This window comes from Sorghum bicolor, chromosome 8, assembly GCF_000003195.3.
Source record: "Sorghum bicolor cultivar BTx623 chromosome 8, Sorghum_bicolor_NCBIv3, whole genome shotgun sequence".
In the NCBI taxonomy this organism is placed as follows: Eukaryota; Viridiplantae; Streptophyta; class Magnoliopsida; order Poales; family Poaceae; genus Sorghum; species Sorghum bicolor.
Window position 1 is genome coordinate 3410296 of NC_012877.2, and position 72089 is coordinate 3482384.

General features: G+C 45.1%; 3 protein-coding genes and 2 long non-coding RNA genes across 7 annotated transcripts; 3 read left to right on the forward strand and 2 right to left on the reverse strand.

Moving 5' to 3' along the window:
• LOC8074889 lies at positions 13909-16853 on the forward strand. Its single transcript, XM_002441792.2, has 3 exons — positions 13909-14406; positions 15008-15228; positions 16067-16853. Exons 1-3 carry the CDS (start codon positions 14019-14021, stop codon positions 16634-16636), a joined length of 1179 nt encoding a protein of 392 aa, XP_002441837.2. The 5' UTR covers positions 13909-14018; the 3' UTR covers positions 16637-16853.
• On the reverse strand, positions 20125-37654 carry LOC110429541. Of its 3 annotated transcripts, none has more exons than XR_002446609.1 (5): positions 37265-37654; positions 36972-37108; positions 36408-36469; positions 22206-22267; positions 20125-21911 (listed from the first exon to the last, which is right to left on the reverse strand). It is a non-coding gene; the product is annotated as an uncharacterized LOC110429541 (long non-coding RNA). The 3 variants fall into 3 exon arrangements; XR_002446610.1 differs by having other exon boundaries at positions 20125-20418; positions 21177-22267; XR_002446608.1 differs by having other exon boundaries at positions 20125-22267.
• Positions 40957-43466, reverse strand: LOC8074890. Its single transcript, XM_002442762.2, has 3 exons — positions 42713-43466; positions 42392-42612; positions 40957-41547 (listed from the first exon to the last, which is right to left on the reverse strand). Exons 1-3 carry the CDS (start codon positions 43104-43106, stop codon positions 40978-40980), a joined length of 1185 nt encoding a protein of 394 aa, XP_002442807.2. The 5' UTR covers positions 43107-43466; the 3' UTR covers positions 40957-40977.
• Positions 46796-48559, forward strand: LOC8066968. Its single transcript, XR_002455538.1, has 3 exons — positions 46796-47047; positions 47412-47630; positions 48461-48559. It is a non-coding gene; the product is annotated as an uncharacterized LOC8066968 (long non-coding RNA).
• Positions 66586-68222, forward strand: LOC8074891 (chalcone synthase 1). Its single transcript, XM_002441794.2, has one exon. It carries the CDS (start codon positions 66785-66787, stop codon positions 68000-68002), a length of 1218 nt encoding a protein of 405 aa, XP_002441839.1. The 5' UTR covers positions 66586-66784; the 3' UTR covers positions 68003-68222.

A 72089-nucleotide genomic window follows, 5' to 3' on the forward strand; every position in this document is an offset into this window, starting at 1 on the left:
CCACCGACCTCAGCGGCGTCAATGTCGGCCCCCCGGCACCGTGGTCCCACTCTCAGGCTCCGCCGCACCACCTAGCTAGACATCGTCGCCGAGTTCGCCCCGGCAAAGAGATGCATGTGCCATGGACAGCGACGTGCGACGAGGCCGACGTCGAAGGGCATTACAAAACTGCAGCACACGTGAAAGGTCATAATATGGCTAATCTACAAACTCATTAGAGCAAGAGGTTAGTTAATAACAAAGCAAAACTTTTTGCTTAGCTCTAATGAGGTGTTTGCAAGCCACCTAACCAACAATTCTAGTTGCTTATAATCTCTATGCACACAAAAACTATGTCTCTACTTACACTAAAGAGCTACCTAAACTTTCTATACAAGAAGTAAGCTACTCTAGTTTGCAAGAAAGTAAGGGAGAGTGTTTGATCTTTATACCGCCGCGTAGAGAGAATGAACCAATCATAATAATATGAAGTCCAATCACCGGGAGAAATCCAATGAACAAACACAATAGAGACACACAATTTTCTCCCGAGGTTCACGTGCTTGCCGGCATGCTAGGTCCCTGTTGTGTTGACCAACACTTGGTGGTTCGACGGCTAAGAGGTGTAGCATGAACCTCGTCCTCACTAGGACACCGCAAGAACCTACCCACAAGTGAGGTAGCTCAATGACACGCGCAATCCACTAGAGTTGCCTTTGGCTCTCCGCAGGGTAGGCACAAACCCCTCACAATCACCGGGAGATGGCCACGAACAATCACCAACTCGTGCCAATGCTCCTCCGTTGCTCCAAACCGTCTAGGTGGCAGCAACCACCAAGTGTAACAAGAAAACCACAGCCAAAACGATCCTCAAGTGCCATTAGATGCAATCACTCAAGCAAATACACTTGGAATCACTCCCAATCTCACAAAGATGAATAATCTATAAAGTAGATGAGTGGGAGGTGTTTGCTTAGGCTCACAAGGATGTCAAGTATGCTAGAATACTAAGAGAGTGAGCCCTAAACCGGCCAACACATATTTATAGGCCCCTCAAACAAATAAAGCCGTTGGCTCTTTCACTAGGCAACAATCGAGGCCACCGGACGCTCAAGCAGGAGGCACCGGACGCTCAACCCTTGCGTCCGGTGCTCTAGAAACAACCACTTGTTAGCTCTTTGAACTACGCGCGTTGATCTCTAAGAGCATCTCCAAAAGCTTAGCTAAAATGAGTAGCAAAATTCTAATATTTAGCCATTTTGTAAAATAGATAACTTCTTAAAAAAGAAGAAGTTTACAATAGCCTTGCTATCAGATAGCTAGTGCCAGTGGTTGGCTATATATGGCCAACGAAAATCAAGGGATAGCAAACTTTCTATTTTACAAAACCAAATAGCACATCTGTTGGAGCCTATTTTTCTACTATAAAAATTCTAAAAGGCCTCCATAATAAGAATAGCAAAGCTGTTGGAGTTGCTCTAACGGTCACCTGCAGAGCACCGGACGCACTCAAGTTCCGGTCTTATACGTAGAGAGGTCTGCAAACGTGCGGGGTCACCGGACCCACACCACTGGACGCGCTCCTAAGCGTCCGGTCCCTTACCCAGAGAGCACTGCAAAACGCGCGAACACCGGACGCGTACCACTGGACACATCCTAAGCATCTGGTGCTCTCAGCCAGAGACACCCACTGAGGTCAGGCCACACCGGACGCACAAATAGGGTCAAGCCCGCGTCCGGTGCCTGGCGTCCGGTGCCTAACCCTAGCTGAGCTAGGCATTGACAGCAGGCCGGACGCACAGACACAGCGTCCGGTGCCTCCACCGGCGCAATAGAAAATATGCATTTCATTTTCTCAAAAGCCTAAACTCAAACCTTCTCTACCCTTCAAACTCCACCTCATTCTCAAAGTGTGCTAACACCACAATATATAAAACATACAGTGCAATGTGTGTTAGCATTTTTACAATCATTTTCTTCGAAGGAGTTAAGTTAGCTCACTAGGTTCTAAATGCATACACATGAACAATGACACCTAGTGGCACTTGATAACCGCTTAGCCAAAGAATTCCCCTCTTTATAGTATGACTATCTATCCTAAATGTGATCACACCCTCTATGATGTCTTGATCACCAAAACCAAAACCCTAAGCAATACATTTGCCTTGATCTTCATAGAGTTTTGTTTTTCTCTTTTTTCTTTTCCAAGTTGAGTACTTGATCATCTTGTGGTCGTCACCATCATCACCATGATCATCACTTGCTCCATCACTTGGCATGTACCAACCTCATTAAGTCAACACACACTTAGTGAAGAGGTTAGTACTAGGGTTCCATCAATTATCCAAAACCAAACTAGGGCTTTCAACGGGCGGCAGCGAAGCGCGGCGCACTTAGCTCCTTGGGCCTGTTGGGGCTCACCGACGCCATATAGCGCGCTCCTTGCAAGGTGCGGAGAAACAGAGCATGAAGCTATTACTTTTCCTGGATGTACACATGGACTGCTACATGCTTGCATGGCTGGGGCCCCGGCTCTCCACGACAGAGCTCAAAGCGCGCTTCTTTACTGGCTAGCACAACAACCGTCCGATGTGAATCTGCCCACCCACTACTCTTTCTCATCGGCTGCCTAGTTAAACAGTACTAGTACTTGTAGCGAGTAGGAAGAGAGACAAAAACCCCAACTTGGCTGGCAGAGTAAAATATCAACCATAGGCTTGTTGATCTCAGCCGATCCGCCGTTGCCGCCACTCCTCATCGGCCGACATCTAGTCGGCGATCCCGCCATTGCATCATGGCGGACCAAGTAGGGGTGGTGGCGGACCAGGCAGAGGAGGACCCAGCCCCACTCCTCGACGACACCAATCCTGTATTTGCTAGGATGCGTGCTTCCTTGTCCCTTTCACTCTTGTCTCTCTCCACTGCTCACTACTATATTAAGTACTCATCAAGTTGGGTACTAGTATTTAGTAGTGATAAAAGCATGTGTTTTTGCTTCCTACTGGCTTTTTCCTCTAATTAATTTGCTGGTCACCCGAGATTACAAGAAAAAGAAAGAGGGAGGATGGGGGACATTGTATTTTGGAGAAATATTTGCATTTTGTTGTTCAGACGATTTCTTAATTTGTGTGTTTTTCTATCCATAATACATAGACCTAAGATTGGATTGTATTTAGCCCACTATCAAAGGAATGAGAGTGGAGGAAAAGAAAAAAGGTGGCTTTTTATTGTTCAGATGATTTAATTTTTTGCTGCTGCTGTTTAATACTACTAAGTGCTCAAAGATATGCCTTTTTTTACTTCCAAAGTCGCGTTCTCTTTGTCTCTTCATATTTGAAGATATCACCTCATATAATAACAAAATGTAAAGAGGATGGAGGGGGAATTAGCATTTTGTGGTTGGAAAGATTTATGTTTTTTGTGTTTTGGGTTGGGGTGTCTCTCCCTCCATTGACCATGAAGAAAAAATCAAATCAAATTTTCAAATTGCTTTAAGTTAAGCAATGTCAAATGGAACTAATTCATATAAATTACTAAAAGTTTTGGGACCAAGCTATTATCATTAGAGACATCACAAAATATATTTTCCTCATATACTTATTTGGTGCATACATATGGTTATCCTTTCATGCTATAAAATCTTTCGAAATTAAGATATTATGACTTTCTATGATTCTGTGAAGTGATTTTATTTTAGAATGGAGGAATTATTTGCCACTTTCTAGGTATACTGAGACATTGTTTAGTTCGTGTTTTTTTTGGGTTTGGTACTGGAGCACTTTTGTTTATATTTAACAATTATTGTCTAACCATGGACTAATTAGGCTCAAAAGATTCGTCTCAATATACCTAACAAAATGTGCACGACTAGTCATAGTTTTCTACAACTTAGCGGTTTTACTGTAGGACATTCATAACTATCAAACATATTGGATTTTTGTTGATGACTAGATGCCTTGGTTTTACTATACATTCATCTTTGTTAGTTCAAGATTTTATCGACCTCATGATAATGATGAACAAGATCAGATGATCATTATTGCTGCACTTTGTACGGTTACACTTTTAGAAAAGTGAAACAAATATTTATTTTTGGTATATGTGGAACTGATGAATTTGTTCAGGCTATTAGTAATAATGGATTTATAGAGCCTGTTCGCTTGTCAAGCCGTACTTTTTCTACCAGCCAACAATATTTTTTCTCTAATAATAAATTAGCGAATAATATTTTTAGCCATGACTTTTAGACCAGCGAACAATAGTTTTAATTCAGTTAGTTAATGGACATAGTTTATATTTTTCTGATCATGGCTTGATTTCTATACTTGTTTTTACTTATTGTGTTTCTTACACAATGCTATTAGTAAGAAAGATGCCTAATGTGGTGTTAATTTTTTTGATACAGGGTCTACAGTCAAATCGTTTTGGCAGCTTTGGATGAATGTAATATCTTGTGCCCTGTAGTTTGATCTAAGTGGTCCTTCTAGAATTGTATAGAATTAGCATGTGATTGATATAGGGATGATTTTGGCTTGGAGGAAGCTAATGGCCTATATATAGGTTCAAGAATATAATGGTGAAGATGATGAGGGATATTTGGGTGGACAGGAGTGGTGTCACACCCCAAATTTCCTACTTTGGAATGTGACTTGGAAAACACTAAAAACAAAGCCAAACATTTTATTATTTTATAGAATGTTCCAACTTTAGTTATGTTGTCAACATTCTAGATAGTGAAAAATGTGAGTTTCTAAAATTTTTGCAATACAACTTAGTGGTTTGTTGCATTCATGCCTTTGCACTGTGTTTTTGTGTGGGAAATAAATTTAAATGTTTTCAAATATGCCTAGGGTTGATCCCAATTTCATCTCCCCAAAATACCAAAAGTATTTTTGCCAACATCCTACAAAATTCTAGCATGACCCATTCTCATTTTCTCTCCTATTTTTGTTTCTCAAGATCTTGGTTATTTTGGAGTCCGAAAATTCTTCGGACCAATCTTCTATCATCTCTCATATAGCCCATCATGGAAACCCAAACTTCTTCCCTCATTAACGAAATGGATCAAGATAAGTCTCTTATCTTACTTTGGGCCATGCCCAAACCAGCCCAACACCCCTCTCTTCTTGTAGCATCAAAGCTGATGGCCTCTCTTCCCTGTACTTCCCCTTCATTCAAAGATAACAACACTTTAAACCATTTGCTCACCTCCTTTACTTCCCCTTCATCAATCTCTCTTATCTGTTTCACCCTAAGTGCATGAGTAAGAGCACAAAAATTGTTTGGCATCAATGGAACGCAGCTATGCACCCTAGTCGCCCCTCCTTCCTTGCATGAAAAACTTTCAGCATCTAATGTTTGCCCTCTTAATTCCCTAGAAAAACCACCCCTTTAATCTCTTTTACCAGCTGCAATTTATATTTTAACCAAGCACTAATGCCCCTAATGACTAAAGGAAATAGATGGTTGGCCACCATTTTTCTAATATCTCCACGCAACTCCCTACTCCTCATGTAAAAATAGATAAACCATTTCTTTCCTTTCTCTTAATTTCTTAGACCCACTTTAGTCCTCTTTTTATTTTCCCTTACTTCCAGTGGCATGCGACTATTCATTCTCACTGGCTGCACCCCCACACTTGCTCCCTTCTGTCTCATGCAAAACAAAAATAACATCTAATTGTTTCTCCTTTAATTCCCAAGGTTATACATCTTTTTAATCCTCTCCTTTGAGCAACATTTACTCCATTAGTTTGCATGCAACACCAGCCGTGATTCTTCCTCTCTCCCCATGGCGCCTCCTCTCTTCTCATCTAAAATCACAGCAGCTCATGATGCATCCTTAATTTCCCTTGGACACACCACATTATAATTCTCTTAACAATAGCGTTTACTCTACTAGTTTTTCTTTCTCTTCAATTGCATGCATGGAGCAGCAATACTGCGTGAATATGATGCTGCCCCTCCCCTCTCCTGGTGCCTTCTCTCCATTCCATCATGCAAAAGACAACCACATTTGTTCTACATTTAATCTCCCATAATTCCCATTGTTTCTCACATCATCAATTGCATGAATGCATGCACATAACTGCAGCAATACCACCTCCTTCCTGTCTCTCTCACGGAGAAGGCTCCCTCTCCTTCCTCTCCTATAAATAGAACCTCCCTTGCTCTCTACAATGCCATTTGCATTCTTGTTGTTCTCCTCTCCCTTTTGGGTGCCCCTCCCTCTTGATATATTCCTTATCTGAATCCACAGAGATTACAAAAACACAGTAGCAACAAAAGCCATCGTCTCTCCTCTATTCTCTCTAACAAAGCCATCCCCAATTGCTAGCTTGTTTCTTCAGATATTCAGGTGGTGTAGTTGTTGAACTTCTTTGGATGAAAATGACCTGCAGGTTTCATATTGACTATTGATGAAAAACTCCATCAATCTAAAAAATATTCTGCATAGTCTAGAAAACTAACAGCCGATAATCAATTTCTACTATGCTGATTCTTTTAAACAAAATATACAACAATGACATCAGTAGGAAATTGCACATTAAAAAAAGCTGTAGGACTATTTGCAGAACAGAAAAAAAGAAAACTACTGCTGCTACCTAAAAGTTATATAGATACAAAACAGAAGTGTAACTGGCATTGCTGCATGATGACTTGATTTTTTTTCAGAATCATACTGAGTATGCACAATGGTCTATAAGCTTATAAGTATTTTTACTGTGGAGTGTGGAACCCTATCATGAGAAATTTCATCCATGTTCTGCATGAGTGGTGAATCTGAAATTTCAAAGTGCAGGACATCATAGGGCTTAACTTGCTTACGCACTACCTGTTTTGCAAGCAAGGTAATCTGCTGGACAAAGTATAGGGTATGGTCACAGCTATTGATTGTGTACATATTGTTTATTTACCTACTAAGCAAAATCACAATGCCTCTGCCCGCTGCCCACACGGCCTCTTCATGATGTGTTGTCCTGCCAGCACCGATCTCCCTCATCTGCGGTAATGCTCTAGAGCAAGCCAACAACAAGCAAATATTGTGAGCACAAACCAAAGCATTGCTGATCTCCCTCCTCTGCGGTATCTAAAATGAATACTAACTGTGGACGGTTCTTAAGTATCAATTTTAATTATCAAATAAACAAGAGAAAGGACCAACATGCAAACAACACCTAGAATTAGGGTTTGATCTGACAGAATTCTACGAGTTTTGTTGTTTATCTGTTTCTGCAGGGGGTTATCAGGAAATAAGGAAGAAAGGCCCACATGTCGGGATTACATAGAGATATTAACGCACCGCGCAATTTTCTATCATCTAGAAGACTCCAGAAGCCACGGGAACGAACGGGAAGGCGATCGGGCCCGGGGGCAGGGCGCCCGCCCTCCCCCCTAGGGCGCCCGCCCTGGAGTTGTAACCAATCACGTTCAAACTCGCGAATCGTGCTCCACCGACCTAAAGGATCAAGGATAACCGTTCAATCAATGTCGGTTTGATCTGACGGCCCACGTTTACCTGAGGGGACTATATAAGCAGACCCCCTGGTCCCTGGAGGAGAACAAGTTCATCATAGAGTTGAGAGGAGCCCTCGAAGGATAACCTCTCCTCTAAATAGACTTAGGGCTTAGCATCTAATGTGAGAGTAGACTAGATCTACTAGATTGAGAGAGATAGAGTGGAGGTGTAGATCGGAGGAAGCCCGGCCTGTCGGTGTCTACTCCGAGGTTGTACCTGCGGGATCAAGTTCTCCTAACCCGAAGCTTGTTTCTAGGATTCTTCAGTATTTCGACTTCTAAATACTAGTAAGTTCTTGTTTTATTGTTCTTTGGTTTATGAGTTTACTTTAATCTCTTCGCGTAGAGTTTAGAGTAATCATCTCTAGCGTAGATGTGGTGTTTGGGCTAGGATACTCATAGATATTCCCTGACTAGCTGGACCGTGGTAGTAGCGAGGAACGTGACATTTTCGAGTTACCTTTGCAGACCATATCTCGTTAGCAGGATGGATAGGGTTTATAGGTGCGGGTTGAAACATTCCGGGAAACATTCTTTGTAGCCTAAAGGTTAGTAGTAATAGACTGGGTTAGTCAGATGCACTCTTTCTCCTAGTGATAAAAAAATAAATACGATACTCTGGACATTCCGGGTGAAGTGCTCACCGATATCCGTGCGCTTGCGGATTAATTCCTTATTGCGTTCCCAAATATCAACACTAACTTCGTCAATTCTTACATTAGTAAGAAGAACATGTTTACCAAGTATCTAATGGTTGGAAAAGGAAACACAAAGAAGAATGCCAACAGTAACAACAAACTGGAATCGAGCAATAATTATGAAGTTGTAATGTAATCAAGCATGCTATATCCTCATTTACTCTAGGTTGTGGGTGGTCAGAAAGAAGAACGAAAACCAGAAACAACACTTAAACTAATCTCAAGAAACAACCAAACAATAGCAAGAAATGGTCATCCACAGTCAAAGCCTGCAAAATCCACTCTCCTTCGGTCCTTCCCCATCAGCTTGATGCTTTCCTTAAAGTGTACCATCCCTTAGCATTCGAGACCAGTACCATACCACCCTAACGCTGACGAGACATTTCCTTAAATAAAGCCCTTTAAAGATCCAACTCCAACAAAAGAAATGGAAGTCATGATTTATGACTAGTATTAGGAAAAAATTTCTGTTGCTTCAACCTATATATCCAGGTTAGTCTCTCTCATCATTCATGGCACTGTAATCTTCTTAATTAAAATTCTGATAACATCATTTAGTCAGTGTGAGGACTGGTTTCAGAAAAGCCATGAGGACGCACCTGCACTGTACAAAGTGCGAAAAAAAATGCTGCACCTTTCAGTTCTAGGAAACACGCACTGAAAAACTTCCAGCAAACTACAAGTACATGCTTCTTCTGACTAATGTATGTTTCTCAACTCAGATATCATGCTAACTAACCAGCTCTCTTACTGTGAGGAGTTATGGAGTTTCAGAGGTTAATTTGGAGGTGCAGCTGGCTACATGATGGCAGAGGCTGCAAACCTCCCATCTTATTAGCCAGCTGAAATTCGGAGATGGTAATAGTACAAAGGATGTGTCTGCCTCTGCCAAATGAGTAGGAGGCCAACTCAAACGGCTGTTGTGCTGAATTTTTCTTCGAGACTATAGCACCCTGTATTTATGTACCTACAAGTCCTCTACTTAGGATTTAGATCAAATGACAGTTCAGACAAGACAGTAAAAGTCCTCTACTAGGATTTAGATCATACACATAGTAACATGCAGTTATAATGGTCAAGCTCATTAATTAGAATAGCTTAGATTGAAATTAAAATATAAAGAAAAGGAACCATGTAATCTTGAGTTTGAGGTACTATACAGAACCCCAGAAATCTTATGGAAAGGCCATAACCATAGTATAAGTGGTAGTTTTGCGTTGATTACTCTAGGAAAGGAATGCAACAATGAAATTAAGTTCATGAATAAAAATGCAGAAGAATATCAAAGATTAATTTTCAAAGTGTAGGCATTTTGCAATGTGTGTACAGAATCTTCTAACGACATGTAGTGAAGCAAGGAGCTTTTCTTACTTTCCACGGGATAGCATGACGCCGACTTGAAGAGAATGGAAGGGCCAATTGGGATTCAATTGATAGAAAATAATGCAAATAAAGATCGAACACGAAACATAATTTTTTATGTAGAAAATCCTTGTGGAGAAAAATCGTGGACGCCAACCGACGATCTTCACTATATGCATAGGCGGATCCACCACTAGGGCGAGCCAGGGCGGCCGCCCTAGGTTCTCTTGGGGCTGATCTGACACTCTATGAAAATTTTAGACATTAGTGCAAAATAAAAAGAGGCTCCTAGAGTATCCGACAGAGGTTGAAGACAACTTAGACGTCTTAAACCATTATGTGTGGTTCAGCCCATATAGAAAATCACAGCCCACAAAACGCAATAAGAATACGATCGCTCTTTCTCACGTTTCTCACTATTCTCGACTTTTGACTTTCTGGTCATCTCTCTCACTGATTCACAAACTTGCGGAACCTAAGAACCTGCGTTGGGCTGCAGGTATCTTCATTTTTTATTTGCCCTTTTCACATAGTTAATTGTTTAAAATTTGATTAAGGATGAATGATCGAATGATTTGGTGAAGTCAGTTTAGAACTATTAGTATTAGTATGTATGGTTTCTCTTAATTCAAGGAACAAACTTCTCTAATTTTGATGTGGAAAATATATGCTGAAAACTTTAATATTAGTCAAATTATTAGGTTGCCAAAGCAACTTATAGAATTGGTTAGCTTATATTGTCATTGGTTTGCTAAAATTTTATAGTATAAATCCGCCCTATGTCATTTCTCGAGCTGGATTCGCCACTGACTATATGATGAGAGTTTACAAACGTTGTTCCCGTATGGCTCACAAGATGTATTTATAGGATATACTTATAGGATAGACTGACTACAATCAAATATAAAAACAAATCCGCTAATAGACTTAGCCGGAACCGTGGACCCTCCACGTTAGAATTGGGATCATACTCCAACGTCAACATCTAGGCATCGATAACACAACCACATTCATAGAAAAATCATAAAATAGAAAATTCAATTTTTTTAGACTCCACATAAATAGATCTACACAATAAACATATAATATGGTAAGCTTTAATATAAAGTTTTTGGTATAAAGGTTTTGTCCTTTTTCTTTTTTATTTATTTAGCTAAATTTTTGAAAAATCATAGTAAATCATAGAAAACTCATAAAATAGAAAATCTATTTTTATTAGACTCCACATGAGTATATATACACAATTAACATATAATATGTCTATGCTTTAGTCTGAAAAAATATTATAGAAGCTACAGCTATGAATTGTTTCAATTAATTACCGAAAAGCATAGATCTAAAGCTACAACAAAAAAACTATACTAAAGCATACCACATTATATATTTATTGTGTATATATACTCTTGTGGAGTCTAACAAAATTGGATTTTCTATTTTATAATTGTTTTTTTAAATTTACTATGATTTTTCAAATATTTAGCCAAAATAAATAAAAATAAAAATACAAAACCTTTATAGCAAAAACTTTGTACTAAAGCGTAACATATTATATGTCTATTGTGTAGATCTATTTTTTTTCCTCAAAAACGCAGGAGAGCTGCGCATCATTACATTAAGAAGATAAAAATGGAACAAGAACCCATACAACAGACACAAATTACCCACACAAACACACACAACTCTAACCTCACAAGAACACTACTTATATGGAGCCTAACAAAATTAGATTTTCTATTTTATAATTTTTCAGTGATTTACTAAGATTTTTTTTAAATATTCAGACGAAATAATTAAAAAGGAAAAAGACAACCACCGTCACTTTAGTAAAACCACCCTTTACTATAGTAAAACCACCTTCGAAACTGCTTCAGGAAAATAAAATGCATAGTTTGAAAAATTAAGGAATGTAGTTTGCCTGATTTTAGAGTTGATGGAGGAAAAATGAACTTTCATGAAAGTAAAGGGAGCAAAATTAGACTTTTTACTATTTAGAAATACCTTAGAATGTACTATATTCCAGGAGGTAGGAGGTCCAAAATCAGCCCACATTAGTACGAAGGCCCACATCCATAGAATAGTAAATACTCTTGTCCTCCTGAGAGCTTAACCCTGACAGTGGGTTGAGATCCAAATCAAACCCACAACAATCCAAAACATATATATGTGAAAGTCAAAATCAAAACAAAATTAGACCACGACTTCAATCAACCACACCAAACCATACCACTTATGCGCTCGATCTATTGAAATACATTTCCAACCCACCATTTTTACCGGCACCTCATATTATTGTTTATATTTAGCCATAAACAAAAATAAAAAATAAATCTATACCTACCTAATACTAAAGAGGCAAAATTTTAGCCCTCAAATTTCGCCTGGTCCAATTTTCGTCTGGCACGGAAGCTTCCGCGGTTCCGCCAGGCTCTGGTCACGCTCGTGCGCTCGAGGCGAGACCCGCGCTGTCGCGGCGACCCTACCAAGCTGGCGTCCGCGCCGCACGCGCAGCGGCGCGCGACCTCCCGCGCCTCACGGCTGCCTTGCGCGCCATGGCCGCCAAGCCTCAAGCGCCGCTCCCCGAGGGCCTCCCTGCGAACACCGTGGCGCTGACGGCCGCGCTCGCCGACGGCACCATCACTGTGGCATCTGGATCCGCGGTTGTCTTCTCGGGCCCCTCCTTGCTCTCCAACTCTGTCGCCGCCGCCCGCATCGTCGAGGTCGCCTCCATGCCGTGGGTCACCGCCGCCACCGCATATGTTGGGTGGCTGACCTCGTGCGCTGGATGTGGCGTGCCAAGTGGCGGTTCGCCGAGAAGCATAACGGTAGGGGCGATGACGAGGACGAGTCTTCCACCGTGTAGCTTCGGTCCGAGGCGCGCATGAAGCCCCAGGAGAGGGTGCGGAAGGCGGCGTTCGAGCGGCACAAGAACTTGGAGCGCTACATTACCAACATCGGCGGCGGCGGTGGCGAGAAGGTGTTCGAAGGAAGCGTTGGTCAACACCAGAGTGCCCTTGCTCAACATTTTGAGCCCGTACATATAAAAAAATGACGTCCTGGAGTCAATCTATTGGTTCACATGCATCTTTCAAGAGATTTGATTTGAAACAGGGTGTTCTGAATTGCAAATGTCGTAACTTTTGGCTGTGTTCTTGTTAACAAGCGATCGAATCTTAATGCAGAATTCTTCCCCGAAGTCTTCGTTATCAAGACTCCGGAAAGGACATATAGATTGATCAGTGTCTATTGAGATTTTTGCATAACAGAATATACCATGTCCATGTGTGCCCACGGTGAATCCGCTGAAGAATTTTGATCGCCCATGGCTCCAACCACCATAAGCGTTGGATCATGTTATTGCTCATCCAAAGTGTGCAGACTGCAGAGGTTGTCTGCAGCTGAGCTGAACCACTAAATTTGAATCTGATCCATCCATAGACTAGAAAAAGGGCCTTGTTTAGTTCCGAAAAGATTTCGGATTTGGTACTGTAGTATTTTTGTTTTTATTGAACAAATATTATCCAATCATGGACTAACTAGACTCAAAAGATTCATCTCGTGATTTACAAGCAAACTATGCAATTAGTTTTTGTTTTCATCTATATCTAATACTTTATGTGCCCTAAGATTCGATGTGGAAATTTTGAAAAAAATTAGTTTTTGGGGTGAACTAAACAAGGCCTAAGAAATTGACGTTCATCCATCGCGCGCGACACGGCCTGCACACTACTCCAAAGTACTATCCAGGTTTTAGTATTATCTAGGTTTAAATTCCTGATTGATCCAATACTAGATCTGCCGTAGTTAGTGCTTATCTCTTACTAAAAGTCTATTTTATAGACTTATGATAAGTTTATTCAAGATTATAGCATTTACATTGTTAATAAAAACTTTTTTGATAATTTATAATTTTATCATTGTTGTTATAATTAATTTTTTTCCCGTTGCAACGTACGGGCACTTTTGCTAGTAGATAGAATAAAAAATCGTTGTAAATTCACAGCCAAACCAAATCAGCCCAGGTTTAAAGTTTTGATTGATCCAATACTAGATCTGTCGTAGTTAGTGCTTATCTCTTACTAAAAGTCTATTTTATAGACTTATGATAAGTTTATTCAAGATTATAGCATTTACACTGTTAATAAAAACTTTTTTGATAATTTATAATTTTATCATTGTTGTTAGAATTAAATTTTTTTCCCGTTGCAACGTACGGGCACTTTTGCTAATAGATAGAATAAAAAATCATTGTAAATTCACGGCCAAACTAAATCAGCCCACTTTAATAGGGTCTAAACGAAACTAACCCAACAACAGGCTTCTCAATCCGTTTCAATCCAAACTAATGCAGCCCAAAAGTAAAACCAAACAAAAAAAAAATCTGGTTTACCCAAACCATTGTCGGAGATCAGACGACCGGTAGGTTCGCTTTGCCCTTTCCTTGGTAGACGGCGGCGGCGTGTTCATGGCGGATGATAGCGTATCCATGTCTTGCGGGCGCCGCGACTTCACCCCCCGGCTGTCCAGCCTGCGCACCTCCTTGGTATTGGATTCTGAAGCAGGCATGCGCGGGGGTGACTGCTTCCCCAGGGGCGCCAACAGGCTCGCCTCTACGGTGAAGGATTGCTGTATGAATCTGGCAGGCTTGGAACCTTTTGTCGACGAGGCAGAGCGGTTGGCCAAGGAGGCGGAGCGGATGCGGTATCTGCGGGAGAAGGCACGGCGGAAGGAACAACGCGATCGGGAGCGGATGGCGGAAGATCGCATCCGCGACTTCGATCCCAAGCAAGGGGGCGAATACTTCACCAGACTACAATTCGTCGATCTAACAAAATTCGATCTCGACGAGGAGTGTAAGTCCATCCGTCGATTCAATTCTTTAGATCTCGACGAGCCTACTCTTTTCTAGGGAAAGAGCGCTGTATCATATTTCTTCTTAACGCTCTTAGTTCTACCAGAAATCATATAAGAATTTGTTAGGAGTAAATTCCTTTAAGAACAGATTCATCCATAGTCTTAGGGCAGAATAGAATGGCCTTTTGACTCTGTATGTCCGTCGGTCGATTCAATTCTGATCGGATCAGTCCCAGCTGCCCTGACGTTTGGTCATAGCTAGTGCATCTTTCTTGTTTGTTATCCCTGAAAAAACGCAAAAGTTTTCCTTGATTGTTGCTTACACGATAAGTATTATATTCTACTTGTAGGTTTTAGTTTGCACTTTAAGCTATTGTTTGTTTGTCTATTCAAGCAGTGGTTATCACTATCGTAGTTTGTCTCCTAAATAGTTAAATTGACAAGTGCATGTGGACTTCACTGTTTATACTATCTTCAATTGTTAGTACTCCCTCTATAAATTTTTTGTTATATGCACTAGATATACACTGTGTATCTAGAAATGCAAAAACAGCCTACAGTTTGTTGATAACCTAACTTTATTTTTTTCCCACACCACAGCGCCATATGGTCCGATGAGATTTACTGATGCTGTCTATAAAAGTAAGGACGACTATGAGCTGTGTGAGGGAATAAACATTTTCTCAGTGAGAATAGCCACCTCTGATGTTGGCTTCCCAATCCATGTGTACGGCACTGTCATTGCTCGAGACAGTTTGGACAAAAAGTGTGTTTATGTCTTCCGCTGTGACAGAGATCATTGCCAACTCATCAACTCTAAGGTATGTACATTGGCCACTTGCTTACACTATTCCTGTAAACAAAGATCTGCTTGTACGCATTACATGAGTTAGCCACGGATTACTAAGTTAAAATTATACTGGCCTGCAATTTGTTTCTATTGTTCAGTAATGTAACTGCTAATGTTTATCAATTGTTCCATCAGTTTTGTGATGTTCATCTTCGTCCCTTGTTCTGAATTCATTTATGGTGCTGAAAGTTGGAGGTTTACACTCTCCTGATCAATAATCATCACAATGTTAGATAATTGCGTAGTATCTAAATGTTACTAAATTGCATTGTCCAGAATGAAGCATAAACTTGTGATGTGTTATTTTCTTACTGCTTGTTTGTAGACACAGCTAGCGTCCCAAGGTCCATGGGAACTGGTAGAGAGAACTAGATGGTGCAACATCCTCCTTGGACAACATCCAATTGTTGTCCAATAGAAGTATATTGCTGTTTTTATGGGGTGATACTGTGGTTTGGATATTGTATGGAACATAGTAAATCTAAAGTTAACATTTTTCAACAATTTATTTGAACCTAACATCTAAGTAGTATGTGTAATATCGATGAACTACATATTTGGATCCTTTGGTATAATCTCTCTTTCTTATATTGGAAAAGTTATAGATCACATTTTTATTATATTTGACATCAACCTGGTACTACTATTTGAAACTACATCTCATGATATCACATATGAACAGATCATTAACTGTTTTTGTCTATGGCAGCAGTTATGCAGTTTCGCTTTAATATTTTCTATTTTGCTTACAGAATTCTGTATACTGAAATACAATATAACACTAACCTATTATATAAACATTTTCGTAGGATGAATCTTTGGTCTTGACAGGTCCGAAACGGGGACTTGCGTTGATAGATGAGAATTATGTCGAAATTGATCTGAAGATTAAGGATCATCAGGGGCAGGACAAAGAACTCAGTAAAGGAATCATATCGATCCCTGGCATAGAACGTCGAGACTTGGAGCAATGTCAGATTGAAAGTGGCTCTCTTGCTACCAGGCTTAGTACTGTGGATGTGCTGTATGGAGTTGTGAAAGATGCAGTGGAGGGTACTATTGCTATTGAAGTTCTACAAGGAGACTTTGATGGAAAGATCACTGCCCAGACCACCAGTATCCTGAACAGCATTGTGTTTTACGATAGTCAAGTGTTTGGTGGCATGACTGGTGATGGCACTGGAGCTATGAAGCTTATGCGATCTGCCTTATCTGTCTATGTGAAGGATATGCTGATAATTGTTGCTGAAACCAGTGATGGTAAGTCTAGAGGAACCATTGAGTTTACTCCCAAGATCAACGGTAGAGAAGAAGAAGTTATAATTATTGGTGTCACTAAGATGAAGGTGAAGGTTGCTTGGTCAATAATGGACTTTTAAGTGAGCTCAAGGTTTGATTATGGCAGGATCTGTATGCCTCAGTTTAACTACATCAGAGTAGTGATGATGTTAAGGTTATTATTGGACTGTAAATGAGTAGTTTCTAACGTGTTGAAACTGTTATGTTGAAGAATTCTGTAACTTGGGCCTGCTACGTAAAATGTTGGCTAACGTGTTGAGCTTTTCTCCTGTTAGCATATAATCCTGCTGTGTTAAATGTTGGCTAACGTGTTGGGCTTTTCTCCGGTTAGCATTGTCATGAACTTATGTTATACTTTTGTGTTTGATTAAGGGTGTGTTTAGATCCAATTTTTTTTTTATTTTTCTAATACTTGTTATTATTATGCATTTTATAATTTTAACTTTTGAGTTAATTTGATCATTTCTTAAACAAATTAATTAAAAGCTAGTAAACAATTTTGCAACCCTAAACTATTTTCAAATACATTGACTTTTTTTTTTTTTGTCGCTGTTGGTGGCGCGTGGCCTCAGCTAGCCTTCCTGGGGATCTCCGTCGTCCATGTTCCACGGCGAGAACAAAGCATCAGTAGCATGGCTGGCTGCTGCCGCCGAGTCGACAGTACTCAGGACGCTGCTGCTTTTACGCCCCTCCGCTCTGCGCCTGCAGCGGCCAGGGGTCCCGCGCACGCGCTCGTGGCAATGGCCCCCGCGTTCGGGGCCATATACGCGGCTCCGTGCCCGTAAAACCTCACTTGTGAATACTTTTTAATTTTTGATCTTTTATCCCCTCTCGATATTAATAACTATATAGAATATGTTTTGTCCTTTACTTTCTAGTTTTATTTATTCCAAGTTGTTTCGCATGAGACACGTCATGAAATCAAATAATAAATAAAAGTAATATAACTTTCATTATCACTTATCAATAGCTATGTACAATGACATTTTAATTTTTTGTTTTCTTTTGTCTCTTTTAAAATTAAGTACTCCCTCTGTCCTTAGAAGCTTTAATTTCTAGAGTTGTCTTAAATCAAAATTTTTAAACTTTGATCAAATTTCTTGAAAAATATTAAGATTTATAATACCAAATTAGTACTATTAGATTTATAATAGAATATATTTTCATATGCTACTCATTTTATTCCGTAGATATTGATTCTTTTTTTTTTATAAAGTTGGTCAAACTTAAAAAAGTTTGATTGACACATATTCTAGGAAGAAAAGCTTTCACGGATAGAGGGGATAGAGGGAGTATGAATTAGTTTTTCTATTTTGTTATCACATCTTGTTGTATCCCATGAGACCTTATGTGTCTTTACTTTTACTTTTTATTTTTTTTATCCCTTCTAGATATTATAACTATAAATAACACATTTCATCCTTTCTTTTGCTATTTTTTCATCCCATCTTGTTGTAAGTCTCTTTTTATGGCTATTATTTTGAATTCTTTGTATTTCTTTTCTTTATATTATAATTTGTTATAGTTTTTAGCTAATATTTAAATTTAAGGTTTATCATGTTATTTAATGCACATGGTTTTACCAAATTAGAATTGGTTTAACCGAATCGCGTAAGAATTTTTTTATGCGGCAACCCTATGATAAAATTCTAGGTCCGCCGGTGCCCCTATATGCTTTATTGTGATTTTTATCTGTTGTCATTAATCACTAAAAAACGGAGAGATTGTAAGTGCATCAATCCTATTAGTGGGGTTTTGGTTAATAGATGATGATGCATATAAAGAGCTAACGATGTTTCATCAGAATTTCAGTTATATATTTATAATTTATGTGAAAAGTACAAATGGAAACATGGGACCCCTCGATTTCTACTTCAAAGAAAACTACAGCACCTTTCTTCAATTGAAAGGAGTTCGCATTTTTCTTAAATTATTTTGAACTTTACTCGAGTAGTCGTGTATACCATGCCATGCTATTAAGAATGATCGAAGTCTCATTACTTGCATGTGTGTTCTTGTGCTCAAAAGATCGCTAACATACCCATAGACACCTTAGAGTTGCCACCCTTAGTCTCTTAGCGCTAGCGGTTTTCTACTTTGTCCACAAATTCTGGTCCTCGGGGGTTATCGGGCTTATGGTTATGGCCCGGCAATTTCCAGCTTAGGGTGTTCAGACTGCTGGTTGCTGACTTGAGTAAATTGCATCCGAAGTACAAGAACTATATGTGTGGGTGCAAATTACTTCAACAACTTTTAATTTGCTCTATGAGGAACAAGAACTTGTCATCTTGGTGCATAGATGGTCCAAAAACCAATTTCTCGGGTACTTGACAGTTTAGGCTACGATGGGACTTGTATTGTCATACGGCTCGTGCATATATCAACTTGCAGCTCTCGCAGGATAGACGTACACGGTTTGCATATGCATATAGCAGCTCGCAGTTCAGATGTACATGGCTTGTGCGATGGGGACAATCGTCATCAGTGACCCGCACGAGGCATGGAGATCCCTCTGCAGCTTTCTTCCCCAAGGTTTCAGTCTTGCAAGTAGCTACAGGTCTGCTGTTCTCTACGTGTCTAGTAAAAAAGTTGCAATAAAGATTTCCATGATTCTTTGCAACCTTGAGAGGGAGAGGGAGAGGGAGAAAGAAGATGCAGCATAGCTTTTGTCTATCAAGTGATTCAGTATAAGAAGCAAGAGAGATGTTAATATTTCAGACTACAATATTTTTCTTCAAGACTCAACTATACTGAAAGTTTCAAATGCACTGCTTTGTTTTAGTGTGGCTGAAGTCTAAAATATGCATAACAGTGTTCAAATGAAATTAACAAATAAGGATAAACATGTGATTGCTCAAGTAGTTATCGTAGGTAAAGATTTAAGTCTCCTGGAAGTGCCTCATCTTAAGCCATGTAGTTTTCTGGAGCAGATTCAGGTGCAACATGTGACTGCTCTTCCTTTCCAAAGAACAAGAATTAAAAACCTCTTGCATCTTTGTTGTTGTGACGCACACCTCTTCCTCCCTTTGTTCCTCCCCTGCCTCTTGTTCTACCAGCACACTCACCCCTTCCCCTTCCCCTTCCCCTTGTTGTTCCACTATGTTCTCCAGTATGTTCTCCAGCCGTATGACAATACGAGCCTGATCGTAGCCTAAACTGTCAAGTACACGAGACATTGGTTTTTGGACTGTACTAGGTAGTGTGCCCGTGCGTTGCTACGGGACGACTAAATATTTGTACTAAAAACATACGGATCGCATAATAAGATAATAATATTATGAAATTAAATACTGACGTTAAAATGATATTTAATCTAAAACGTAAAGTTTGTGAAATTAACACAGTCACGGAGTCGACGACTAGGTATTGCAAGTTAAACCCCTGGGATAATCCAAAAAGTAAAGCCATAGTTAAATTGTGATACGATCATGGACGTTAACCGTAGTTGAAATAATAAACACTTGATAGTGTCCATTGCACTCAAATTTATGAAAGCTGTATCTGAAATTCAAATTAGCTATACTGAATAAAAGAAGTCTATAAAACCTACTTGAAGCTAACTCCCTCATGCGACTCGAATATGAACTCTTATTTGCAAATGCCAGTAGCACAAACATGGTGGGAACAATGTTTGCAAATGTTGACAATTGTCGGGCTTTTAGGAATAGAGATAAGACAAGATCCTGACCTTGATTATAGTGAAAAGATATTAGAATTCTGAGAAAATAATGATAATGAACAAGTGCCCTTCTATAACTACAAAGAGAAATATTTCAACATCTCCTTGAGTATCTTCTCGAATTCTAAGGTGATGCACTGCTAGCAAGATGTAGAATCCAAAGGTGAAGATGGACTTCGTCACCTAGAAAACAATGATGACAGAACAATAGGAGATGATAACTGATAAGGAAATAAGTCAGTAGAATGGCAACGACAATAGAAATCAGCCACACGTTTTCTCATGAGTGCACTAAAGATTATTCTGACCAAAAGGAAAAAAACTTGTAGCTACAAAAGCACAGTAGTAGCATAACAAAAGATATCATCTGATTGATTGGAGATATCACCTTTGTGAGCTGCAATCTTTTAAGATTCATATTCAAACTAATACAATAAACATACTATATATGACAGTTTCACATCATAAATAAATACGTATTTTGTTTCTTAAGCTCTTGTCAGGATCAAAATCCAGAAGTACCTGGAAATATCAAAGTCATATTTTAGCACCTTCTGAGAATGTAACCTTCCTTTCTTCTCGATACAGACTGATAAGTCTTTGTAAGTTCCATAGTACAATAATGAAGTCAACCCATCAAAGGATAATTTTCGTACATATCATACACATATAAATAATAGTAGCACAGTCAAAATTACTTTTGGTCAGAAGACTACAGTAAGTTTGTTCTCCATGGAAAAAATACATTGTGCTATATATTACCTCTGTATTGAGTTCAGAAACAATCATCATAGGTATGTTCTGAGTGACATCTTCGACAAACTGAATGACATTAAGGTGTCGGTCCACTATAGTATATTCAATTCATTTATGAAAACATCATTTGTTAAACACAAATATTTCTTTCAAAAAAAAACTGAGCAAAGTTATTTGCATCTTACAGTCAGGTCTTCCACCACTGATCCCACGGGGCTCTGGCTCCGGCTGCGCTGCTGGTTGGTGTCCATGGACGACTACCACTCGGATTTTCACCAAAGGCTGAAGTGGTTTCAAATGGTAGATTAAGGTGAAAATGGCCTGAAAATAGAAATAAGAAATAAATGTTGCCTCACATAGATAACATGAATAGTAATGAATTTGGATGGTTCTAACCTTGATTCTCAAACATCAAACATTTGATTCTCAAACGTCAAACATTTGCAAACTAGAGAAAGTACAAAGGACACTTGTTCAATAGAAAGCTTGGATGACCATTGATTTAAGCTACAACCCATTTATAGCCACTAATGAGAAGTTGCTTCTCCTTGCGTGGATAGGAGGAATAACACACATAAGAAGCATGCAAATTAAGATATGGAGAAACGCATGACCTCTATCATTTTATTTGTGTGGATTTGAATAATTTAAATGCGACCATTTTCATCAGTATTATCTCAATGTGCACTTCCACCGGCCAGGTACAAGTGCCAAATAGCATCAACCATTCGACAATGCTCGAGATTAGATCCTTCCAGCCCTCTTGATAGTCATGATTTATATTGTCAATACTATTGAATGTCTATTAAGCCTCCGGCCAGTATATGGAAATCAATAGTGCATGCAAATCAAAAAATACCTTCCAGTTGAGGTGGATCAGAAGGAAAATTAGCCTCTTGAGCCTCCGGCCAGTATATTAGCTTCAACAGATGGGTCCATATAAAATAGTTAATTAATAATCAAAATAGTTAATTAAAGGCTAAGCCTTGTATAGCAAATACTGGAAACCAGACAAACATTTGTCATGGCTGAGTGCTCTAAAAAATGACCTGACATTTTGGTGAAATCAGGGATCTGTCAATATAAGTTGTCAAGCATTTTAGGAAACCATGTGCATGAAATATAGTTGGACACGCTGCATAAGTGCAAAGTACATGGATCCCAAGCACTAAAAACGTCTATAAAATAATTTACTCATACACCACAGCAGTTACCTTTCAAAGTTTGTTGCACTGCACATCGAAGTAAGATAATCTTAAAGTGAGATCGTCTTAACCTGCACCAGATATAAATTCCATATCTGCAAAGGAAAAAAATCGCCAGAATAGAGGGACAAACAAATGTAGCTGATTTCTTAATTGTGTTTTAGTAGCATGAGTGACTTTTCCTTCAAATTATATACAAATCTCACCCCAAACATTTAGTGAGCACACATCATGAGAATCCTAGAGCCTACTAAGCACGATAGTTTGCTGAAGATAACTTCCAAGAGAGATGCAGAACTTTCAAAAAAGTAGACACACGAAGTTCGTCATGGTAGAATGAAACTAAAAGGAACAAAAGTTGCCCCACACTGTGCTGATTGCCTGATACAACACACCTCAGCAATAGTACTGCTACTTTATTCTTGAACCTGCATTACTTTTAAGCGAAAATTTGAATCTTTATTTATTGCATTAGGCTTAACTGGAACAACAGGCCAGTTAGCTAGCAACTAACGTAGTATGAGTATGGCAACTTAGGATGTATACAGTGAGCTAGTTGAGATGACAATATGCATTAGTCACTTAGAAGAGGAGACCAATTTATCCTCTCTGATATGTGAACAAAATAAAGAGAAAAGTGAAATACATAGTTTACTAATGAAATCTGAGAGCAGCTGAGAGAAATCTCTTATAGACAACAGCTGCTCCATTGTAGAGCTAGATATAGCTTATTATGCAAACATCATGGATCTAGTAAAATAAATACAACTTTTCTTTGGCAGTCATAGGCCTTATTTAGTTCCCCATGGAATGCAAAATGCAAAATACCAACTACTTTGGAACGAAATATAAAATGCTAAAATTTTCAGGGTTAAGTGGGGATAGTGAAGGCTCTTTCGGGATTTTTTGACCTCTCGAGGCCAAAATCCAGAATACAAAATGGCAACCATTTTGCAAAATTTTGGATAGTGTTTAGTTCCATTCTACAAAATGGTGGGCCAAAACCCAAAAATTTTTGGCTTAAATGGGGAACTAAACAAGCCCTTGACTTGCAAAAAAGAATTGAAGAAATGTAAAACACATCTACAAAGCTTGATACGTAATTCTCTAGAAGTGTACATCTAGTATTTTGTCTATCTTTTCTTGATTGATATTGTTGTGAGGCCTCGAATGCACATAGCTTACTTCTGACTTGTTCTTGAAGAACAAATATCATAAATGGCGAAGCCAAATATTTAAAATGATAAACAATGGGGTCCAAGTCCATCATGGTCAAAAGTAGTGTTGATGCAAAACTGGACTGCAAACACAAAGGGCTAATACCCGATCCAAACGTTAAGGCGTGCCAGCCGATTTGACCTTGCTATCGGCAAAGGTGATAACTCGAATACTTTAGTCCTGACAACAGCGATGCGCCCGGATGTCACGGCTAAGAGGTACTCACGCGGAACTTGAGAACACGCCGAGCTTAAGTCGACGAATTCCTAAGAACTCGTAGCAAAAGGAAAAAGTATGACGAAGTCGTCGAAAAGTAAATACTGGGATATGAGTAAAAACGTATGTTTGATTGATTGATAGATTCCTTATTACAAGGTCCTAGGGTTTATTTTATACCCTGCTCAAAGAGCTACAACCAGACACGATTAGAATTCGAATTCCAAATTACACGGAATCCGTATACAAAACGATGCAAATAATTAAGGAAATAATAAAACTATCCTTCGTGACAAACCGAAACTCCTCCGCATGACAACTGGCAGCTTCTGGACTCCTCCTTAGCATCATCGGCAATCCCCTTGCCATAGTCATCGGCAGACCTTTTTATCCGGCCATCGGCACCATATTACTGCCTGTGGACTTAGTCACATTCAACCTCTCCCTCATCGGCAACCATCCTCATCAGCAACCCGCATCGTACTGCCACCCTATCCTGCCATCCTAGACACGTGCCCAAAAACGGTGTCAACACATGCCCCCCAGTTTCGGAGTATAAAACTATTAATGCTCCGAAATTCTCTGCAGTAATGATGCCTTCTCCGCAATTAATGCTCCTAATCTGGGAACCGACAACCTCAATCTGGACAACTCTGATCCTAATCCTCCGCAGATTCCTCGAAATCCCCAACTTCCTAAACGGGCATCTTTCTTGGTCGTACATCGGCAACAATACCGTTACAAAGACCTGCCGATGCTCTGATCAGGATATTCGCAAAAACGGTTACCTCCCCTCTATCCGCCCATCGGCGAGATGACCGTTATAGAATATCGCCGATGGACCGACCAGGAGATCTCGCACAGTAAAACATCTTCAGATAATGACCGCTTCCCGTCCAATCACCTGCACAATCCCTGGATTACCGTGCGAACAGTTACCATATCCACCTGAGTACCCTCGGGTTTCTCAGATGCGGCAAAGAGATAAGTCGGATTTGCCCTTGCCCATCTTGTCCTATAAATAGTTCCTTCTTGGGTACTCCTCCTCCATCACACCATTCTACTACCCAACTTTGCTTTTCCAGCGGCGGCGCCATTTACAACCTTCAAGACCTCCGACAAGTACTCCTCTTCATCAACTCCGGTGCCCTCAAACGTTCTCTTCGCTGCAAGATGGCCATTAACTTCGTCGTCCCTGAGGTCAAATCTCCATCTCATCTCCTATACTTTTTCTCGCATTCCTGTTCATCTGCGATTCATCTTACTGAATATCTTCCTTTTCCTTTTTCTTTGTATTTTTATTCCCCAAAACACTAGGAGTTGTCCAACAAAATTGTCATCCCTACCGATCAACCACACCTTCAGTGCCTCGGTCCTCTAGGGGATTCAGATCCAACCAATCTTATCAACGCAGAAACCAATAGAATCCCCTTTAGGGCTGAAAACTTTTCTGTAGATCTATGGAAAGACACTTTTCGCTCTTGGCCCAGCCCTACCGTAGGGTGGAAAGACTGGTTCTTGAGGGTCAGCAATTCTTATGAGGTCCAGTGGGGTGAGAGGAAGCTAGCCCAATGCATTAGGCTATCCATTGCCGATATGCACAGGAACGAATCACTGCTGATAGCTGCATCCTACTTTTGGTCAGACACTCTCAATGCTTTTGTTTTTGGCCACGGCCCTGCTTCTCCTACCCTTGCCGATGTAGCCATGCTCACTGGGCTAGATATATCTTCTGCCGATAGCACCCACTTTTTTGATACTGCCCCCAGTGCCAAAGTGGAGACTCGCGCTATCGGCGGTTGGTCAGGGTACATTCAGAAGTACCGTGGGAGAGGGCCTGTCACCATAAAGGAGCAAACCACCTTTCTAAACATGTGGCTGGACAAGTTTGTATTCTGTGGTCGATCGGCAGGACCGACTTCTGTCTATCTATCGGCAGCAGAAAGACTGGCTAACGGTGGCCAATTTCCTCTCGGCCGATATTTGCTCAGCGCTGTTTACCACCTTCTTCATCAGGTAGCCCAAAAACTCCTGCTTGGCCAATCCATCGGCAACTTGGGAGGCCCCTGGTGGTTTATTAATATGTGGCTCAATCTGCACCTGCATAAGCGCCTTGATTTCAACTTGTTCTCACAGCACTTCCCAAGAGATATAGCCGAAAACCATGTGTTGGGTGAAGAGGAATCGGCAACGCGTGCCCCCTTAAACTTTGGCGAAGCCGTTATAGTCTTACCCGGTTCAGGGAATAATCCGGATCAGATCGGCCGATTCTTCGAGACTCTGTATGAGGGTCTGGCCAGAGATGAACGACCATGGCTGGCTTATGACGACCCAGATAGCATGCTCCCTCTGACCTTCAATCCATTTGATGAAGCTCTCGACAGGGATAATGAGGCGATGATGGCAATTGTGACTCCCAGAGCCATTCCAGTGAATTTCTTCGGTAGCACAAAAACCTCTCCCCAAACCTATGAATTTTACAATCCATCGGCATTAGCTCGCCAGCTAGCTTTCGGCCAGTTGCCGATTGCACTTCCTTATGCCGATGTGATAAAACCCAGAGAAACCATCAACAACCTTCTTGAGTGGACTCGAGTAGCCCAACTACCACCAAACGCCGATGTAGACGTGGATCTGTCAGAATGGGTTCCGGCTGCTTTTATCACTCAGGCATACAAGTTATGGTGGGCAGAATGGAAAGAGCATCTATTCTGCAGATCGGCACTTTCATACCGCGGCATGATTGACCCCGAATACGAAGTTCCCGATGACACTGTAAGTAACTCAAACCGATGTTTCATTTTCTCACTATTACTTCCATCGGCAGCTTACCCTTGTATTCCTTTTGCAGGCTGATAATATTCCTCCATCGGTTAGCAGGAGTGGCAAGCCGATCGACTTGTTTCCATCAGGCCCGATTTCCTCAATCGGCCACAATGCTCCCACTCTGGCTGCCATCGTGCATCGGGGCGTGCGCCTCAGGAAAGTTACGACCAGGAGAACCCAGACATCACCAACGGTAGCTGCCCCCACTCTGGCGCGGGTTTTCAAGGCAATTTGTCAAATCTTTATCTTTTACGCTGACTATCTTTATATCGGCTTTATTTATACTTATAAACCATTGTTCGTTATTGCAGCAAACCAGTGCATCGGCAAAGGTCATACGCCAAGGTGCCGATGCCACCCAGTCCAGCCAGCCAAAGAGGAAGAGTGTCAAGAGCATCAGGGCCGAAACGTGTGGGGGGATAGACCCCTATACCCTTACGGCTAGACTTGGGCCAGGAGGCTTGGCCCATTACGAGACGAGTTCAAAGGCTTGATCCGGTAGCCTGGAGTTTCGCGCAAGGAAGCAACATGCGGAGATCAAGCAGAATTCTAGTCGGTTAGAATAGGAATTGATATCAAATTATCCATGGCAATTGTAACCGACTAGGATTAGTTTCCAGATCTGTAACCCTGCCCTCCAGACTATATAAGGAGGGGCAAGGGACCCCCCTAGGACACATCAGATCATATTCTCTCAACACAAATCAATACAACCAGACGCAGGACGTAGGTATTACGCCAACTCGGCGGCCGAACCTGGATAAAAAGCTTGTCCGTGTCTTGCGTCACCATCGAGTTCGTAGTTTGCGCACCGTCTACCGATAAACTACTACCGTGGGTATACCCCAAGGTAGACTGCCGACCAGCTTTCGTCGACAAAACGAAACGCCAAAAAGTGGCAACTCCCCCTCCTCCTCCGGTATCTCCAATCCCAGTAGAGTCTTCTCCTTCTTCTCCAGAAGTCCAGACACAGCAAGCGCTATTTCCCCAACCAATGCAGGATGCACCACAGATGGAAGAATCCCAGCAGGAAGAGCCTCAAACAGAAGGTACATCAGTTGATATGGGTGAACAAACGACTGGTCCGGTGGGTCCAATTATATCATCGGCGGCTCTCCTGATTCAGACAACCGTTGTTCCCCCTCCAGGTAACATACTCTAACAATACCGTTGCCGATGAACTCATTCTTATTTAGTTTCATAACTCCTTTTGTCTTCTTTCAGTTGATATCGTTCCATCGGCAATCTCGGCAGATCAACCTGTAGCTCCATCGGCATCTTTGGCCGATCAGCCTGCAGCTCCGTCAGCACTTCTCAGTCAAAGACAAGAGATCGCCTTGAAGCAAGTAAGTCACCCAATTTTTCCACCAGTATCGTCTGCCGAAGCTTTGACCATAAAAATGACTTATTTCATTCTCATTTTCAGGAACAAGATTCTCCTGATAGCTTATTCTCCTTCGCCATTGATATCTTCGAAGAAGAAGGTGAGGAAGCAAGCTCCTCTCGGGCAATTGGGACTGTATCGGCAGAATCCAGGGCTAAGCTGGAGGAGCTATCGGCCATACTTCATCAAGACACAGCTCAACTGGTCAACGATTCTGACCCAGCCAAGGCCCTGTTCAAAACCCTTAGAGGCCAAATTCCTGCCGATGCTGAAGAAACCCTCTTCCATGCTGCACACCTAGAAAGCCGCCAGCTACAGTACCAGAGAGCCACTCGACGCCTTGCCGATAGAGCCGCTCAAATCCAGCTTTCTGAGGAGATGATGAAGGAAAAAATCTTAGCCGATGAGAAACATAAGAACATCGGCACCTTAAAGTCCTCAGGTGATGCACTGAAGCAGAAAGTATCTGATCTATCGGCAAAAAGAGAAGCTCTACTGGCCGAACTCAAGCAAGTAGAGGATGCTCTGTCCCAAGCCCAGCAAGATGAGAGTCAACTGCCGGAGACCATCAAGCACCTTGAACAAGAACGAAACGTCCACGGTCGCAAAGCGCTGCAGTTGAAAAGGAAGCTGAAGCCGATAGAAGGTTCTGCCGATGATGATATCAAAGAGATAGAGACAGCCAATCAGATCCGGCTGCGCGCCATATCGGCAATCCAAGCGCTGCTGAACATCTGAAGCTTTCATCGGCAACACACCTTTGTTTTTCCGCTTTTAGCTTCTAGTCTAGCCGATAAGACTGTTATCGGCATCTTTTGAAACATTAAGTCTGCCCCCAAACATTTAAATCCAGCCGATAGGAGTGTTATCGGCGCTTAAACTATTATGCATCGACCCATATGCTGGGGTAGTACTTCTTTAAATATTTGCCATTTAATGCTCTGGGAAATTCAACTCCTTCGAGAGTTTCTAGAATATAGGCATTACCAGGAGCCGAGTGTCTTATCCGATAAGGACCTTCCCAATTAGGAGACCACTTTCCAAACTTCGAACTTTTGGTCCCAATTGGTAAAATTAATTTCCATACCAAATCCCCATCGGCAAACTCTTTAGCCTTCACTTTCTTATCATACCATCTAGCAACTCTCTTCTTATTTTCTTCTATACTCATTAAAGCTTTTAACCGATGCCCTGCTAAATCATCTAACTCATCGGTCATCAAAGTGGCATAATCATCGGCAGCCAATTGATCTTGAAAAGATAATCGCCTAGATCCAGCCTTAATCTCCCAAGGCAACACTGCATCATGTCCATACACCAATTGATAGGGTGATACCTTGGTCGATCCATGACAAGCCATCCGATAAGACCACAATGCTTCATTTAAAAATGTATGCCACCGCCTAGGATTTTCTTCAATCTTTCGTTTAATAAGCTTGATAATTCCTTTGTTAGACGCTTCGGCCTGCCCATTGGCTTGAGCATAATAAGGAGAAGAATTCAACACTTTAATTCCCATACCGATTGCGAATTCATCGAACTCCCCCGATGTGAACATGGTGCCCTGATCGGTAGTAATCGTTTGGGGAATCCCAAATCGGTAAATAATATGCTCCTTCACAAAATCAATCATATTGGCCGATGTGACTTTCTTCAAAGGAATAGCTTCAACCCACTTAGTGAAATAATCAGTGGCAACTAGAATGAACTTATGCCCTTTGCTAGATGGTGGATAAATCTGGCCGATCAGATCGATGGCCCATCCCCGGAACGGCCAAGGCTTTATTATAGGATTCATAGCCGATGCAGGTGCTCTCTGGATATTACCAAACTTTTGACAACCTTGACATCCCTTAAAATATTTAAAACAATCTTCAAGTATGGTTGGCCAAAAATATCCATTCCTTCGAATCATCCACTTCATCTTAAAAGCTGACTGATGCGCTCCACACACTCCTTCATGGATTTCCCCCATCAAACTTCTGGCTTCATCATCACCCAAGCATCGAAGAAGAGTTCCGTCGATAGTTCGATAATACAATTCATTTTCAAGGAGCACATACTTGGTTGCCTGAAATCGAACCCGTCTTTCAACTTTTTTGGATGGATCTTTTAGATAATCAATAATTTATTTCCTCCAATCACCGGCACCGACTGCCGATGTCGCATTAATCATTGGCTGATATCCCGAGGCATGCTGAGCTAACCGATTAGCGTCTTCATTATGCAATCGGGGAACATGCTCCACTCGGAAGTCCTTTGAATTCCTTTAACAGTTGCATACTTCTCTCGAAATAGGTTATGAGAACTTCACTTCGGCATTCATAGCTCCCGGCCAATTGATTTATGACCAACAAAGAATCCCCGAATATTTCAACAGCATCAGCACGAACTTCTCTTAACAACTCCAATCCCTTGATCAGAGCTTGATACTCAGCCTGATTATTTGTTGATGTAGCAACAATCGGCAAGGAAAACTCATACTTCTTCCCCTTAGGAGAAACTAATACAATGTCGATTCCTGCCCCCCGGTCACAGGTAGATCCATCAAAGAAGAGCGTCCAGGGTGCAATTTCCAAGGTTTCCACTAGACCGCAATGCTGAGTCACAAAATCGGCCATAATCTGCCCTTTGACTGCCTTAGCCGATTCGTAACGCAAATCGAACTCCGATAGCGCTAAAATCCATTTACCGATCCTACCACTCATAATCGGCATAGATAGCATGTATCGGACCACGTCATCTTTGCAAACAACAGTGCATTCGGCCGATAACAGGTAATGTCTCAGCTTGATACATGAAAAATATAAGCATAAGCATAGTTTCTCAATGGCCGAATACCTGGTTTCAGCATCAATCAACCTCCTACTCAAATAATAAATTACTCTTTCTTTCCCTTCAAATTCTTGAACTAAAGCTGAACCGATAACCGATCCATCGGTAGATAAATACAATTTGAAGGGCTTCCCTTGTTGAGGTGGAACTAAAACTGGAGGATTTACTAGATACTTCTTGATTTCATCCAGAGCCAACTGCTGTTCTTCTCCCCAAACAAACTCTTGATCGGCTTTCAATTTAAGAAGAGGACTGAAAGCACGAATTTTCCCAGATAAATTCGATATAAATCTTCTGATAAAATTTACCTTGCCGATCAAGGATTGGAGCTCGGTTTTATTGGTAGGGGCCACTATTTTATTGATGGCATCAATAGATCTTCGACTAATTTCAATACCCCTCTGGTGTACCATGAAACCAAGAAACTGCCCTGCCGATACACCAAATGCATACTTGTTGGGATTCATCTTCAATCCATGCTTCCTTGTGCACTCTAACACTTTTTGTAAATCGGCAAGATGCTTTGAGAAATCTCCGGACTTAACCACCACATCATCAATATAAATCTCCACGAGCTTGCCGATGAACTCATGAAATATAAAATTCATAGCCCTTTGATAAGTAGCACCAGCATTCTTCAACCCAAAAGTCATGACGATCCATTCAAATAGCCCAACATGACCAGGACACCTGAATGCGGTTTTTGGAATATCCTCCTCCGCCATGAATATTTGATTGTAACCTGCATTACCATCCATGAAGCTGATGACCTTATGACCAGCCGCAGCATCAACCAGTAAATCGGCGACAGGCATTGGGTATCCATCCATCGGCGTAGCTTTGTTGAGATTCCTGAAATCAATGCACACCCGAAGCTTCCCGTTCTTCTTGTAAACCGGAACAACATTGGAAATCCACTCGGCATACCGACACTGCCGAATAAACTTAGCTTCAATAAGTTTGGTGATTTCGGCCTTAATATCAGGTAGAACGTTAGGATTACACCGGCGGGCTGGTTGCTGATGCGGCCGAAATCCAGACTTGATGGGTAACCGATGTTCAACAATTGATCGGTCTAAACCAGGCATCTCGGTATAATCCCAGGCAAAGCAATCTTTATATTCCTTTAACAAACTAGTCAATTGTTGCTTACTCTCAGGATCTAATTTAGCACTAATAAAAGTAGGCCTAGGCTTATCACCACTACCTATATCTACTTCTACCAAATCATCGGCCGATGTGAATCCCTGGCCTAATTTTCCATCATCGGCGAATCTATCCATTAAAAACCGTCGTCAGAACCGACTGCTTGGATCGGTGGAATCTCATAATCGGCAACTTTGAGAAAATCTTTCTCCCACAGTTCTCCTGAAATGCACCTGGTTCTTTCGTAAGTATCCGCTTCTGCCGATGCGATAACGTAAGAAGAATCTCCTGGGACAATCTCAATCTTGTCACCTACCCACTGAACCAGGCATTGATGCATTGTAGATGGGATACAACAATTGGCATGAATCCAATCTCTTCCCAATAATAAGTTGTAAGCACCTTTTTCGCTGATCACGAAAAAAGTTGTCGGCAAGGTTTTGCTGCCGATGGTCAACTCTGCACATATCGCCCCCTTGACTGGAGACACATTTCCTTCAAAGTCTTTGAGCATCATATCGGTCTTGGTCAAATCTTGATCCCCTTTCCCAAGCTTCCGATATACTGCATACGGCATAATATTAATAGCAGCTCCACCATCAACTAGGATCTTGGTCATTGGCTGCCCATCAACCCTTCCTTTGAGGAACAGAGCTTTAAGATGCTGCCTTTCGTCATCGGCAGGTTTCTCAAAGATAGCCGTCATCGGATCCAGAGCCAACTGAGCTATCTGATCAGAAAATTCCAACTCATCGTCACTGGCTGGTGCAAGAAACTCCATCGGCAACATGAAGACCATGTTGACGCCTGCCGATGGACCTTCCCTCTTAGTGTCTGACGGCTGCCGACTTCCAGAGTTCTCTCCCTTGTTTAGCTCCTCTTGCCTTTCTCGTTGCAATCTCCTTTTCTGTGTCTTGGTTAATCCTCGAGGGCACCATGGAGGAAGTGGCCTTTGCCTTGCCGTCGGGCGTCGGTTCTCCCTTGACTCCATGCGATGCGTGTTAGCATCCCTGCAAAATATGAATTCATTGGGAACCTGCGCATCAGCCATTCCTTCGAGCTCCTCTTGGTTCCTGGGAAAATACTGGACACGGTCACTAAGTCTGTTGTGCCCACTGAATCTGCCCCCCAACCGGTCATGAACTGACACCCTTCCTCTGATCGGCCCATTAGCTCGCCGTTCATCATCATGATAACGCCGATCGTTCCTATCGTACCGATCATAACCGTTGCATTCAGGGCAGTCTCTGACAGTAGGAAGCTTGATATTTTCCTCCCAACAATGGATGAAGAATGGGCAATTCCAATGATCCCTGTGCCGATTCCACTCCTGTCGGCGTCTTTCTTCTTCCCGTTGATAATCTTCCTGCTGGCGCCGATGCCGATCTTCCCGTTGTTGCCATTTTTCTCGAGGTCTTCTATGAGTTATGACGATACCAGATCGAGGAAGCCTTCCTGAGCTAGTTCCTTCCTGGACCAAGCCCTTACTTCTTGCATCGGCAGTAGTAACTTGATGCTGAGGATCTACCGATGCACTCTTCTCAGCTGTCTCCGACGTTAAGACCTTAGCCTTCCCCTTAGCATCCAACATGTTCGTCGGGAAAGGATGTTGGTCTATCTTCATCGGCTTCTGGGCTTTGGAACTGTCAAACTTGATTCTCCCTGACTCTATAGCCGATTGCAGCTGCTGCCTGAATACTTTGCACTCGTTGGTGTCATGTGAAGTTGCATTATGCCACTTGCAATATCTCATCCTCTTCAACTCTTCTGCCGATGGGATCACATGGTTAGGTGACAGTTTGATTTGACCTTCCTGAAGTAGAAAGTCAAATATCCTATCGGCCTTGGCGGTGTCAAAGGCAAACTTCTCTGGTTCCTTCTGCCCAAAAGGACAAGACATCGGCTTCTTGTTTTTTACCCACTCTGCCAAACCGATTACTGGTTCCTCATCGGAATCTGAGCTTGTTGCTTCATCAACAAATGACACTTTCTTATTCCATGCCCTCTTAGGCTCGAAAGGCTTGATGTCTTGATCAGATATCCTCTGCACCATATGACTTAGACTTTCGAACTCCTGAGAGGCATACTTATCCCTGATATGTGGCAACAAACCTTGGAAAGCTAAATCGGCTAGCTGCCGATCATCCAGAACCAGGCTATAGCATTTATTCTTGACCTCTCGTATCCTCTGCACAAATCCCTCGACCGACTCATCATTACGTTGCCTCAACTTGACCAAGTCGGTGATCTTCTTCTCATGAACCCCCGAGAAGAAGTATTTGTGGAACTGCTTCTCTAGATCGGCCCAAGTAATTACTGAGTTGGGAGGTAATGATATGAACCAAGTAAAGGCCGATCCAGACAATGATGATGAAAATAGACGAACCCTCAATTCGTCCCTGTTACCAGCCTCTCCACATTGAATAATGAACCTGTTGACATGCTCCATGGTTGACGTGTCGTCCTGTCCGGAAAACTTTGTAAAATCCGGTACCTTGTACCGATGTGGAAGCGGGATCAAATCATACGCTGGAGGATACGGTGTCCGATAAGAATAAGTGTTGACTTTGGGTTTTATCCCAAATTGTTCCCTCATTACTTCAGCAATTTTATCGGCCCAATATGCATCGGCATCTTGCCGATGAGGCGGCTGCGGATCTGGTACTTGGTGGCGAACCTCCACGTGTCTGTTCGGGACGTGATCTGCATGGAACATTGTATTGGTCACCTGTCTTCCGATCTGTGGACCACCAAACTGCTGTCCACCGATTGGCTGTCCTCCGAGTTGCTGTCCGAAATTTATTGGCTGGTTGGGAATCCCCTGACCTTGGAACCCGGGATAGACCTGCCCTTGTTGGAACCCTGTATTCTGGTAACTCTGCTGGGGCGATTGTGGAAAGGCTTGCTGTCCAAGCCATCCATTATTAGCGTTCATCGGCATAGGTGCTGCCGATAATTGGTAATTGGGTACCGTCGTTGAATTGACATACCCCGACTGGGCCATAGACCTCTGTTGCATCAGCATTGACTCTGCCGATGCGTTGGGCATCTGGAACATTGAATCTTGAGGATTTCCAGTGTGAGGCCTTGCAGTAGTAGTTGTGGTATACCGAGGACTCTGGTTCACCGGCGCATTGGGAGGTGCCGATGTCATAGGAGTTTTGCCCCTCATGTCAGTTATTTGTGATGTTCCCGGCGTCAACTCTGGAGGCATACCATAACCCCACCAGTTGGGAGGAAGAGTCAACCCTGACATTGCCGATGCCAACATATCTGTTGTCAGTTTATGCTACCTAACTGAAATTTGTGGGTTGGTTGTCATCGGCGTAGATAGTGCACCAGTAGTCCCCGATGTACTTGGAGGGACGGCAGATTGTGCACTTGCAGTCGTGAAGGCAGCCGATGGAGCCGTGACCTCTGGTGCCGTTGGCTGATGATGGGAGGGGCCCACATAATCTGGTGAAATTTGTCCTTCCTTGAAAGTTCTTGCCACGGCATTGAAAACCGTGTTAGACAGTACACCAGCTTGGTTAATCAACGCTCGATTGATGGCATTGTCAACCATATCTTGAAGCTTGCCAGGATTGGCGTCAAAGGTAACCTGCCGTGGTGCCGGCAGTGCATCTTTCTGGACCACTTCGCCGCTCCTGTTCATGCTGAAAGACCTCAGGCATTGCTGCTTGAACTCTTCCATGGCTTGGGCAATAGCTTGCTTCTGCTCATCCTTGAGGTTGGCCTCCGTCACGGGGATGACGTTCTCTTGATCGAGGTCAGAGATCGACATGTTGATCTTGATCTTGAATCGGTCCCACCGGGCGTGCCAAAAGATGTGTTGATGCAAAACTGGTCTGCAAACACAAAGGGCTAATACCCGATCCAAACGTTAAGGCGTGCCAGCCGATTTGACCTTGCTATCGGCAAAGGTGATAACTCGAATACTTTAGTCCTGACAACAGCGATGTGCCCGGATGTCACGGCTAAGAGGTACTCACGCGGAACTTGAGAACACGCCGAGCTTAAATCGACGAATTCCTAAGAACTCGTAGCAAAAGGAAAAAGTATGACGAAGTCGTCGAAAAGTAAATACTGGGATATGAGTAAAAACGTATGTTTGATTGATTGATAGATTCCTTATTACAAGGTCCTAGGGTTTATTTTATACCCTGCTCAAAGAGCTACAACCAGACACGATTAGAATTCGAATTCCAAATTACACGGAATCCGTATACAAAACGATGCAAATAATTAAGGAAATAATAAAACTATCCTTCGTGACAAACCGAAACTCCTCCGCATGACAACTGGCAGCTTCTGGACTCCTCCTTAGCATCATCGGCAATCCCCTTGCCATAGTCATCGGCACACCTTTTTATCCGGCCATCGGCACCATATTACTGCCTATGGACTTAGTCACATTCAACCTCTCCCTCATCGGCAACCATCCTCATCAGCAACCCGCATCGTACTGCCACCCTATCCTACCATCCTAGACACGTGCCCAAAAACGGTGTCAACAAGTAGAGTGCAAGAAAATGCTATTTGGTGGAGTTTTTTTTTTTAATTTACCCATACACCACTACAGTTACCTTTCAAAGCTTGTTGCATTGCACAACAAAGTCAGATAATTTTAAAGTGAGAACGTCTCAACCTGCGCCAGATATAAATTCTATATCAGTTAACTGCAAAGGAAAATAATCACCAGAATACAGGGACAAATAAAGTGTAGCTGATTTCTTAATTGTGTTTCAGTAGTACGAGAGACTTTCCCTTCAAATTATATACAAATCTGACCCAAACATTTAGTGAGCACACATCATGAGATGGAGATTTTTAGCTAGAAAACCAAACTTAAATGCAACAATAAGAATCCATCAAACTATGAACACTCGCAGCCTGTAACAACTCAGACATTGGGCGAAGGATCGAACATCACGGGAGGAACGCGTATGAAGACAACACTCTGTAGAAAATATGATTTCAGATTTCGAACCAGAAACTAAGAGCAGAAGCTCGAATTGGTTCCAGGAACAAGAAGTCCAAATTGTTTTTACCATGCAATCTAAAAAAAGATAGCAGAATCAAACACGCAAGGAACCAATCCATTCCATCCCATTCCAATTAAATACCTATGAGTATTCCTCAGTCCTCACCTGCAGGAAACCAGTCGATTCGCTTTGCCAATCCAAGATTACGAGGGACGGGCAGTCGCAGAGTAGCAATCCCAATTAACCCCGAATAGGGTTGCGGTCCAGCCAGCCCGATTAGGATTAAGCCACGAGATGAAAACCTGGCTCAGACAGCAGTTTAGGTTAGAGGAAGAAAAAAAGAAGGGAAAAAAGGAGCTGAAAAAAATTTACCACCACCGGACTCCAAGAATAGCAAAGGCAAATTGCATGTGGACAAAAAATAAAGATAAATTGGAGATAAATCTGGAGACACTCACGCTGGAGTTTGAGGCGGGGCAGGGCCTTGCAAGTGGTTAGAGTGTAGGGGATGGAAGTGTTCTTTGCTTCAGTCCTTTCCTCCGAGCGACGTTTGGGGACAGAGGACCTGGTCATGCCAGAGGCCTCAACCGCACCATTAGGGTTTGCCTTGTGGAGCGCGAGTCACGAATCGGTGCCGGCGAGGGCGGAGCAGCAGCGACTTCACGGCGTCGGCGGTGCCGTGGGTCGCATCGACGGCGGTGCTGCCTCTGGGGTAGGGGGTGGTGGCGATGGAGTGCCATGGCATGGGGAGCGCGATGTTGGAGCGGCGGCGCGAGGGCAGCGAGATAGAGGGAAGCATCGCGTGCGTGGGAGAGGGGGGATCTCGCGACGTCGGGGTGGATGGGGAGGCGTGAGTGGGGTCCCACCTGCCAGGCACGGTATGCGCGGGGAGCCTCGATCGCACGAGGGGCAGACGGACGAGCAAAACTTTGTTGGACGGAAAAAAATGTCCACGTTTCATTCTTTTTAGTTGTAGGAGATGTGCACCAAAATAACAAGTTCTTGTTTCCGATAGAGCAGATTACAAATTGTTGGGGTAATTTGCACCCACACGTATAGTTCTTGCACTCTGGATGCAATTTACTCTATTAGAAACTAGCTAGAAGAATTCCCCGTGCGTTGTCGCGAGTACAAAGAAAGAATATAAATGAATTAGAATATTGATCACTAAGAATTAGGATATGCATATGTGTGGTGTTAATAATGTAGGAACAATGCACGTACTGTGGCAACCTTTTAATCTTTATCCACCTCAAATCTAAGGTCTGTAAATTTTGTAGATCTCCTATTTGTTCAAGAAGTGCAGTAGGTATACCTCAGCTGAGAATATATGTCTAAGGTAATTGTATTCCAGCACCACTTTATTTTCTAGATCCAGAACTCGAAAGAATAGAAAGTTGGAAAGATAAGGCATATTCTCAGCATATCCAAAGATAGTGGGAGATCAAACATTAGAAATAATCATATTTGTTGGCACTATAATATCATCTCAGCGGGAATTTTGTATCATAAAGCAACTTGTAAATATTCAAGTTCCAAATAACAAGGTACGTACTAAGGAAGGAAAATAGTGGAACTGATTGAGCTACCATACAGTGTTGAGGTTTCACATTTCCTTTCACCTTTGTTGTGGATGCCCGGAGCCTTCACCAATGTGGGATATACAAAGTATTTTTGAGCCGAGTAGTACTGTAGTAGAAAATACAACCAGCGACTCCTTCGGCTTCACCTTCAACTTCCTTAATTCGTGCGCGAAAATATTCTCCTATCTCTCTCTTGCTTCCTGGATGAACTCTAGCACAAAAATCCTCCAAATTGACCTCCCATAAAATCAAGACTGCAAAAATAGTGAGGAAGGGGAGCATGCACGGATCCACCGCCTAGGAGCTCCGGAGCCAGATGCGGAGGAGCGCACACCCGCGCCCACCATCTAGCAGCACCACGCATCCACAGACCACATGTGACAAATACACACAGGGCAGCATGGCCTTCAACATGGCAGAGGAGGAAGGTCCTAGTGCCGTTGTTGCTTCTTGTCTATCCATGTCACGTGTGAAGATGCCTGCCATGGCTGGGTTGGTGCAAGCGGTGGCACAGTAGTATAGGCAAAACACATATGAGCACGGGAAGGAATGGTTAAGCTTTAATGAGGTGGCAGCTCATGGTTTGGGAAACAAGAGATTCCACTACCAGGTTTGTGGGAGCAGAGAGTCGATGTCTCTTTAGGCCTTGTTTAGTTCATAAAAAACCAAAAACTTTTCAAGATTTCCCATCATATCAAATCTTGAGGCTTATGCATGGAGCATTTAATATAGATAAAAAAAAAACTTATTACACAGTTTGCATGTAAATCACGAGCTTTTAAGCCTAGTTACTCTATGATTGAACAATGTTTGTCAAATAAAAACGAAAGTGCTACAATGTCAAAATCTAAAAAAATTTGGATCTAAATAAGGCCTTAGTACATGTACCACCACCAGCTTTAGAAACAAAGAGTCGCAACATATATGGGAGGGGACACTTTGTAAAGGACACTAGCTGTGGGGTCCTCAGATGACGTGGCTTCACGAAATCGCGGAGAAATATGTTAGTGGGGTTTGCTTTATAGGAGTTATAGATTCCGGTAGTTTGTCCAAAAATTTTAGTCTCAGAATTTTTGAGCATATATCAAGCTAATTTCCTGGTACACTTACTTAGGTTGGACTGTTTTTAAGTTGCAGGAAATTCTGATATGGTACTGGAAATTCCAAAGTAACGAAGGACCGAAAATTCTGGTGCCCCACATCAGAATTTTTGTGGTGGATCTGAGACGCATGTCCAATGGGTCTGGCTAAGGTGGTGAATTTATTTCACTCCCTCTCCCACCTCTCTCCCTCTTGGCACTTTGAATATTTTCACCTACCGTGAGACAAACTCTATCACTTTCACCCTCTCCCATGCTCGCCACTCAAGATTAGGGTTGAGAGATGCTAATGATGTCAACAGGTTTCCAATAGTTGGTTGGGTTCACTTTGAATTTTAAGGAGGTGATGGTCGAGCGTTAGGGCTTACAAAGAGGTTTTCACAAAGTTTAAATTTGGTAGTATGACCGTCAGGTCATGACAGGTGTGGGCTCTAGCGGAAGGACGACAAGCGTAGACTATGTGGAAGGCTGGCGTGCATAACGACGATGTGTGGCAGTAGCAGTGGTGGTGTGCAGCGGGAGCGATAATTGTTGAGCTCTCTTTGTCAGCACCATCTCAGGCGCCTCGCCCTCTCCCTCTGTTTAAGCGGAGGGCAAATTCACCATCTTCTCTCAGCGTGATTTGGGAGTACAAAAAATGTTACCCCAAAGAGTACCAAAATGGACGGTCCATGATTATTTAGGATACCAAAAGAATCATTTGTGGTTGCTTCCTTTCCACGATGTCTTAAAGTCACTTATGACCACTTGGCAGATAAATTTGTTTTGTATTTATCTTGCGGGGCCATTTGGATCTCTTCGTTTTGTAGGAATTGAGATCTATATAATGGATTAGGCTATTTGGCTTGGAATTTAAAATTCCATAACTTTTACAAGCTCACAATTAAGTCAATCTCAAATTCATAGGGTGGGAGATCAAAATGGATTCTGTAGTTAGACTAGAAATTCTATTCTCCAACTTATAGTACACTCTTCAACCCACTTCCCTACAATAGAAATACAACATATAAATATGTCCCTTATACGGCTAACAATAAATATACAATTATATTCCATATATAATTATATTAGCTTAATTAATCTATGTCTAAATTATAATTATTAGAATGAATTCAATAACAAGATCTAAACGGGCCCTACTTGTAATTAATATTTGAAACCTTAACCGAATTCAAATAAAAAAATAGACAACAAGGAACCTTTTATATTTATATTAGCTAATATTGCAGCAAATATTATAGTGAATATGCAAGCAGCATCAATACAATAAACTTTCTATAATCTATGTCTATATTAATTTGATTTTATTTTTTTCTTCATTTACAAATTTTATGTTCCACTAATAAAATTTTATGGGACAAGCCTGATACTAATAATGAGTGCAAGGAATCGTTTATGGGAAAAAATTTATGTTGCACTACTCTAGTTATATCAAGCCGTATAATTCCTGTTAGTAAGCCTCAACAATGAGTCAACCCAAGAGATTACTCAAAAGTCCATTATTGACCAAGCAACCTTCACACGCATCTTAGTGACGCCAACAGTCATATCTTCTTCTTCTCTACCATTGATCTTGGGAGTAAATTCAATGGTTTGTTTAGTCTTAACACCACTAGTTTGGACAACGATCATCAACATATCCTTCACATAGACGCATATGATGGACTGCAAAAGCTTGATAACTCCAATACCATCTCCATTCATGCGACCAACCACTTGACTATCGTAAAGCACAATGCTGTTCAGGATACTGGTGGTCTGAGCAGTGATCTTTCCATTAAAGTCTCCGTGTAGAACTTCAATAGCAATAGTACCCTCGACTGCGTCTTTCACAACTCCATACATCACATCTATGGTACTAAGTCTTGTAGCAAGAGAGCCACTTTCAATCTCACATTGCTCCAAGTCTCGACGTTCTATGCCAGGGATCGATATGATTCCTTTACTAAGTTCTTTGTCCTGCCCTTGATGATCTTTAATCTTCAAATCAATCTCAACATAGTTTTCACCTATCAACGCGAGTCCTCGTTTTGGACCCGTCAAGAACAAAGATTCATCCTAAAAAAAAGGTTTAAATTATAGGTGAGTGAAAGTTGAAAAGGTTACAACAATACAACACATGGAAATGGCTACCAAATGAAATAGTTAATGATTATTTTACATGTGATGTGATGATGCTGAAGGTTTATCAAATGGTACCATAAGCTTGGTGTCGATATAACAAGGTGAGATAAAAAATTTCCATGATATAAGAAAGAGATATATCTCATAACAAAGGATACAAATATAGTTCATTATATTAATATATCATACATACTTAGGTACGTTCACATAAATTGTAGCAAAAATGTTTAACTCAATATTTATTCTGTTCCATACCATATCTAGAAACACACCCCAAAGGCCCAAAAAGACAACAATATATATATATGCTTCTATTTGACAATATTGGATCATCATTGTGTAAACATTTATCGTAACCCGTAACACAAAGCCCCAAAGGGGTAGTTACATGCTGCATCGTCTTAGTTCCCTCAACCAGTTACCCATGGACCTTGGACACTAATTGTCTACAAACAAGCACTAAAACTTACACATGACAAATTTAATTATGCTTCATTCTAAACATGTAAAATTCTGATGATTATTATTGATCAGTAGCTTGTAAAATTTCCAACTTTTAGCACCATGAATAAAATTCAGAATGAAATGAGGATGAATATCATCACACGATTGACCAAAATAACAATACATTATTTCTGTGATCAATAAAAACACAATTGCAGGTCACTAGAATTTAAATGTGGCGATAATCTTTGGCTAACTCACATGCATGTAATACTTACAAGCAGGTATTTGTAATGCTGTAACCGTGTAGCCTATGTGCCAGTAATTTACATACCTCAGAGTTGATGAGTTGGCATTGATCTCTCTCACGCCGGAAGATATAAACACACTTTTTATCTAGACTATCTCGGGCAATGACAGTGCCGTACACATGGATCGGGAAGCCAACATCCGAGGTAGCTATTCTGACAGAGAAGATGTTTATCCCCTCGCACAGCTCATAATCGTCCTTACTTTTGTAGACAGCGTCAGTAAATCTCATCGGTCCACGGGGTGCTGTGGTGTGAAAAAAAAAAACAAGAAGAATCAAGCAGGGATCGGAGAAACTGATCTGATCAGAATTGGATCGACAGGACGTACATGGACATGGACTTACACTCCTCGTCGAGATCGAATCTTGTGAGATCGACGAACTGCAGTCTGGTGAAGTATTCGCCGCCTTGCTTGGGATCGAAGTCGCGGATGCGATCTTCCGCCACCCGCTCCCGATCGCGCTGTTCCTTCCGCCGTGCCTTCTCCCGCAGATACCGCATCCGCTCCGCCTCCTTGGCCAATCGCTCTGCCTCGTCGACAAAAGGTTCCAATCCTGCGAGATTCTCCTTCACCGCGGAGGAGAGTCCATCGGCGCCGCCGCCGCCACGAGGGAGTAAGCAGTCGCGCCCGCCGCGCATGCCTGCTTCAGAATCCGATGCCAAGGAGGTGCGCAGACTGGACAGCCGCCGGGTGAAGTCGCGGCGGCCGTAAGACATGGATACGCTGCCACCCACCATGAACACACACTTGGATTCGCCGCCGACGAGCGATCACCAAGGGAAGGGGAAACAATTGAAGTGAATCTATCCGATCCGATCGTCTGATACTCTCTGATCTACAGTTTGTGAGTTCCGCCCGCTTACTAGTCACGACGAGGACATTGGATTGGATTGGATTGGATGAATTCAATTGGAAAAAAAAAAGGAGGACGACGAAGCTTTTGCTATCGCAAGGATGTGGGCCTTCACAGTGAAATTGGGCCTATCTAGGCCTTGTTTACTTCCCCATCAAAACCCAAAATCTTATACTCTTATAAAGTTAAACCCCACTAAAGATTCCTCTCAATATGTAAGCTATCCACATCAATAATTTACTAAAACTTGCAATTATAACCAACTAGCACATGTAATTATGATAAGTCATCTCTTCATCTATTAACATGTATTTAGCTATTTATATTGATGTGTCAACCATTCAATTCAACAAAATTAATTTAAGATAATTCTATTCATATAATTATAAATATAAATAGTCCAATTTGTTTTTAAATTATCTAAAATTTTCATAGCAACGCGTGGGGTATTCTTCTAGTTTTTTAAGATTCCCCATCACATCGAATCTTTAGACGTATGTATAGAGTATTAAATATTAACGAAATTAAAAACTAGTTGTACAACTTATCGTATTAAATATTAACGAAATTAAAAACTAGTTGTACAACTTATCCGTAATTTGCGGGACGAATCTTAAAGCCTAGTTAGTTCATGATTGAAAACGAAAATGCTATGGTGCACCAAAAAAAATCATTTAGGAAGTAAAGACGGCCTAATCTAATGACACTGATCAGCGCACAGTCTTCCTTTTTTTAACTCGAAAGGTTGCGACTCGGCCCACTGTATTCTTGTGTTTGAAAAAAGGAATAAAAATAATGTCACCTCCTGCTTTCGAGTTAACTGAACTGTATATATACCACTGGTGAAGGGCGCGCGCCATCGCACGCACGAGCAAAACATGACCAAAGTGTACATGTTTAAATGTACAATAGAAGAATAAAATTGAACTGATGCATGGATTTAGTAATATCAAGAATTCAAGACATAAAATAAATATGGTATCTTTTACTCATCCCTAACTATATAGTCACAACAAAGTATTACACTAAAGAAAATAGATCTACATAGAAAAATCTGCAGAATTAACTCCCTTTCATGCACAATGCTTAGAACATGTTCAATATGGTACACATGCATATCTCACATTTATTAAGATCTATTTGAACATGTATGCCATATCTGTCCAGGATGTTACACTAAACTAAATCGAGGAGAGTCTTAATAAATGTGAGGCTCAGAACAAGGTTTAGAACATGTTCAATATTGAACATGATCATGGAAGTCATGGTAATCTCATCTTCTTCGGTATCTATGTACTCTATCTATCGTTTTGAGATCAGTTCATGCCAACTTTTATTAGGACTCTCCTCGATAAGTAGATAGAAGGATACAGGCTTATGAGAAAAATTATACGCACGTAAATATAAGTGGCAGGTAGCAGATGTTGATCAATGCCAGACCCTTAATGGGGAGGTTTAGGCCCTCAATGGATGACTACAATGTTCATAATCCTTATAGAGTCGATGTTCTTTAAGGCCAATATGACAAACCACACAAACCTAAATGTTGACATTAATCTGAATTAGCATGAAGACCAAGCAAACACTACTACGCAAAATATTTACCGAGACGGGCAAAATTGATTAACCAAGGTGGTTAGCACAACCGCCTCGAACAAAAGGTCACAGTAAATAGGACCTTTTCTGAGGTGGTTGTTTGCCTGCCTCGGTTAATCGCGTAGAAAAAAAATTAAAAAAGAAAACAAAGGGATAAGCCCGCTAAGCCCATCAATGGTCCCACGGAGCCCATCCATGGACCGCCGCTGCCATTGCTAGCTGGAGGAGCGCTGCCGGCCTCACCCGTCGTATCCGGCCACCAGCGGCATGGATCCGGCCGCCAACGGCATCGATCCGGCCACCATGTACGTAGTCGGAGGAGGAGATGGGGGAGTAGGGCGCGCATTGCCAGTGGAGGAGCGCCGGGGAAGGAAGGAGCCCGCTGGGGAGACGTCCGCGCCTGCACTGCCACCGGCCGGATCACGCCCGCGCCTGCGCTGCTCGCTGTGCCCGCCTCGCCTCGCTCGCAAATCGCGCCTGCATCGCCTCACCTCGCTCGTGTCGCCTTGCCTCGCCTGTGCCATGGCCTGCCACCGTCAACCTAGGAGCGTCGCTCGCCGTGTGTTGAGGGAGGTGCGAGTGAGGGAGAGAGAAGGGGAGTGCAGGCGGGATGAGGGGGAGAGAGCCGCGTGAGGCCGAGCTAGGGGCAGAGAGGTGCGGCGCGTCTGAATGAGAGGAAAGGTTCGAGTGCGAGTGAATGAGAGGAGAGTTAGGGTTTCCCATATATATACTATGTATCGTGGCGGGAATATTAACCGAGGCGGGTCTTATAAGACGCCCGCCTCGGTTAATAGGACTATTTTTGGAGGCGGGCCTTTTTATAATATCCGCCTCCATTAATAGATTTTACGAGACGGTTTCTTGTAACCGCCTCAATTAATAAAAAGCAACCGCCTCGGTTAATGCCAGGCATTAACCGAGACGGTTTATATCCCTGCTCGCCTCGGAGGTGGTTTTGAAAAGGTCACGGTAAATATTTTTATGTAGTAGTGAAATCTGACATGTTACTCTTGGATGGTTGTTACCGTACAACCTCTGTTTCAAAGGAAAATACCTTGTTCTCAGTAATGGCAAGAAGAGGTCGCTAAAGCAAAAGTTAGGGAAAAACAACATGAGACATCATCCTGATATATGAGCCAGTAGTGCATTAACCTATTTGAGATTGAGAAGCATCACATACCGAAACCTCAGTTCATAGTAGATGCACTTCAGTTGTAGATGGGGAGAACTATCTTTTGTAGGAATTGAAATATATATAATGGATTAGGTTATTTGGCTTGGAATTTAATATTCTATAACTTTCACAAGGTCACAAATAAGCCTATCTCAAATTCATAGGATAGCAGATGAAAATGGATTATGTAGATCATTATGCTACAAATTCTATTCTCCAACTTATAGTACACTCTTTAACCCACTTCCTTGTATGTCTAACAATAAATATACAATTATATTCCATATACAACTATATTAGTTTAATTAATCTATGCCTAAATTATAATGATTAGAATAAATTCAATTAAGATTTAAACGGGCCCTACTTGTAATTAATATTTATAACCTTAACCGAATTCAAATAAAAAAAATAGACAACAAGGATCCTTTTATATTTATATTAGCAAATATTGCAGCAAATATTATAATGAATACGCAAGCAGCATCAATACAATAAACTTTTTATAATCTATGTCTATATTAGTTTGATTTTATTTTTTCCCTCATTTACAAATTTCATCTTAAATCTAAATTCACTTTAATAAATTTCAGAAAAGCTGCAAAGTTTTAAAAAATTAGGGTGCTATACACATCAGACGATCGTATAGGTTCGCCTCTTTCCTCTTCCCTTTGTCGCCGGCGGCGTCTCGTGTTCAGCGCATCCATTCCTTGCAGGCGCTGCGACTTCACTCTGCGTGCCTCCTTGGTATCGGATTCTGAAGCTAGCACTCGCGGCTGCTCCCCTCGGGGCTCCGGCAGACTCTCCTCCATGGTGAAGGATTCTGGTAAGGTCTCAGGCTTGGAACCTTTCGTCGACGTTGACGAGGCAAAGCGATTGGCCAAGGAGGCGGAATGGATGCGGTTTCTGCGGCAGATGGCACGAGAGAAGAAACAAAACGATCGGCAGCGGGTACTGCAAGATACTGTCCTCGACTTCGATCCCAAGCAAGGGGGCTGAGTACTACACCAGATTTACCTTCGCCGACCTCACAAAATTCGATCTTGACGAGGAGTGTAAGTCCAGCCCCATCGGTTCAATTCTGATCAGATCAATTCCCCTGCTCTCTGCCCTGCCCTGACCTTTAATCATATCTACTGCAGTGCCGTCCATGAACAATTACAAAATTTTATCTTGGTTCAGTTGGTTGGTTGTTTCTTCTACCTTAAAATTTGTGCTTTGCTGCTTTTAGATTTTTTGTTTGTTTGTTTGTCTATTTGAGCAGAAGACATCACTGTCCGAGTTTCTGTGTCTTGAATTGGCAGCAAGTGCATGTGTAATTGTGTACTTCACTATTTTAACCTATTCCTCAACTGGTAGTTTGTATCTTATTTGTAGAGAGCCTGTCTTGATCCTTTATTTTATTTTTTCACACCACAGCGCCCCTTGGTCCGATGAGATTTACTGATGCTGTCTACAAAAATAAGGACGACTATGAGCTGTGTGAGGGGATAAACATCTTCTGTCAGAATAACCACCTCGGATGTTGGCTTCCCTATCAATGTGTATGGCACTGTCATTGCCAAAGACAGTCTGGACAAGAGGTGTGTTTATCTCTTCCGCCGGGAGAGAGATCAGTGCCAACTCATCAACTCTGAGGTATGTACACTGGGCACTCGGGCAACACTGTTACTGTAAACGGAGAACTGCTTGTACGTATTAGATGTCAGTTAGACAAGGATTGCAATGTTAAAATTATATGACCTGCAGTTCATTTATATTGATCAACAATGTAACTGTTTGGTTGTCAGTTGGTCAATTTACTATACATGTGCGATTCATCCTCATTTCTTCTTCTGAATTCATTTTTGGTGCTGAAAGTTGGGAATTTACATGATACTGGTGCAAAATCTCAAGAATATTAGACAATCTGTATAGTTTCCAAATGTTACTAAATTGCAGATGTTCAGAATGGAGTGTAAACTTGTGTTGTGTTAGTTTTCAGTTTCAGCCTTTCAGGTTTGTTTGTAGACACAATTAGCATCGCAAGGTCCATGGGCAGGGGTAGAGAGAACTAGGTGATGCAATGCAACATCCTTTTGCCTTATGGGGTTCCGCAAGATGTTTACACACTGATCCTATTCTTGTCCAACAGTAGTGCACTAATGTTTTTAGGGTGTGGTTTGGATATTATATGGAACTGGATAAACCTAAAGTTGAAAATTTTTTGCAATAATTTATGTGAACCTAAGTGTGTATAATATATTAATGAAACTATATCTGGACCCTTTGGTATAATATTTGTTTCCTGTACTGGGGAAATTATTTACACACATTTTATTAATCGACATCATGCTTAATGGTCCCACCATTGTTGCATTTACATATGCTGGTTGGCTGTAATCATTCTATTTTGATTACACTAGTGTATACATAGAAATATTACACAATGTAAACTTTTTCATAGGATGAATCTTTGATCTTGACAGGTCCAAAACGAGGACTCACATTGATAGGTCCGAACTACGTCGAGATTGATTTAAAGTTTATGGATCATCAAGGGTAGGACAAAGAACTCAGTAAAGGAATGTTGTTGTCGAGGATATCGGTAAGGGGTACCCTCAGCGATGCGCATTATGAGATTGCCCGTACGAAGGTTGGGACCCTCAATTCGACGCTTTAATCTTACGTACGCGCCGCCATCGACGGTCGCAGCCTCGAAGACGGAAATAGCGTCGAGCGAATCGGTCAGGGCTCGAGCGACGATTACCGTCGAAGACGGGAGCGAGCTCGAGCGAACCGAGAGACGTCGAGCGTCAGGACACTGTCCGCCGCCTGACGCGCGCACGCGGGCGGGAGCATTAAATGCATCTGACGTTTCCCACCTAACACACGGGTCACGGAAAGCGTGATAGGGAACAAGCTTCTGTCCCATCGTTCTTTTTGCAGCCTTCCCACCGAACGACCCAGGGTGTGTCAGGACGCAGGAAACGAGGATGGAACGTCTAATCGGGACCCCCTCGAGACACCCAAGGTCAGCGCCCCGGATATCAGCATATTACGCGGCGCCCGACCCTCGACCGAACAAGGTCCCTTCCCAGGGACAAGCCGGGTGTCGACTGACAACACCACGGCTGCTCCGCCGGATCCGCCACCATACCGTACAAGCATGCGACCTCAGAACCAGCACAAGGCGGCTGGCAGGGCAGAACACAGGAGCACGCGCAATCATCACCGAGCTATCAAGATGGGACGGCTCGAGGCCATGCCGTACGGAAGCCTCGAGTAGGTCAGCGCTCCATGCGGCTATCGATCCCTACTCTAACATCTATACATGTACCCTGTGACTCTCCTTGGAGCTATAAAAGGAGGGACTCAGGAATAGGAGGGGATATAGATCACAACACAAAGAACACACCCATACGTAGAAGAGCTCCACATTTCACTCCACGCTTGTATTCGCCCCTGTACAAGCACTTAGGTGCAAGATAATACAAACTCTCTCCCCCCGCTGGACGTAGGGCTTTCTCTTGCCCGAACCAGGATAAATCTCTGTGTCTCCTTGCATCACCATCCGGAAAGGGGAGCACGCATACAAATTTACTCGTTGGTGTGACCCCCCCGGGGGAAAAACACCGACAGTTGGCGCGCCAGGTAGGGGCCCTGCGTGTTTTCCACCGATTTCCCACCACTTTCCGGATGGCTACTCCTGCCTCGCCGCTTCCGCACTCCACGGTGATTTGGTTTGGGAGTCTCAAGTTCATGTCCACGGGCTTCGGCTACGACATGATCTTGCTCTCGGTCAAAGGACCAGGAGGAGTCCGTGTTACGCCAGCACGGTTGAAGGCTCCAAGACGCCCTCACCACCACGCCTCCCCGCCTAAGAAGAGGCGCGGGCAGCACCACCGCGGCCCCCTTGTTTCGGCACGACCAACAACTCGTGCAAGGCAGGATGCGGGCCACGGGTCAGCAACACCGTCTGACCGAGCAACAAGCACGAGGGCTCAGCACCACGCGACGACGGGGGGAGACGCGTCTCGCTCACCCTCTCCCACCGCAGCTAGGCTACCCCCGCGCGGGTCGTTCTCTCAAAGGACGGCACTGCCGTTCGGATTGGACAACGCCGCGGCATCGCTCGCCAAGACGATATGCCCGAACGATCAGACGTACGTGGAAAGACCAACGGTCATCCCACGTAGTTTCGAAGAGCGACGGCCGACATCCGAACGGCCGGACCTTTCCCAAGTGCGAGGCCTCCGCCGCCTAGGCCCCGGGCGATACTCGATTACCTCCCTCGAGCAACGATGGTCGGAGGAAGGACGCGGACGTTCCCACACTGCCGAACCAGACTCCGACTCCGAGACAGACAGCTACGACCCTACGAGGGAATGCTATCACCTCGATGGAGTAGCAGAAACCACTGATGAGATACGGGACGTCGTTGCGGGTGGACAAGCCCCCGCGGCGCAAGAAGACCCCAGGACGCCTGGGAACGGCGGAAGGTTCGATCCTCTTCCTCAGGAAGATAGAACTGCGCAGCTCGCGCAGCTACGGGAGCTCAAGATGAAGCTCGACGAAGATCGCGAGCGCCTCGACCTGCTCGAGCAAATCCTCGAACAAGACCTGCCCTACCTGCCAGGCGGAAGTGTCCGCAGACGCGCTCGAGAGGTACATCGACAGATCGTCGGTGACGCGGAGGCGGAGCAACCTGTCGGCCGCTTCCCTCGAGCAGGCCAGAATGTGGTAGCAGCGACAATGCTGCTGCGTAACATGCCAGAACCATCGAATTCCCAGGCCCGACGAATTCGAGACGAAGTTCAGACGTTGCTCCAGGTGGCAGCGGTTCAACAAGCCGAAAGTTCAGCATCTCGACGGCGAGGGGCTGCCACAGAGAAACGCAACGAACAGCCTCTAATTGAAGAGGAGGTGTCTGTCCAGCAACAACCTCCCCCTCGAGGCAGAAAAACCGCTCTCATCCTCCCTGCCGACAATCAACGTCAATACGACGCGCGACACGACGTCAAAGAAAGTAGACGCCGACGGCACGGAGACGCGGAAGAACGTGGTTATAGCGCGCACCGCGGTGGGAGGTACGACAGCGACGAGGACAGGGTGGCCCCCGAGCCACCAGGCCCGCGGGTGTTCAGCAGAGCGATTCGCAGCACGCCCCTGCCTAGTCCGTTCCGACCCCCAACCAGCATCGCGAAGTACAATGGAGAAACCAAGCCAGAACTCTGGCTGGCCGACTTCAGGTTGGCCTGTCAGCTAGGTGGCGCTCGGGGGGATGATCGAGCCATCATCAGACAGCTACCCCTTTTCCTCTCCGACACCGCCCGTCGATGGCTCGAGGAGCTCCCAGCCAATCAGATTCACAACTGGGTCGACCTGGTCAGAGTCTTCGAGGGTAATTTCAAGGGGACCTATATACGGGCAGGGAACTCGTGGGACCTCAGCAAATGCAAGCAGAAGTCAGGAGAGACTCTTCGGGAGTACGCTCGACGCTTCTCGAAGCAGCGCACTGAGTTGCCACACATTCCCGACCACGACGTCATCTTGGCATTCGTCTCGGGTACCACCAGTCGGGACTTGGTGCGGGAATTAGGCCGCAATCGACCTCAGACCGTCGACGAGCTGATGGACGTAGTAGCAAACTACGCGGCAGGGGAGGAGGCAGTCGGCGCTTTCTTCAGCTCAGAAGGAAGAAAAGGCAAGCAGCCCATCGATGAAGAAAGGACTTCCGGTCGAGGCCTCAAGAAAAATAAAAAGAAGCAGAAAGTACGGCAATTCCACCAGGGAGATTCGGAGGACGACCTCGTCGCCACGGTGGATCGGAAGAAGCCGCGAGGCCCTCCGGAAGGAGGCATCTTCGACAAGATGCTGGAGGAGCCGTGCCCTTACCATAAGGGGGGCGCTAACCACAAACTCAAGGATTGTCGCATGCTGAGAAAGCATTTCGACGGTCAGGGGCTCAAAAAAGATGCGCGTGATGACTCCAAGAAGGAGAAGGCAGGCGGCAAGGAGGACAACAAAGATGACGACGGTTTCCCCGCCGTCCACGACTGCTACATGATCTATGGCGGGCCTTCGACTCAGTTGACCACGAGGCAGCGCAAGAGGGAGCGTCGCGAAGTCTTCGCGGCAAGGATGGCGGTGCCCCAGTACCTCAGCTGGTCAAGCACTCCCATCACCTTCGACCGAGAAGATCACCCTGACAAGGTGGTTGCCCCAGGCGTCTACCCGCTCGTCGTCGACCCCATCATCATCAACACCCGACTCTCGAAAGTGCTGATGGATGGTGGCAGCAGCCTCAACATCATCTACCTCGAAACCCTCGACCTCCTCGGCATCGACAGAGGACGCCTCCAGCCAAGCGCCGGCGGTTTCCATGGCGTCGTACCAGGGAAAAAGGCACTACCGGTAGGTCGAATCGACCTACCGGTCTGCTTCGGCACGGCGGCCAACTTCAGGAAAGAAACCCTCACCTTTGAGGTGGTCGGGTTCCGAGGCACGTACCACGCCATCATCGGGCGCCCGGGCTACGCCAAGTTCATGGCTATACCCAACTACACGTACTTGAAGCTCAAGATGCCTGGCCCCAAAGGCGTCATCACCGTCAGCTCCTCCTTCGAGCACGCATACGAGTGCGACGTCGAGTGCGTCGAGTACGGGGAGGCGGTCGAGAGCTCCACCGAGCTCGTTGCAAAGCTCGAGGCCATGGCCGCTGAGGCTCCAGAACCTAAACGTCATGCGGGCAGCTTCGAGGCGGCGGAAGGAACTAAGAAGATCCCGCTCGACCCCAACAACTCCGACGGCAAGGTGCTGACGATCAGCACCGACCTCGACCCCAAATAGGAAGCCGTGCTCGTCGACTTTCTCCGTACGAATGCTGATATGTTTGCATGGAGTCCCTCGGATATGCCGGGCATACCAAGGGAAGTCGCCGAGCACTCCTTGGAGATTCGAGCCGGTTCCAAGCCAGTGAAGCAGCGGTTGCGCCGATTCGACGAGGAAAAGCGCAAGATCATTGGCGAGGAAATCCACAAGCTTTTGACGGCCGGATTCATCAAGGAGGTTCATCATCCTGACTGGTTAGCGAACCCTGTATTAGTTAAGAAAAAGAATGGGAAAATGAGGATGTGTGTCGATTATACTAGTTTGAATAAAGCATGTCCGAAAGTTCCTTTTCCATTACCACGCATTGATCAGATTGTCGATTCTACCGCGGGATGTGAGACCCTTTCTTTCCTTGATGCTTATTCCGGTTACCATCAAATAAAAATGAAGGAGTCCGACCAGCTCGCGACCTCTTTCATCACGCCTTTTGGGATGTATTGTTACGTGACCATGCCATTCGGGCTTCGAAACGCCGGAGCCACGTATCAACGTTGCATGCTCCACGTTTTTGGCAAACACATAGGGTCGACGGTCGAGGCCTACGTCGACGACATTGTCGTCAAGTCGAAGCAACGAGGAGACCTGATCCAGGACCTCGAGGTCGCCTTTAGCTGCTTACGCGCTAGCCGGATCAAGCTCAATCCCGAGAAGTGCGTTTTCGGCGTGCCTCGAGGCATGCTCTTAGGATACATTGTTTCACAGCGCGGTATCGAGGCCAATCCCGAGAAAGTCTCGGCCATCATGAAAATGGGGCCAATCCGAGACATCAAGGGTGTCCAGAGAGTCACGGGGTGCCTGGCGGCTCTGAGCCGTTTCATCTCGAGACTAGGAGAAAAAGCATTACCATTGTATCGACTCCTGAAGAAGGTCGACCATTTTTCTTGGACCCCCGAGGCCGAGGAAGCACTCGAAAAATTAAAGAAGACGCTGACCTCGGCACCAGTCCTGGTTCCACCTCAACCTGCGGAGCCTCTACTCCTCTACGTCGCGTCGACGGCCCAGGTCGTCAGCGCGGCGGTGGTGGTCGAAAGGCCAGAGGAGGGTCGCGCGCTGCCGGTCCAAAGGCCAGTCTATTTCGTCAGCGAGGTGCTTTCGGAGACCAAGGCGCGATACCCCCAAATCCAGAAGTTAATCTACGCCGTAATCCTTGCCCGCCGCAAATTACAACATTACTTCCTGGGTCATCCTATAACGGTGGTCTCTTCTTTCCCTTTGGGCGAGATAATCCAGAGCAGGGAAGCCACGGGAAGGATAGCGAAGTGGTCGGTCGAGCTCATGAGCGAGACTCTCACTTACGCGCCTCGAAAGGCCATCAAATCGCAAGCCCTGGTAGACTTCGTCGCGGAATGGACGGACTCCCAGCTTCCCCCGACTCAGGTCCAGGCGGAGCTGTGGACAATGTATTTCGACGGGTCACTCATGAAAACGGGGGCAGGGGCCGGCCTATTACTCATCTCACCCTTGGGCGTCCACATGAGATACATAATCAGGATTCACTTCGCCGCATCTAACAATGTCGCGGAGTATGAGGCCCTCGTCAACGGTCTCAAGATCGCTATCGAGTTAGGAGTCCGACGCCTCGACGTCCGAGGCGACTCCCAACTCGTCATCGACCAAGTAATGAAAGCCTCGAGCTGCCATGACCCAAAAATGGAAGCATACTGCAAGGAGGTACGTCGACTCGAAGACAAATTCCACGGCCTCGAGCTCGTCCATGTCGCTCGACGCTACAACGAGGCAGCCGACGAACTCGCCAAGATTGCATCTACCAGAGGCACAGTGCCGCCGGATGTATTCTCAAAGGATCTACACGAGCCATCCGTCGACCTAGGCACGGGGGCTGGCGTCGATACCACCATCGCCCGACCAACCAATGCTGTCGATGCGCTCTTGATGGAGGAAGAGGTGATGGAAATAGAACGACGACCGGGTCGACCATTCGATTGGCGCACACCGTTCCTCGACTGCCTTATCCGCGGTGAGTTGCCAGAAGACAGGACAGAAGCTCGTCGTATCGCTCGACGGGCCAAATCATATGTGATCTATGGTGAAGACAGCGAGCTATATCGACGGAGCCCGACGGGGATCTTGCAGCGTTGCATCACCATAGAGGAAGGCCGAAAACTCCTCGACGACCTGCACTCGGGGGCTTGTGGCCACCACGCCGCCCCACGGACCCTTGTAGGAAACGCTTTTCGGCAAGGCTTTTACTGGCCAACGGCCGTAGCGGATGCCATCGAGCTCGTACGCTCGTGTCATGGATGCCAATTCTACGCCAAACAGACGCACCAGCCCGCCCACGCTCTTCAGATGATCCCCATCACCTGGCCGTTTGCGGTGTGGGGGCTCGATTTAGTAGGACCTCTACAAAAGGCGAAAGGAGGGTATACCCATTTGCTGGTGGCTATTGACAAGTTCTCCAAATGGATCGAGGCTCGACCCATCACTAACATCCGCTCCGAGCAGGCCGTCCTTTTCTTCTCCGACATCATCCACCGATTTGGGATCCCCAATGTCATCATCACCGACAACGGCACCCAGTTCACCGGCAGAAAGTTCTTGGATTTCTGCGATCAGCATCACATCCGTGTGAACTGGTCCGCAGTAGCCCACCCTCGAACTAACGGCCAGGTCGAGCGTGCCAACGGCATGATTTTGCAAGGACTCAAGCCAAGGATCTACAATCGATTGAAGAAATTCGGCAAGAGATGGGTCGAGGAGCTTTCCTCGGTCCTATGGAGCCTAAGGACAACGCCGAGCAGGGCCACCAAATACACCCCGTTCTTCATGGTCTACGGCTCTGAGGCTGTCCTCCCCACAGACCTCGAGTATGGGTCACCTCGACTCAAGGCTTACAATGAGCAATCGAACAAAGAAGCTCGAGAAAACGCGGTCGACCAACTCGAGGAGGCTCGAGACATGGCCCTCCTCAACTCTGCTAGATATCAGCAGAGACTCCGACGCTACCACGACAAGCACGTGCGCAAGAGGGACCTCAACGTAGGCGACCTTGTCCTACGACGCCGGCAAAGCAACCAAGGACGCCACAAGCTAACCCCACCTTGGGAAGGCCCATATGTGGTGGCCGAGGTCCTTAAGCCAGGAACGTACAAATTGGCGGACGAAAAGGGGGCAGTCTTCACCAACGCATGGAACATCGAACAGCTACGTCGATTCTACCCCTAGAAGTCCTAGATTTACGATCTTACTTTTTGTACGAAGACTTTGTAAATGAACGCATGAATAAATAAAGTCTCCCCCTCGAGCAGTTTCTTTCTGTACCAAAAATAGTTACGAATTATAGTCTCAACGTTAAAAGGGGATGCCGACCATGACCCATCATGGTCCGCACCCCCTCGGGGGCTACCAGAGGGACGACCCCTCCCCAAGCGTCGAAAAAGCCAAAAAGTTTCTCTCTTTCCTACTTAGTAAACCTTGAACGATCGAGCAGTCGAGGCGCCTCGAGCCCCTCGAGGACCGAAGGATAGCGAGCCTGAGAACACCTACGCCCCCGGGCTATGGAAACTCTACTCACTCCCTCACCCTCGAGGCGATCGAAGCTGTGTTTTACGAAAAATCAAACAAGGAACACATGTGTAGGCACAAAAGAAATAAACCCCGAGTGGAAAGACAAACAAACATTTAACAACCACAAAAATACTGTATCGCTTAGAAACAGGATTAACTAAGTTTTATACAAGGGGCCCCAGGCACCCCGAGCAGGCTCGCAGGCCTCAGTCCATGGTACGATCCTCGCCACCCTCACCTCCGCCCGAGCCAGCCTCAGGAGGGAGCACCTCAGGCTCGAAGAGTTTGGCCAACCTTTCTCCAGGAGCCTCCGCATCGTCGATCAAGGCATGGAGCCTCTCTTCGTTCTCCGCGTCGGTCTTGGAGATGTCGGTGACGAAGCCATGAGACACCACCTCCATGTCGTAGGAGAAGCCCGAGCAGACGACCGCCATCGCCCGCTTTACCCCGACATGGAGGGCATCCCGCACCCGATCTCGCAGTGCTGCGCCTATGTAGCACAACTGGTCGATCAGGGCGTCGCCTCGGGCGTCCTCCCTCGACTCATCCATAGGCTCGACCTCCCAAGAGGTCGAGAGATCGCTTATCGCCGTCCGCACTCGACGGTTCAAAGCAACCTCAGCCTCGAGTTGGGCCTTGGCGTTGCGAGCCTCGGCTTGGGCGGCCAGGAGTTCGTCTTTGAGCCCTACAAATACCAATACAAAGGAGCTTTAGGAAAAACTCAAGCACACCTCGAAAAGGAAATTCGACAAAGGGAACATACCTTTGATGCTCTCCTCTAGAGCCGTGTTCTCGCCAACCAATCTGGTATTGGCACGCTCGATCTCTCTGTTGGAGCGCGTCAGCTCAGTATTGGCGACGCGGAGATCTTCGATCACCTTGCCAGCCTGAGCGACGGCTCCACTCTTCTCTAGCAGTTCTCCCTTCAGACGCTCGACGTCGTCAGAGAGACCGCGGGATCGAGCTCGCTCCATCTCGAGGTCTTCGAGGGCTTTCTTTTTTGCGTCCTCGGCGGCACCCCTGGCGACCTCATTGTCCACGTACGCCACCTTCATCTTCTGGAAGGTATCGCGGAGGGAGTCCAGGTCGGTTTGGAGAAGGCCCTTCTCCTTGTCCAGGTCCGCGATGGTGCTCTTGTGGGACAGGACCTCCTCCCGGGCTCTGGATGCGGCCTCCTCGACCGAAAGAGCCCGCTCCCGTAGCCGCACCGCCTCCTCCTCCGCCTTCTTCGAGACCTCTCGGGCCTCGGCCAAAGCAGCCTCCCTCACCTTCTTCTCCTCCTCGAGTGTTATAAGATCTTTGTAAGCTTTAAGTAGCTTTTCCTGCGACTCGAGGAGTTGATCCTTGAGGAGGGGAAGCTGCTCCCATCCGCCCCTCGTGGCGTGAATGAAGCTAGATTTGATGCGAGAAGTCTCTTTCATATCCTACGAATCAAGAATCAGGAGGATTAGAACATAGAAACCCAGAAGCACCACCAAGATTGGAGCTCGAGAAACGCTTACAAAATAGGCTGGGCCAAGCCCGTTGTTGATGACGTCCGATAGGAGCCCCACCACATGTTTCATCCAAAGGCGGAGCTCCTCGACGTGCTCCCACTTCTCGACCTCCTTCTTGTCGTCGAGGAAGATATTGGGCTCGGACGGGTCGCTGGAAGCTCGGATACGAATCCGATCGGGACACCAGTTCTCCATCTCCCGATCGGCCCGCACCTTGACGCCGCGGAGAAAGTTCTCGACGGTCTCGAGGGAACCCCCGTGGCGCAAGAACAGGTCGGCGAGGCAAGGGAACCTCCCGTCGTCATCCACCGTTTTCCACGTACCGTCCTTACTCCCAGACGACCCGATCTCGTCCTCCTCAGAGGGGAAGCGGTCCTCCCACGCTCGACGCTCCCGGAGGAACCCTGGGGCGATCCCGTCCATGCCGTAGAGTGTCCTCTTGATCTCGGACTCAGGGTCGGTGGGGGTGCGCATCATGCAGGCGAGCGCCACCACTCCGTCCGCTCGCCCCGATTCTGCCCGGATCGCGGCAGGCGCCCCCGGGAGAAGCCACGCCGGGGTGGGAGGCCCGTACACCGGCAGATCTCCCTCTTGATCGCCGGGCTCTTGCGACGCCTGTAGCGCCGGTCCGGCCAAAAGTTGAGGCGGGGGCTCGAGTGGCTCGTTCTCTTGGCCCCCCAGCTGCTGTTGCCGCCCCAGCTGCTGCTGCCGCTCGTCATGCTGAAGCTGCAGTTGCTTCTCTGGCTGGGGTTGCTGCTGCTGCTGCTCCAGTGACGGCTGCTCCGCCTCGCGATCCCGCGCCTTCTCCTCCTCCATCTTCCTCTGCGTCTCGAGGGCTCGAAGGCCTGCGGGCCAGGTGGTCCGTCCTGCGACGTTGGGAGTCGACGCCTCTTCCTCCATGGGTCGAACGCCCCCAGATGCGTCGTTACCATCAGACGTATCGCTGATGGTGATGGGCTCCCCCTCGACCCCCAATCGAGAGGGCTCGGGGGCTGCCTCCGACGCTCGTGTCTGGGGGGTCGCATCATGAGTTGGTGGCGGCGGAGTAGGCGCGGGACGAGGCGTAGCTATCTCGACGCCGGCTGAAGGTTGGGCGCTCGACGGGCCTGCAAAACAAAGAGTAAGAGTCAGACGTTATGATAACCGACATAATAATATCGTGACACCCGGGAATTAACTACAAACCTGGTTCCGTTGAGGCGGCGCCCGTTCTGAGCCTCTTGGCCATCGATGGCTGGGCCTGCTCGAGGGTCCGTTTCAGCCTGAGAAAAAGTAAGCATGTGAGGAAAGGCGAGAGAATGAGGGGACAAAGAACGCAATAACAAAAGGGCTTACCCCACGGGCAGGACGGCTCGCCTTCCGCTACCCCGACCAGCGGGCCTCGAGCCACCCCGCGTCGGGGCGCTAGGCCCCTCGAGGGCAGAGACTGGCCTAGGCACATCGGGTCCCGCTTGGCGGGCGCCGGGACTTGCGCTCCTACGGCCGGCGTCTCCCTTCTCAGAAGCCGCAGCGCGACCGCGGGTCAGCGGCCTCGACGCCTGGGGTCTTGCCGGACCACTCTCCTTGGGCGCCAGGGGAGGGCGCGGTGCGTCCCGGCCCGCCTTGAGCGCGGAAGGAGCGTCGGGCCGGGGACGACGAGACCCGCTCGGACCCTCATCCGGCACCTCCGTCTGGGGGGTGTCGACGTCATCTCGAGGGGGTCCCTCGAGGAGCCGATCGAGACGCGACGCCATCCCCTCGGAGTCGTCGCTACTCTCGTCGTCATCATCGTCATCATTGGGGGATTCTTCCTCAGGCTCCCCCCTCTGCCTGGATTTGGCTCGACGCGCCTCCAATGCTTGGCGCTCGAGATTCTTCTTCTTCTCCCCCTTTTTCGCGGAGTCCTTGGCAGACTTCGACTTCTCGGCGGATTGGCGTCGTTTGTCGCGATCGACCTCGTCCTCCTTTACTGGAGGCCTCGAGGACCGGACGTCAATCCGGCCCTGCCAAAACTAAGGTAGACTTAGAAAAAAGAGAGGGGAGGGGGGCAAAACCTAGAATCGAGGATGCGCGCAAGAAGAAAGCGTACCAGATCGATCGAGCCCGCGTCGGGTCGCATGGGGAAGCCGTTGACGTGTTCCGGCTTGAAATCACCGGCGATTGCGGCCCTGACTCGGGCCGCGACTTCATCATCCGTCGGAGGCTCGCTGGACATCCGACATGCCTCGAGGTCCCGAGACGAGACGCCAGGGCCCATCTCGTCCATCCTCAGCGGTCGTGACATCAGAGGAAGAACTCTCCGATGATGGACCGCCGAGAGGACGAGGGCGGCGGTCAAACCTTCCTGGCGAAGCTTCTTCAGGGCGTCGAGGAGAGGGTCGAGCCGAGGCTGATGAGCTTGGACGACGCCGTACGTCCAGTCCGCTGGGCGCTCCAAGATCAGACGGCCCGAGTAGGGAGGTAGGAGGTTGTCGTCGTTGCGCAGGTAGAACCATTGAGAATCCCAACCGGCATGGTTGGTCGACAACCCTACCGGGATGTACTCCCGCGGCCGGTCCGTCTTCCCCGTCTTCTGCACCAGGTTGAGGCAACCCGCTCGCACGGGTTTCCTCACGCCCGTGGTTCCGGTGGAGGCGTGGAACAGCTCGCCCCTGTAGAGGTGGAGCCACAGCTCCCAGTGCGGCATCATCCCTAGGAAGCCCTCACACACGGCGGCGAAGACCGCCGCCACGGTGATGGCGTTCGGAGAGAAGTGCTGCAGCTCCACCCCATAATGGAAGCAGAGGGCCCGCATGAAGCGGCTTGGAGGCGCGCCCAGACCATGGCGGTGAAACTTGGCGAATGACACCACGTAGCCCTCGGGCGGCTGAGGCGCCCTGTGGCTCGCCGGCGGCGCGATCCACTCCGGCGACGACAGCGAGGTGCGGCGGCGCAGCAGTCCCTCCTTCTCAAGCTCCAACAGCCGGCGCTCCGTCATCGACGACGGGCGCCAGTCGTCGGCGGCAACGAGTCTTACAGGCATCTCGGCTAAAGGGACGGCGAGTTCGCTACAGCTCGAGGGGGCGTAGGCGCGTGAGATGGCAAGAAGGCAAAGGCAGCGAAGGAACAAGAGCAAGAAGGCGGAAGAGAGAGGAACGGCGGTGCCGCGACGACGTATTTATAGGCAGCCGTCCGCCAACGGACAGATCCGAGAAGTAAGGTAACCCCCCCATAAATGCGCCGCCTGACAGTTCTCTCTCTCTCCTCACAGGCCGGACTCTCCGAATTCCTCGCCGATACGGTGTTGTAACGTCATCCGCCTAAAAAGACGCGCCCAACGGGCAGAAAGGCGAACCGCCACGGCCGTTTCCTTCCCTCGTAAGCCAAGAGACATAACCGCAAAAGTCTTGAGAGGTCGATGGCTGGCCCGCCGAAAGGGTTCGACAGCCGATCTCGAGCGCCAGAGTCAGGGATCCCCAGCGAGCGGTCGAAGATCGAGGCCCGCCTCGAGGACTTGCTGGCGATGTTCAAGGTAGGGTCGAGACAGTCGAGAGGAATCCCCCCGAAGGGAGGCATCGAGCCGCTGGACTCTATCGAATGAGACCGGTATCCCCGACCACGTCGACCCTGCTTTATGAGGACGCCTCCGGGCTACAGCTGACCCCCTCGAAAGGGGCACAGGTTCTCACTTGGACTACCCGCTAGGAACTCAATTTGGGGTGGAAGACGCTCGCTCTATCGAGAGTACGTCAAAGCCCCCGGGCAAAAACGAGCTAGACAGAACCTTCCACCACTGGTGTCGAAAGCGCTTCTGCGAATTAGATAACATAACCCTCGAAGGAATTAAAAACTCCTCCGAGGGCTCGGGGGCTACCCCGCGGGGTCGCTCGCGCGCCCCCACGAAATTTCAACCGTAAATCAAAAACCTCCATTCGAGCGCTAGCGCTCAAATGGAGGCTCGGGGGCTACTGTCGAGGATATCGGTAAGGGGTACCCTCAGCGATGCGCATTATGAGATTGCCCGTACGAAGGTTGGGACCCTCAATTCGACGCTTTAATCTTACGTACGCGCCGCCATCGACGGTCGCAGCCTCGAAGACGGAAATAGCGTCGAGCGAATCGGTCAGGGCTCGAGCGACGATTACCGTCGAAGACGGGAGCGAGCTCGAGCGAACCGAGAGACGTCGAGCGTCAGGACACTGTCCGCCGCCTGACGCGCGCACGCGGGCGGGAGCATTAAATGCATCTGACGTTTCCCACCTAACACACGGGTCACGGAAAGCGTGATAGGGAACAAGCTTCTGTCCCATCGTTCTTTTTGCAGCCTTCCCACCGAACGACCCAGGGTGTGTCAGGACGCAGGAAACGAGGATGGAACGTCTAATCGGGACCCCCTCGAGACACCCAAGGTCAGCGCCCCGGATATCAGCATATTACGCGGCGCCCGACCCTCGACCGAACAAGGTCCCTTCCCAGGGACAAGCCGGGTGTCGACTGACAACACCACGGCTGCTCCGCCGGATCCGCCACCATACCGTACAAGCATGCGACCTCAGAACCAGCACAAGGCGGCTGGCAGGGCAGAACACAGGAGCACGCGCAATCATCACCGAGCTATCAAGATGGGACGGCTCGAGGCCATGCCGTACGGAAGCCTCGAGTAGGTCAGCGCTCCATGCGGCTATCGATCCCTACTCTAACATCTATACATGTACCCTGTGACTCTCCTTGGAGCTATAAAAGGAGGGACTCAGGAATAGGAGGGGATATAGATCACAACACAAAGAACACACCCATACGTAGAAGAGCTCCACATTTCACTCCACGCTTGTATTCGCCCCTGTACAAGCACTTAGGTGCAAGATAATACAAACTCTCTCCCCCCGCTGGACGTAGGGCTTTCTCTTGCCCGAACCAGGATAAATCTCTGTGTCTCCTTGCATCACCATCCGGAAAGGGGAGCACGCATACAAATTTACTCGTTGGTGTGACCCCCCCGGGGGAAAAACACCGACAGTTGTCGATCAGTGGCATAGAGCGTCGACGGTTGAAGCAATGTGTGCTTGAAAGTGACTCTCTTGCTACGAGGCTCAACACTATACGGATGTGTTGTACGGAGTTGTTAAAGATGCAGTGGAGGGTACTATTGCAATTGAAGTTCTACAATGAGACTTTAATGGAAAAATCATTGCCCAGACCACCAGTATCCTAAACACCATTGTACTTTACGATAGTCAAGTGGTTGGTGACATGGTTGGTGATGGTACTGGTGCTATGGAGCTTATGCGATCCATCGTATCTGTCTATGTGAGGGATAAGCTGTTAATTGTTACCGAAACTAGTATGGAAAGTCTAACGAACCATTAATTTTATTCCCAAGATCATCGGTAGAGAAGAAGTCATCATAACTATTGGTGTCAATTAGATACGCATGAAGGTTGCTTGGTCGACAATGGACTTTTAAGTGAGCTCTTTGCACCTTAAGGTTTGATGATGACTGGATCTGTATGACTCGGTGTAACATTAGAGTAGCGATGTTAGGATGAGTATGTATTGGGTCCTAAATAAGTATTGCCTAACATGTTGAACCTATATGTTGAATGAACTTGGGCCTGCTGTGTTGAACTATTGTCTAACATGTTCGGCCTGCTATGTTGAACTATTGGCTAACTTGTTGTGCTTTTATCTTGTTGTATATCATGAACGTGTGTGATACTAATGTGCTTCACTTGACAAAATTGTTATTATGTATTCTTTGGTGTTAGGTGAGTTGGCATCCTTCAAATTCATGCTATCTGCCATGTCATATAAAGGTTTTGACAACAGTGGTAGCCTTGTTTAGATGCCAAAAGTTTTTAAAGTTTGACACTGTAGAACTTTTGTTTGTATTTAACAATTATTGTCCAACTATAGAGACTAACTAGGCTCAAAAGATTCGTCTCGCAAATTACATGCAAACTAAGTTATTTTTTATCTATATTTAATGCTCCATATATGCGTCCAAAAATTCGATGTGATGGGAAATCTTGTAAACTTTTGGAATTTTGGGTGCATCTAAACAAGACCAAAGTTAGACTAGAATCTCTATGACAATATTTTCAAGTCTGTTACTCGATCTTCACAGCTTAGACAGAAACAATGGGCAATCTAGGAAGTAGGAAATATGAACATACAAGTGAGAGTGTGAGACAAAATTGCAATCCCTGCTCCCTGGGCCCTTACCACCTGTGTTGATAAAAAAGGAAAATTAGCCTGGGTTGGGCTGGCTTCAACCGTAGTTGGGCTCGCAGGAACGGTGGCTTCTCTCTGAGTGGCCCGTTAAAGGAAAGTCCACCACAGCTGGACTTTGTCTTCCGGCCTCCCGAAAATGATTGTTCCACTAGAGTTGTGCCGTTGTATGTTACACGAGTACGGGTACGAGTATCTGATACAATACGTATCGGATATGTGGATACACATTTTTTCAAAAGAAAATCTACTAAAATAGTGTATCCGAGTATCCGTATCTATGTATCCGACGAGTATCGGATACGGATATGTCACCCCCTTGGAGTATCTGTGTAACATAGGTGCCGTTTGCTTAAAAAAAACATCTCACACCCACAATGGCACTATTACCGAAACGACTAGTAAGGTCTCATTTGAATTGTCGCGGTAAATTTTAACTCTCGTTATATCAAATATTTATAAAATTAAAACATAACTAAAAAATAATTTACGAGATAAATCTTTTGAGCCTAATTAGTCTATGACTGGACATTAATTACCAAATAAAACAAAATTACTATAATATCTATTAAATTTTAATAGCTCCAAACAAACTAGCCCTAAAATTCGTTGCCGTACCTGCCTTTGTGCAAGGGTCTCCAGAAACCAAATATTTCCAAAGACGGGCCAAACATCAACCAGCTCTGGAAATGAATTTCCAGGGGCTAGCGACATTACCGTCCGCCTCTGGAAATGAATTCCAAAGGAGTTTGGTAAGACCAACCGTCCCTCAAAACAATTTTCCTTTTCTTCTCTAAGTTTTATATTTAGTTTTATAGTTCTAAAATACAAGTAATCTTACAATCCTACGTACAAGTAGTCTCATAAATCTACGTTCAAGTCATCACGTAAATTCACATACAAGAAGTCTCATAAATTTGGGATCAAACCAACGGCTCGAGCGATAAACGCTCCATGGAGGAGCGACTGGTCATGGGTTCAAGCTCTGCTCGACTCACGATTCTCACCGCGGTTTTCCCCCATATTATCTGATACAAACTCTCTCATGTGGAACTAAGAGATAGCGACGTGTCCATCATCTACCGAGCCTTAGATGGTTTTGGTGATCTCCTTATGGACGCAATCTAATCTAATCTACGTGTAGTTGTTAGGATTTGTTAGTGTACATAGAGGTGTAAGTGAGAGGGGTGTGTGTGTGTGTGTGTGTGTGTGTGTGGTGTGTGTGTGTGTGTTTGTTCATGAACATATGCTATAGATGTACCTAGATAAGAGGCATCGAAAAAGGTCTCATAAATTTGCATACAAGTCATAAAGGTAAATCCATATATATAGTCCCTCTATACAAATTTCCATTCTCAATAGTAAGTACATGTATCAATATATAGGTTTGCAATGGATCCATTTTCTCGAACAGAAAAGCAAGGTACATGATACTTGGAGCATGAAAATTTACTATAGTTGGATCTTTGTTAGTACTACAAGTGTTTGCACTCTTTTTTTCAAGATCCTTCCACTATGATTTTCTAACTGAGTGTTTTTCTTTCGGAATCAAACTATTCTAATTGGGTGATACACCATGGGTCCATTACTCAAAGTGAAATCACCCTATTTCAAATTATAAAATATTTGGACTTTTCTAAATGCGTAGCTTTTGATATGCATCTAAATATACACTATGTGTCATGTCTATATATCTACATACATAGTAAAAGAAAATGTATTTAGAAAACCAAAACACCTTATTATTTAGTACGGAGGAAGTAGTATATGAAAATATATATATATATATATATATATATATATATATATATATATATATATATATATATATATATCATTCACTAGCGGGTGGCCATCTTAGGTCGTGGCCACTCCACCAACACCCTAATAATTAATCAAAACCCGAAGCCGGCTGCATGTCTTTGCACCTTCTCAGGTGAAACCAGCTTAGCTGGCTGCAGAATTGGACCAGTAACCTCATTGGATATCGCGTGCGTATCGTCCAAGTGTATTTTATACGAGATCCGATTATCAATATCACAAATAAACGCTTAAAAACGAAATATATATGTAGCGCGCGAGCACCAAGGGATACACTGCAGGCACGTCTCTACCATTTGTTTGTTTTATGTGTACAAAAACAAGCCTGGTCGTGGTCGATCTGATGCTGTGAAGCTGTCCAACAGCGGTGCCAGCAGCTAGCTGCAAGTAAAACAAATCAGAAAAAATCATCAGAAAAGGTACACAATTAATAGAATTGAAAGGAAAATTAAAAAAAAAAGGAGAAGGAAAGAAGAAGTATGTATATACTAGTAATTCACATGCGAAGAATCATCAGAAAAGATACACACAATCGAAGTGAAAGAATAAAAAAAAACATAAATAAAGAATGTATATACTCGTGTATTCCACATGCGATACATGCCCCGTCCACTCTCCAACACGCACGCATCACGTCGTTGTCCGCGGAAATACACTTGACACTTGCACTGGTATAAATAGAGGCCACCCTCCTGCTTCTCCAAATCACCAAGACGCACGACGCAACCATATCTATCCCTAGCTAGCAGCAGCTCTCTGTTATAACCTAGCTAGCTAGCTAGCTAGAGCCCCAGCAGCCCAGAGGAGCGAGCAAGCGCGAGAGCTAGCTACGACCCGGCCGTACCACAGCTGCTACACTAGCTAGGTGTGTCATCGTCGTCATCGTCCATGGGGTCCATGGGGAAGGCACTACCGGCCACCGTCGACGAGATCAGGCGTGCGCAGCGCGCGGAAGGGCCGGCCGCCGTGCTCGCCATCGGCACGGCGAACCCGCCCACAATCATGCCCCAGGACGACTACCCCGACTACTACTTCCGCGTCACCAACAGCGAGCACCTCACCGACCTCAAGGCCAAGCTCAGCAGGATCTGCAACCACAACAAGTCCGGCATCAGGCAGCGCTACCTGCACCTCAACGAGGAGCTTCTCGCCGCCAACCCGGGCTTCATCGACCCCAAGCGGCCGTCCCTGGACGAGCGCGTGGAGATGGCCTCCGCCGCCGTCCCGGAGCTGGCCGCGAAAGCCGCCACCAAGGCCATCGCGGAGTGGGGCCGTCCCGCCACCGACATCACCCACCTCATCTTCAGCACCTACTCCGGCGCGCGTGCCCCGAGCGGAGACCGCCGCCTCGCCTCCCTGCTGGGCCTCCGCCCCACCGTGTCCCGCACCATCCTCAACCTCCACGGCTGCTACGGCGGGGGGCGGTCGCTCCAGCTCGCCAAGGAGATCGCCGAGAACAACCGCGGCGCGCGCGTCCTCGTCGCCTGCTCCGAGCTCACGCTCATCGCCTTCTACGGGCCCGAGGGAGGCTGCGTCGACAACATCATCGGCCAGACCTTGTTCGGCGACGGTGCCGGCGCCGTCGTCGTCGGCGCCGACCCTGACGCCGCCGTCGAGCGCCCGCTGTTCGAGATGGCGTTCGCGACGCAGACCACGATACCGGAGAGCGAGGACGCCATCTCCATGCAGTACAGCAAATGTGGCATGGAGTACCACCTCTCCAGCAAGGTGCCACGCCTGATAGGGTGCAACGTGGAACGCTCCCTTGTCGACACGTTCCGCACGCTCGGCGTCACCGCCGCATGGAATGACCTGTTCTGGGCGGTTCACCCCGGAGGTCGTGCCATCCTGGACAACATCGAGGAAGTGCTCGGTCTGGAGGACGACAAACTGGCGGCGAGTCGCCATGTGCTCAGTGAGTTTGGCAACATGAGTGGCACCACGGTGATCTTCGTGCTCGATGAGTTGCGCCGACGTCGGGCAGCGGCGGCGAAGCAGGGAGGGGAAACGCCGGAGTGGGGAGTGCTCATGGCTTTTGGACCGGGAATCACAATCGAGACCATAGTGCTCCACACCCCAAGCAACCCGGAACTGGAGGGAAATTGACAATTCAAACAACGACCAAAAAAAAAACTTGGTATAGCGGTTGCATGCCCTGGCTAAAATAAGGTCCACATATATCGCCAATTCATGGACCATAAGGTGGAGTGTTTTTTTTTTCACTAATTATTCGGCGTGATGATATATTGTTGTGTTAATTGTATTATGTATACTTCAATATGTACCTATAATAATATTAAAAAGAAAAAAAATCGGTTCATCATCAGTTTGTCCCTCATTCGTCCATTCCTCACTCCCATCATTTTTCTTGTATCCCTTGACCCCGATCCCTCTCTTGTTGATAGAGAAAACCTTTGTTGGTGCCGCACTACTCATGTGGTGGCTAGACCTCGTATGCATCACGATTTCTCATAGCTTCACGCGCGAGGTGGCCCACTTTCTACCTGAATCGTACGTTGTGCACACAATAGCGAGGTATTTTAGGCGAGTCAATTTTTATCAATTTCTCATATAGAATTAATCCTTATTCCACTTAGCATTTATTATAGGCCTTGAATTTATTTGATTTAATGGATATATGGTTGGACCAAGTCCAATTCGATTCAAAAAATAGCTGTTCACAAGACGGATCCGAGTGGCCACCCAAGAAGTTGTACTTCCTATTGTAAGGCACATACATATTTGTAGTCTAATTAAAAGGAGAAAATTTCAAAAAAAAATTAAAAGTAGAAAATTTCTTCCTCTACTTATCGGTCTCTCTCTCTCTCTCTCCTATCCATCTCTTGACTCCTCTGAGTATAATAAGAGTCCTAGGAGTATGTGATGAATAAGAGATAAAAGTCCTACTTAGTTTACTTTCCGTTTTGTGATCTTACAACCGGTGCTCATAAGAGTTAGAATTGTGCATGTCCAGGCACACTTCAATGTCTAATTCTAAGACATACACTCCAAGAAAATGAAATATTCCTAGCAGACAACAGTTTCCTTCGGGTGCGAAATTGAACCCTCAAAGATATATCATTGCCTCGGCGGTTGTATGAAACCTCCAAAGAAATGCATATTCTTGATTGCTAACTCAAACCACCAAGGTAATTTTACTTGAGTGTAATTACAAACGGCTAAGGTATTTCCTCATTTCTTTGGTGCTATTCAAAACCGTCGAGGTAATTCATATTTCCTTGATGTTACAAACCATCAAAGTTAATTTTCATTTCCTTATGTGTAATTGGAAACCACCAAAGAAGTGATAGTTTCCTTGGGTTCAAACCCTCAAGTAAATTGTTGTAGCTATCGAGAAAAAATGTTCAGTTTGTACTCATTTGTCTTAACTGCCAATATAATACAATGGACTCGGTACATTCTTGATAGTTATACATCACATTTTATAGACATAAATGCTTCCTTGACATGGTTATGAAATAAAATATGTGTTTTCTTGGTGCAATAATCCAACCAAAGGTACAATTTTGAGTTGCTATGCATTATAGAATGCATATTGGCACTTAACTTGAGATGTCTAGTTAGTTTTAAAGCTTGCATGCAACATACTAATATTGTATGAAGGCATAGTTTTTTTATCAAAGTTGCAGAGTCCAAAGAGATATATAACTTTGTAGTTCATGATTTTTCTAAAATTCTACTACACAAAATATCTTTAGAGGCACTTCCTTTTTCTAACAGAAGCAGTTGTCTTAGCACGCCATGGCTAACTTTCACGAAATCAATTTTAGTAACGGCCATAGTTTCCAGTAGCGGTCAAAAAGGGCTCGCGTGCAGGTTGTTCAAAATTTCAGCTGAGTGCGTGGTTGAAGACTATCCATATATTCACACCCATATGCATGGGACCCACCCACATACATCCTTATCTTCTTAGCAACCAGAGCACTTTATCTTCCTGTGTTCTATCTCTTTGACTCTCTCAACTCTCTAACTTCTTTGTTATTTCTCTCTCGAACAACAATGGCAAAGGGGAGCGCTACTAGCAGCAGCACGGTGAAGCTGGCGTGGAACCAGCAATGGTGATGGCAAGCTAGCCGGCCTCAAGCTCCGCAATAGCATGGTCCCAGCTCGTAGCTAAGGCACAGCTGTGATTGTGTGGCAGTGGCGACAACGACAGTGACGGGGAGCTAACCGGTCTCGAGCTCCGTAGTAGCATTGCTGCACTGGCGAGCTAGTCTGTTGGCCAGATGTAAGCTATGCAATAGCACCTACGACTTCAAGCGTCGACAAGCCAGCCTGCTGGATGACCGCGAGCGTTGCATTAGCACATGCGACTATATGCGAGCACCAGCGAGTTTTGTAGTAGCACCAACGAGCACATGCACTATGGTGGCTTGGCACTAGTATGCAAGCTGACGTGGCAGTGTGGCCGCCGACAATCCTTTTTTAATGGCCAAAAATCATTTTCAATGTTGGTTGTCATAGCACAATCGTTTCTGAAAATGGCATCTTTCGGGACGGATTTTCTAAGGGAACCGCCCCTGAAATGTATTTTCAGGAGCGGTTAGAAAGTCCATCGTTGCAGATGTCCAATCTTTGGTAACGGTGGCACTGTAGCGGTTGTGCTGACCACCTCTAAAAATCTATTTTAGCCGCCACTAAAAAAATTCATGTAGTAGTGTTTTAGTTTAAACCTTTTTTCATTTGAAATCGTTTAGAGTCTTAAATATTTATTACAAGATCCACTAAAGTGAATAAAAAGAAAGAAATGTCGACTTAGTCATAGATAACTTTGAGATATACTGGTGAGTTTCATCTGAAACCTTAGGTCATGAGTTTGTTTCAGGACATGAGTTTGACTTTTTCTAGCTGTGGCATCCTTGATAATTCTTACAAATATCTTGGGGTCATCGAACCTCAAGAAAACATATATCCTTAGCGTTTGAGATAAATAGGGTCATCGGAATTTAAGAAAATATATATTTTTGGGAGTGTTGATGTTTTTAAAAATCTAACCTCATCATTATTTCCTCGGCGGCCAAACCCTAAAGAAAATTATTTGTGGTCGCCGACCCCAAAGTAATTGAATTTTCTTTGCTCTTAACTCTTAGTGGTGCTTCCCTGAGGGTTAGCCGCCAAGAATAATTTTCTTCATGATTTTTTATGCTTTTCTTGAGGGTTTTTTTTTTGTTTTGGGTAGTGATATTCGAACAGATGATGCAATCTATATATTTTGTCGCAATATACAGGTATATAATATTTCTTTCTCTAATTTTTTATCTTCGGTCTTTCTACAACTATCTATTTCTCCACTCCCCAAGTATAATAGTCCTGGCCAGAGCAGTAGTATCATGTATTCATGTTTGAGGCCTTATTTAGATTCGAAAAGTTCTTTATTTAATAAACATTGTCCAATCATAAAGTAACTAAGCTTCAAAAATTTGTCTCGTGATTTATAGACAAATTGTGTAATTAGTTTTTATTTTTATCTATATTTAATGCTCTATGTATGTGCCGCAAGATTCGATGTGACAGCTTAAAAAGTTTTTGGTTTTTAGGGTGAAAACAAGAGGCCCAAAGTCCTGAACTCAATCTCTCGTATGTTCATACAGCGTTGGATTCAAAAAAAGGTATTGAAACAGATAACGCGTGGCAAAGGACTACCCTGCACGTACTACCATGACAGGGCACCACCTTCGTGCACCGCCCACAGGCATCGTGTGAACAATGGTGCCTCCTCCGCCGCAACCTTAGCTGGCACCTCGCAGCAGCAGCAGCACATGTCAGGGCCGAGTCTACTCCGGTGATCCGCGACATATGTTGGTGAAATATTTTTAACATTTTCGTTTATATTTGATAATTAATATCTAATTATAAATTAATTATGTTAAAAAATTCATTTTCCAAATTTTAGATATGCGATTAATTATTTTTTATATATAACTTTATATGTACTGCAAGATTCAATATGACGAAAAATTTTGAAAACTTTGCAAAGCTTTTTAGGAACTAAACAGCCCCTATGTGTTTTTTTCTGCTTGTACGTCTGGCATGAGAACCCAAAGATTGTAATAGGCCTTGTTTAGTTCACTCTAAAATCTTAAAAATTTTCAAGATTTTCGTTCCATCGAATCTTTAAATGCATGCATAGAGCATTAAATATAGATAAAAAATAACTAATTATACAATTTAC

Bases quoted from the DNA above. Each gene is read 5' to 3' on its own strand.
- LOC8074889 (XM_002441792.2), top strand. From the start codon at position 14,019: ATGGCGGATGATAGCGTATCCATGTCTTGCGGGCGCCGCGACTTCACC. The intron at 14,407-15,007 runs GTAAGTCCATCC...CCCACACCACAG, and splicing joins ATTCGATCTCGACGAGGAGT to CGCCATATGGTCCGATGAGA. The intron at 15,229-16,066 runs GTATGTACATTG...ACATTTTCGTAG, and splicing joins GCCAACTCATCAACTCTAAG to GATGAATCTTTGGTCTTGAC.
- LOC8074890 (XM_002442762.2), bottom strand. From the start codon at position 43,106: ATGGTGGGTGGCAGCGTATCCATGTCTTACGGCCGCCGCGACTTCACC. The intron at 42,613-42,712 runs GTAAGTCCATGT...TTCACACCACAG, and splicing joins ATTCGATCTCGACGAGGAGT to CACCCCGTGGACCGATGAGA. The intron at 41,548-42,391 runs GTATGTAAATTA...CCTTTTTTTTAG, and splicing joins GCCAACTCATCAACTCTGAG to GATGAATCTTTGTTCTTGAC.
- LOC8074891 (XM_002441794.2), top strand. From the start codon at position 66,785: ATGGGGTCCATGGGGAAGGCACTACCGGCCACCGTCGACGAGATCAGG.